We start from the raw sequence: 72,089 nt of genomic DNA on the forward strand, positions 1-72,089 counted from the left end.
ACAATGACAGGTTATTCACATTCTCACTCCTGGCCCCTAGACTTCAGTTCCCGCCCCCCCCCCCCAGAAGTTAAAAAAAATTTAGTTAACTAACATTTAGTTAACTAACATTTGCATTTTAAATTTGGAGGGAAGACAGAGCATATTTCATGTCCAATTGCAGAATCCAAGAGAATTAATGATGCAGCAACAAAAAAGAGCAGATGCCTCATCTGGAGGAATGAGAAAGAACTGCTTCTGTGAGAGAAAGTGAATGCACTCATTATCTCACCAGTGCAATCCGCAACTCTTAGCAGGACTAGTTTGAACAAACTTATGTGATGAAAGAGGAATCCACAGGGCCACTCCCAGCAAACTTGCCCACTTGGACTTCTGCCACCATGTTCTACTGCAACACCCAGGGAAGAATGAAAGAAGGGATTCTCCTATGCATAACAGATTTGGGGACTTCCTCAATTCTCCTGGGTGGAGATCTATCCCCTCCCAGGATTAATGAGAGTCCTGAGGGGAGACCTTGACTTTGTAACTTTATGTGGTTCAGCCCGTGCCAAATGAAAACCAGGACTTGGGGAGCAATACTCTTGGAAGAGAGTGATGAGTTAGATGGAGACTGGTCTGGAGAAGTCCCAAACATTTTCTAGTTTCAATTTTCTCACTGATTCCTTGAGTGAATTTGAACATACTAAAAAATCTATGGGATCTCCAAGATCTTCCCAACTTGAAGTTTATGATCCTTCTGGGCACTTCCCATTGTCATTCTCATAGGCTTCAGGCATTCATTCATTCACTCAGGAAATATTTATTAAGCACCCACTGTGTAGGTAGAAATTTGTTGTTACAAGTAGATCAAATGGTATTGAGAGCTTTTCAAGAAACTAAGACTCCCAAATAAAAGTGACTTTAATAAGACAAAAATAATCTTACATTACAAGATATCCCAAGATAAGAAGATTCCAAGATAGGTTAATTCTGATGCTGAACGACTGCAAATACCAGGTTCCTCCATGCCATTCTCAGCATGTTTGTTTGGTCTCCTCATTTTCTCAGCATAGCTGCAGCAACTCCAGCCATTGCATCCTCAGGCAGCTTGGGACAAATAGAGTGGGGATTGAAAAGACTTCATCTCTCTTTTTAAGATCTAAGAAACTATTTCTAAGAACTTTCTCATCCATCTCAATATGTTTCTGTCACACACCATTACCTAGAATTAAAATATATGTCCCCTCTCAAGCCAGTCACCAACAGAGAATGGAATCATCAATTTTGGCTCAGACTAATCAAGGTTCTTCCCTACTGGGGGAGGGGGGCTGGGTTAGGACCTAGAAAAATAGAGCTAACCGGAAGAGTCTGGATAAATGAAAAACATCTAGAGTTTTGTTGGCAAGGAAGGATGCTGTTGCGTAGTCTGCCTTACCATTCTTTCTATTTTTTGCAAATATTAGAGGCAAAAAGTGATAGCTTATATTTTTGTTTTCTTCTCAATTCAGCTAGGCATTTTCTTCCATATTTCTTGACCATTTTTTTATTTCTTCTTTTATGAATTACCTGTTCATATCCATGGCACATTTTTCTATTATATATTCCTTTTTCTTATTGATCGGGAAAAGTTCTTTGCTTATTATTTTTCTAGTGGGATTATTTCCTTCCCTATTCCTTTGCTCTGAATCAGGTAATCCCGAGTTCTTTCTTTTCCTCAGTCCAATATACTTTCCAAATTTGCCTTTTTGGAGATATCTCAAAAAATCTTTCTTTTATAACACAGCCCTGGTCTAGCATAGTGTAGCTTCCCACCCACATCTACTTAGTCCTCAATCGTCTGGATTCTTCTTTTAAAATACGTGTCACTTTCCGTGATGAATCAAACTAGCTCACTATGACCTACACAATAAAATACATGTCACATCCTCTTTTCCTCTTCCCATCACAGATGCTCCAACCAGTTCTCCCTTTGGACTGTTGTCATGGCTTGCTTCATAATTGGTTTCCTCTCCCTTAGTGCCTTCCTTTTCACCCATCCTGCAGTAATCAGTGATAAAACACCAAGGTGTGGATGACATAGCTTTATACCCATTGTTGCTCAGGCTGCCTTTTTGCCTGTTGAGTGAAGTCTATACTTCATAGCCTAGCATGTAAGACCTGCTCCATTCAGTTTCACTTTGGTCTTATGCTCTTATTAGATCAGTCTGGCATGCCTACTCTTGCTTTCTGTTAGCGCGGTTTCCCTTTCTCTCACACGCTTTTGGTGAAATCGCACCCATCTTTCAACACCCACCTCAAAAGCTACCGCCTTGGGACAGTCTTCCCAGATTCCTCAAGTCAGAATGACCTTCTCTTTCCTCTTTCATAAGCATTTCTGTTGTCTGTGCTTGAGTATTTAGGACATCTTGCTTGTATCACGATTCCATACACATGGAGCTCTCCACCAGTCCCTGAGGGCAGGACTCTTGTCTGCTCCAAGCTGCTCTCAGGTGTCCTCATCACCTTCTGGGGTTTATGTGGAGTGATGTTCAATGTGTGCTTGTTGAATCTGTTAGTGCTCAGTAAACACTTGACGTTAACAATTCCTCTCGGTGTACAATTAACCCAAGGGTTAACTTAAATTTAATTGCCATTTAACATTTGCTAGAGCAAGGCTGATCGCTACTGTAAGCACAGATGCTTTTGGGAAAGGCAGTATTTTTCCACAGGTTGTTTGTAATAGTATGGGTTTTCTAGCCCGCTTTTTTGATTTGTTAGCATATGACTCCATAATGGTGCCTCAATTAATTGATTTTTTTAGGGTAAGGCTCTTTTAAATGTGAATTCAACCTTAAAATTACTACTACAAACAAATCTTTAAAAGTTACGCTAAATTATGGGGAAGGAGGTTAACCACAGAAATTTACTTTTCTTGTTCTTTTTAAGAAAATTTAAAAGATAGTTAATAACCAATAGTTACTGACAGTTTGCTATTTGTCATGCACTATTCTGAGCACTCTACATGTATTAATTTATTTAATCCTCCTAACACTTCTGAGAGATAGGTACCATGATCATTTTCATCTTAGATGGGGGGAAACTGAGGCAAGATAGCTTAAGGAATTTGCTTTAATTCACACAGCTAGTAAGTGGAGAAACCAGGATTTAAATCCAGGCAGTTAGATTTCTGAACTTGCATTCTGTGGTGAGCTCTAAGCTATGTTTTTACTGACTACCAAGGAGAAAAGTAGTCAGTTCGAGGCCATTCAATATAAATTACTTTTTCAACAATCTTAGGCTGCAAGGGACCGGAGGACAAAAAGGAGAAGAGCTAGATGGTGAAAACTTTGGGCTCCATCTATAGTTATGGGAATTAAAATTATATTCATTTACCATTTTATGCCATACTTGGTTTCCTTGCTAGAACACCTGTTGATCTGGGAGCCCCAGGAAAAGATGCAGAAAGATGATAAGGTATAAATTAGAAGGGCCATTACAGAATCTGTGGTTTCATGCTGCTGCTATGAATATTCTGTTTCATGAAGATAAGCTTTTTGTAAATTTCATCGTCAATGGTATTTTTGTCGTTTAATGAGAATGTGCATTTGAATCTCTCTGCTATGACATGCTCGTGTATAAGGATTTATCGTAGTGGGATAAACAGATCCTTTGATTAATTTCCCCGCCTGTGTGTAGAACTTGTATTATGAAATGTGTGGAGCAGTGGTTCTCAAAGTATGCTCTGGGGATCCCTGAGGGTCCCTAAGACCCTATCAGAGAGTCCACGAGGCCCAGGCTATTTCCATAATGATGTTAAGATGTCATTTTCCTTTGTCACTCTCATATTCTCATGAGTGCACAGTGAAGTTTTCCAGAGGCAACAGGTTGAATGCAGAAACAGACCTGAAAATCCAGTTGACTTCCATTACATGGAACATTAAAGAGATTTGCAAAATGTAAAACAGTGCCACTCTTCTCCTTAAATTATTTTTGTTTTGGAAAAATAGCTATCTTTTCATAAAAATATATTATTTGTGTTAATCCATTAACATGTAATGGGTTTATTACTGTTATTTTAAAAGAAATAAATATTCTTAAATGATCGGTTTTAATTTTTAATACAGTCCATATCAACAAGTATAACCCACATAAACAAAAGCTCTTTAAGATCCTCCATAATTTTCATTCTAAACAATGAAACTCTTAAAAAGAGGTTCTGAGACCAAAGAGTGTGAGGAACGCTGGTATAGAGAGACTAGAACAAACCCGAGTCATGAGTTGTATCTAGGTTAGCTTCTGAGATCTTAATTTCAACTCTGTATGTGCTGAAGTATTTATAGCTTGAAATATATTCATTTATTTACTCACATATTCAAAGGGCATTTATTGAAGAGTTGTTGAGCGCCAGGTGCTGGATGAAGCACTGGGGGTAAAATGCGGAGCAAGAGAGCCTTGCCCTCCCAGAGCCTAACCTTGGCATTCATTCCTGCAGATTTCCTTTAGCAGCTATATTCAGGGTCTACTTTAGTCTTTGCACAGTCCCCAAGGAGCTTATAATCCAGGGAGGCGAGACAGCTGTATGGAATCTTTAAGCAAATCAGAGTGAATGGAGTTAAGATGTCACCATTAGCCATTCTCATGAGTAGGAGCTCAGAGAAGGGATCAATCGTGTAGGATGGTAGGATAAGGGATTCTGGGACTTGAGTTAAACCCAGAAATACAGGCACTTAAGACGGCCAGTGGAGTGGAAGGGGGCAGGTTGAGTAGGGGAAGAGATGAACAGGCTTGTGGAGTTAAGTCATTCATTGCTCACTGCATAGGATGTAGGGAAGGGCAAGGGCCTGCCTCCATGGAAAAGATGCTTATGGCGGGGTACTCCTGGTCCAAGACTGGGTTTTTTTCTGTACTGATGGAAAGCCCCTATGTCTTCTAAACTATTGGTCAGTGAGTGTCTCTCTTGGGTGTGATTAAAAGTCCATGCCATCATTCTGTGTTTCCCAAACTTGCCAGATCCTAAACTTTCCCAAATAACAAGAATTATCTGGAAATACTTGTTAAGGACACAGATTCCAGGGCTCCATCCAAGGTATACTGATCTGGGGAGGGGCATGAGGTTCTGTACCTTTAAGTCATGTCAGGTGATTTTCTTTTCTTTTTTTATTATAGGTAAGTTCGGGAATTGTAACTCAACCCATTACTGATGGTTTCAATACTAAAGCTGCATGGTGGGAAACTCAAACAAATAAACAAACAAACAAAACAACAACAACAACAACAAAAACCCACTGCTCAAGCTTACTCACAGTGACCTAATTTAATTTAAAAAATGATAAAAATGAAGATAACCAACAATAATCAGAATGAAATTATGAGCGATTTCCGTCCATAATTGTTCCTTCAATTGTACCATATTCTCCATAGCCCCAGAATCACCTAAGAAAATAACATCTAGCTCCTTTAACAGTGTTTTTCTTGTTCTAAGATGCTAAGAATATGGCATTGCAAGCTAAGGGTGTGATTGCTGATGGTGGTATAGGTGGGGAGTGATATAACTCACTTTGGAGAAAAAGAAAAGAACACTTATGGTTACTCTGGGCTCTCACTACCTGTTCAGGTCACAGAAAATGTTAAGAGCAGCCCACTGGGACCACGTGGGAAATAATCCTCTTGGTTCCACTTAGCTGGAACCTATGGGAGTAAGTAAAGAAACAAAACTCACACTAGAATTCTCATTGTTACTGAGAACTTTCTGAGTAAATGCAAAGCATGTGCTGTTTCATCCCACAGGAAAATCAATTCTGTTTTTACTGGGGAAAGTGTTTGTGTTTTTCCATTTATGAAATCATGGACTCCAAGTTTTGGGAAGTTGCAGAGCCAGAAGACGTTTCAGAGGCCACTTGGCTCTACTGCTTACATACTCTCTGTCTTTCCTCATGTAGGCTGGACTGGGTACCAGGAGATGTGAACTTTGCACTGCCTCTGGCACTGGCTTGCTGTGTGATTTTGGGCAAGCCCCTTGCCCTCTCTGGGCCTCAGCTTCCCCATCTGGTCAAAGAAAGATGTGCTTTAGTTTGTTGAGCTCTTCTAGCTGGAACCTTGCAAAAATATAAGACTCTATCATGCCATTGTTTTGGCACCTTCCTAGACAAAGGACACCTAGTTTATAGAGGTTCTACCGCATCTAGAAAGAACTATGTTTGTTATGTGGGCCAAATTGAACAGGATCTGATCAGGGACCTAGAAAGCACCCTTAGCATTCAGGAAACCTTGTTTGATACTCTGAATAAAGAAAGTGTCTGAATCTTGGCCTTCTTGATTCAACACTCTGTTGGGTTGTATTGTCTTGGGCTTGTGAATTATTTTCATGGAATCCATCTTCTTCATGAAATGGCGATAAAGATAATAATAATACCTCTCCTGAAGTTGTTCTGACAAGTAGATAACATAATATACTTAAGGTTTCAATAAAAATTAGATATCATTATTTTCCCCTTATAATTTTGGTCCCCATGTGTATTTTCTCCTTTCCTTGGTGTATCCCTTGGTACTGTTCTAGCTTCATTTTGTTAATGCATCTTTATTGCCTTTCTATTTTGTTATTATTTAGGCTTGGTTCACCTAAGGGAAAGAAGAAAGGAAATGTTTTTTAAGGAGTCAATTTTTAAAGAAAAATAACATACCTGATGGTAAGAGTGAAAGCAGGTGACAAACCACCGGTATTTTATTCTGTCAAACAAAGACAGAGGTAGAATCCAAGATTTGTGCAGGGCAGCAGGTTTCTGGATGACGTGTTACCCCGCCCCCCAGCACTGTACTTTATGACCATCATTTCCTGAGTAGGAACTTCCTGTTTAAACCATTGGCATGAGTTAAAGGACATTCGGGTTTTCTTAGAGGCAGCTTTCTAGAACAAGGCAACATTCAAGGCTTTCCATTCTTTTCCCTCCACCTCTCGCCTGCCCAGCACAGCCCTTTGGAGAGGAGCAGTGGTGGTGAGGAGTCCACAGCTAAACCACAGCTGTAACACAGCTGCAGGTGTCAGGTCTGGAAGTCCAGACTTGGGATCTAACCCTAGTTCTTCAGCTTCTTATTCGCCATGGGTCCTTGAAGAGGTCTCTTGCCCTATCAGCCTCACTCAGGATCTGCATCTATGAATGGGCAGGTTAGACTGGATGCACAGAAGTACCTAAGGGCATTTTGTTAAAAATACACAGGTCCAGACCTCACTCTCAGAGGTTCTGGTTCAGAAAAGCCAAAGATGAGTTGTTCTTGTGAATCACTGCTTCTGACCCAAGGCACCTGCACATAAAATCCTAGATGTCTTTCATTTGTGGTATGTGGTGTGACTCACCCACCTATTGGAATATGAGAGAACTCAAGCAAGTTTTCTTTTTCATGGGATTGTCACCCAGACTGTGGCTCTGGAAGTGTGGTCTATAGGTCTCCAGCGAGCCACAAGGATCTGTCTGAAGGTCTCAGACAGAAACAAATGTGAGTCCTTTCTTTACATTTAAGAAGTTAATGACGTACATTTGCATAGGTTGATATCTTTGTACATGATCAAGGGCTACTTGCCAAGAACCTACTATTTGAGTTTGGGCTCCCGCTGAAAGCAAAGCCTAAAGCAAAGACAGGTGAGTTTATTTGGTACTACCATTCCTTCCTTTGGTTTCGTGATGTGTGGATGGAGAACAAAGATGACAGAACTTGGAGAAATGAATTTTAGTTCCAGGCTGAGCTTTGTCATTCACTGGCTGTGGATTTGGAAAACCACTTTTCTTCTCAATTTTCACATTTATAAAGTGAGTATAACCAAGTCCTGACTCACTATGTTGCTATGAAAATTACCTGAAATGGTATAAGCAAAAGTGTTGTAGGAAGTGTTAAGTGTGCCAACAGTTTATTATTTTACTTGAATGTCCAGTGTTCTCAACTCCATCTGGGACTGTGGAGCTTTAAAACATACAGATTTCTGGGCTTTAGCCCTATGACTGCTGAGTGTACCTGGAGGGGGACCAAGGGAAGCTGTAATAAAATTCTTGCTAGTCAATTGTGATAATTCACCAAATTTGAGAACCACTAAACTACACTGTGAATGCCATGGAACAGGGATTATGTCTTATTCAACTTTGTATTCTGACTGCTTGACATAGTTCCTAGTATACAGTGTAGTCAATAAATGTTTTTTGAATGAATAAAAGGCCAAACCTTTATACTTAACAAAAAAAGAGCAAAGGTACAGCTCTCGAGGAGTCACCCTGTTCCCCTGATATGCAAGTCTGCCTGACCTACTTTCCTCCACTGAATTAGTCTGTTTGTCCCAGTAATACCTGGGCTAATTTATACCCATTACTATAATACTTGAGCAGCTTGCACTACCTGATGCTTAAAGTCACTATGGGTGACAATATCTTCTTTTACTATTTCAAAGGTCATTGTGAAGTATAAGGGGATAATAAATAAAAAGTGATTTTCAGGTTGCAGTGTGCTATAAATATATAGGGAATTAATGTTATTAAGAAGAATATGCTAATTAACTTCATGGTTCTTCAAAGCTCAATAGATAATGTGGCTCTAGAAGAGAAGATTCTTTAATCAGAGACTCTAGGCCCACAGATTCACTACTGGGCTCACTTTAAAGTGGTTCAGAGAACAAATTTAAAATAAGAAAACACGGAGAATTGAAATTTTGAGACTGAGCAGAGGTATACAGGCTAAGGCAATCCAAAAGAATACAGAAGGATCTCAGTATTAATATCAAGAAAGTGGAATTCAAGGCAAAAGATGTTGAATAGGTCAAAAAAGAACCCTTTATAATGATGGAGTATGTGGTCCATAGGGAATATACTGTAATGAATAGTTATGTACCAAAGAACATAATACTAAAATGTAGGAAGCAAAATCTTCAGAAAATACAAGGAAGAAGAAGAAGAGGAAGAAGGAGGAGGAGAAGGAGAAAAGGAGAAGAAGGGGGAAAGAAGAAGGAGGGGGAAAGGAGAATGAGAAAGAGTGGGAGATGTAATAGTAATAATAAATGTGTGATTGGAATTCTGGTTCTAATGCCCATGCTGCTTCCAGGTCATCACACTGGTCCCATAAAACGTGCAGCTACGTGATTGAAAGTCCACAGGTTATAGGATAGACATTTGGAGGTGAGAGAATTGAAAAGCCCAAATCATTACATTTGCCTTGATTTGGTTGGCATATCTTGATTGAGTTTTAGGAACTTCAGTCTCCTCCTTTAGAAGACAACAACAATAGGTGATTGTTTAAGGCCTCTTTCAGAAGGTAGCAATGAGAGGCACTTTGGGCAGGTCAGCTTTTCTAGTATGTGATGGGTATCATGGGTTCCTGCTAGAAGAGTCCTCTGGTCATGGTACAGCATGCAGTTGCATGTAGGGGGTAGTCCTGACTATGTGTCCCATTAAGAGTTTCCTGGAGTTTGGGTTGTCCGTCCAAGGAAGACTCTACTAGTGACTTCACATTTGGATACATTGCAGTTAAAGCTTCATTAACTATAAAATAAACTTGGCCAGAATTTATTCCCTCTTTTATTTTAAGAGAAAGGGGAAAATCATGCAAAAATCCAGAATTAATCAATTCCTTGGAGCTTTCTGGTCAGTTGAATTCATTTCAACATATGCTTTCCAGGCTCCTGCTGTGTGTTGGCCCCAGGGACAGAGTTATGAACAAGACAGAACAGTCACTCTGGAAGGGACCATATAGACTCTATCAGTGTGTTATTTTTCCAGTTGTAAGAACAGAGACATTCCCAGGTCAACTCAGGAGATACTCAATATTAGAGTACTACTTGGATAGATAACCCAAATTCAGGAAACTCAGGAGATCCCTCAGCCTGCTGTAGGGACATGCATAGGAATCATGAAGAACAGAATCTCAGTTACGCAGCTGACTCCTAAAATATTGGCTCATCACGAAAGTACCGGAAAGGTCAGGACCTTCCCAGAACAGCACTTGACCACTGCTGCTGTTTCAGCTACCATGTACAAATTTTTCTTTAATCATAATCATGCCTGTTAAGGGTCAGGCACTATGCCAAACACTTTCTAATTCTAGTTTTCATATTGTTTACTACTTCTTGGCTGTGATTTTACCTTCCTTTACATGTGCGCATTGGTTTCTGGTTCTGTTATAAATTTCTCAGCTCACTGTGCCTGGATTTCAGATGATCACAGAATTCCTTGATAGCTCCACTTCGTTGATTCATCTAACCATTATTTAAAATCCTCCTGTTAAGTGCCAGTATTGAGCTAGGTCCTGGAGTTTCCAAATTTAATGAGCTAGTGGTGGGTCCTAAAGTGTGTGTGTGTGTGAGAGAGAGAGAGAGAGAGAGAGAGAGAGGGAGAGAGAAAGAGAGAGAAAGAGACCAATAAGCCAACATGATCCAATTTTTATTTTATTATTATTATTATTATTATTATTTTTTAGAGAGGGAGGTGGGGAGGGGTAAAGGGAGAGGGAGAGAGAGAACCTTAAGCAGGCTCCATGCCTAGCATGGAGCCAGAAGCAGGCCTCCATCTCACAACTGAGATCATGACCTGAGCCAAAATCAAGAGTTGGATGCTTAACCGACTGAGCCACTCAGGCATCCCAGATCCAATTTTTATCTTAAAAAGATCCTTTCTCATGGGTGGAGGATGCATCAGAGGTGGGAAGGAGGCAGCAAGGAAGAGGTGAGAACTGGCAGGAGCCTATTCTAGTAATCCAGGTGAGAATGATGGCTTGTATTACAGTGCTGACAGTAGAGATGAAGAAAAACGTAAGCACTCACTAGGGGATTAGTGGGTAGCACAAGCCACTTATTGGTTGCTTGGATGTTAGATATTAGTGAAAGGGTGATTTTTTGTTTGAGCAATTGAGTTGATGGGATAACTCTGAAGAAGTCTAGAGAATGGGAGGTGGGTTGAGGAATAGAAGATGTGAAGGAGTTTGGTACATTTTATATTTGAAATATCAGGGAGAATCAGTTAACTAGTCAGTTGAATTTGTAAGAGTGGATCTCAGAGGAGTTACCTGGAGTGGAGATATAAATTTAGTAGTCATAGCATATAGATGGCACTTCTAACCATGTCACAGAAGACATAACGGAGGCAAGGACTATAGAAGGAGATGAGAAAGAGCTTCTGAAGAATGATAAGTTCAGGAAGGTGAGGAGAATCCAACCAGGTGACTGAATAAAATGCTCCAGTGAAGTGGGAGAAAAAACCTAGGTGATTGGTGGTATTATGGAAGCTGAGAGAGAAGCCATAGGATGGAATTCAGAGCCCAAGAAGAGGGCTGGCCTTTAGTAGACTTGAGAACACCTCCTCCATCATGGTAGGCTAAAAGAAGGAGAAAATGATCATGAATACTGTAGGATTGAGCATGGGTGGTGAGAAGTTGAGGGAGTTTGCTTCTGGTAATTTGTATTTTTCTCAACTAAGTATGAGGCAAGGTCATCAGAGGAAACTGTGGATGGAGGAGGAGGTGTGGGAGGCATGAAGAGAGAGAAATTATTCACCTCAGTGAGTGGGAAAGTTACCATGTGAGAGAAAGATGGTCAGCCCTCTGGGCCATTGTGAAAGCCCACTGATACTGGGACTGTTACATTAATGTGAACCCTGTCAGCTCAGTTTTGTGATTGTTTTCTCTGGCAACATACAGCTGCTTGGGGACACCACAGAGGGAGGGATGGCTCGTGTGTGCAGGCCAGAATAGTGGAGGGGGCTATGGGAAAGGAAGTTGAGAAGATTTGCCATGACGTAATTAAAACAAATGCTCATGCAATCTAGGATGGGCGAGAAGGGAAGTCAGGAGAGACTAAAGGGTGGTGAGAAAATGGTAGGGATTGAAGGATAAGGTCAAAGAATTGTGGTGGGGGGAGGGGGGCTGTTGTGGAGCATGTGATTTGGAATGATGGGATGGGGTGGTCAGGGTGTGGGGTGTATCCATTGGTATTTTACATATGATATAGTTTCTGTTGGTGGGAAAATCCAGGACGTGACCATGGCAGTGGGTAGCCTAGATAGAGGGGAGGAAAAGGTGAAGGAGTGTAGGAGACCAAAGTGCTGGATAGGTTCATATATGGATGTTGAGACCAGTGAAAATGATACAGGAATCGGTGTGAAGGGGAAAACAGTCAGGGTCTCAGGTCTTTAAGGTTAAGGGAGTGATTAGGAGGTCAGTAGATAATAACAACAAGGAGGTGTGAGTTAATCAGAGCCTGAGTGTTTTATAAGAATGAGGGGGAGGAAAGGTGTGGAAGAAGAAATGGGGAACAAGGAGGACACCTACCCCATCTTAAGACTCGGATGGTGTGGGGTAGCAGAGAACAAAGCACCTTCCATTCAAGAGGCTATAGGAGAAATGATGTCTCAGAGAACAGCCTGATTTCAGCTAAGGCAAAAAGGCAAAAAGAACTTACCAAGAAAAGTTGAGATTTACGGATATTTGCTGACCCCAGAGTAGGATTTTTAGAGGGTTGTAGTGGAAGGGTTTGTTGGGGAGGGATTGAGTGAGATTAGAAGATGTACACAGCAGCATAGAGATGTATACCCAGCCAAACTTGCTAACCATGGGTAACCAACCATTCTGTAGGCTCAATAAGGGGTAGCCTGTCCCTAGTCAAATCCCCTAAAGCCAAATGGCAATGACTAGGGTACAGAATGTGGCTTCCTGTGCTTAAGAAGCTACTAAGAACTATGTTCCTCAGCAAAGGCTAATGACAGGACAGATACTCTTAGGGCAATGAATTCCCATAGAAAACCTTATCCAATCCCAACTGCTTTTCAAAACAGAAGCCTTCTCTATAGCATGGTCAGTAGTTTATGCTTAAGCATGTTTCATTAATACAGTAATATTTCTAGAGTCTAGTTCGTATTAGCATAGATATATCACTAAGCTATTTTTAAATGCCAAATAAAATGTCAGTGAAAGGTCATATAATCCCTCTTAGATTAGCAAAAATAATACAGATTGGTTGTATTCATGGCTTGGTGTAAGTGAGGGAAGTGGGCACCACTCTATACTATTGGGTGGAGGTGAATTGGTTTAAAATTTGTGAATGATAATTTATGACATCTTAAAATCTTAAATGCCCATATCCATTGACATTAAATTCCACTTTCAGGAATCTAATCTCTATGGGGCGCCTGGGTGGCTCAGTCAGTTAAGCGTCTGCCTTTGGCTCAGGTCATGATCCTGGAGTCCAGGATCAAGCCCCATGGCTGGCTCCCTGCTCAGTGGGGAGTCTGCTTTTCCCTCTGCCCCTTCCCCCACTCATGCTCTCTCTCTCTCTCTCTCTCAAATAACTAACTAAATAAATACAATCTTCAAAAAATTCTCACTGTATTTTAAGTACATAGTGATGTATTTTTCAGGGATGTTGATGGCAGGTCTGTTGAAATAGTGAAAGCCACAAACAAGGTATTCATCAATGGAGAAATGGTTTGGAAAACTACCTTTTTACAAAGAAATACTAGATGGTCATTTAAAAGAATAGAGAACAATGACAGCAAGGACAGATCTGCTTCTGTGAGGGGATGTCTTTGCTATATTCTTAAGCAAAAGAAGTAAATTGCAGACCAATATGTTTGGCATGATTGCATTTTTGTCAAAGAAAATGCATATGTGTTAGATATATATAAATGTGTTTCTGTATCTATGTGGATATGTATGTTTACATGTATATCACCAATTCGAAGGCTTAAATTTTCATATTTTTCATGTCTCTGAAATCAAGAGATTTGAGTGTGATGAAATATGGCAGGTAAATAGATGAGTAGAGAGAAAGAAAGATAAGAATGTATAAGCATAGGAAGAAGAATACACACCAAATAATTACTAGAGATATCTTTAGGGATGGGGTTGAAATGACAGTAGGTGGGGTTTTTTCTTTTCCTCTTTTTACAAATATTTCTAAATTTAATTAAAATTTTCCCTTGTGGTAAAAATGCCTAAATTTTAATTGAACACTTTGATGAGTTTTCATAGATATATATGACCTGTCTAACCATCACTCAGAACAGATTTAGAATATTTTCATGTCCCCAGAAGTTTCTTTCATACCCAATCAATTAATACTCACCCCTCCTCCCCACAAACTCTATTTTGTCTTCTATCCACACAGATTAGTTCACCAAATCTGAACATTACGTAAATGCAATCATACATGAATGCATTCCATTCATCAAATGCAATCAAATGAAATGTACTCTTTCGTGCCTGGCTTCTTTTTGCTTAATGTAATGTCTTTGAGGTTCATTCATATTATTTGTGTGGCAGTAGCTTTTCTTTCCTTCGTTGATGCCTAGGATCACATTGTATAAGTATACCACTATTTAATTATCCATCAGTCTGTTGAAGGAAATTTGAGTTATTTTTGCTTTGGGACTATTACAAATAAAGCTGATGCATTCATATACCTGTCTTTTTCTGGACATACTATATGACCTTAATTCTCTTAGGACTGACTATGCCTAGGAATAGAATGGTTGGATCATAGGACAAACATATGTTTAGCTTTCATAGATATTGCCCAATAATTTTCCAAAGTGATTTTACCCCTTTCACTCCCCCTCTAGAATCAGATTTCCAGTTGCTTCACATCATCACCAATACTTGATATCGTCCATCATCCTAATTTTAGCAATTCTGGTGCATGTGTAGTGGTATCTCATGGTGGTTTTAATTTCCATTTCTCTGACTGTTAATGATATCAAACACCTTTCATATCCTTATTGGCCATACAGATATTCTCCTTTCTGAAGTCCTGTTCCATTCTTTTGCCCATTTAAACTGATTTGTTTTTTTAGTTGACTTATGGAAGTTTTTAGATATTGTGGATGTGAATCCTTTGTCATATATATATAGCAAGCATCTTCCCAAATATTTGTGGCTTTTCTATTCAATTTCATAATGGTTTCTTTTCAATAGCAGATGTTCTTAACTTAGATGAATGCCAATTTATCATTCTTTTATGGTTGTGTCTTTCATATATTATCAAAACATTTTAATAATAACAATTAAAGACATTAAAATTTTTTTTTCTTCCCTTATTTTATTCTTCCCTTATTGCTCTGGCTAGGACTCCAGTTCAGTATTGCAGTAGAAGTGGCAATAATGGGCCTCTTTGCCTTGTTAACAACCAGTGGACAAATGTTTACTATTTCACCACTGAGTATGCACCACTGACTTGTCCTCTTATTGCCCATGGGTGAGGCTCTGCAAAGCCAAATCACAGTTATCACAGGTGTTCCATCCCTTAGTTGGACATTCCAGGACAGGACTTAAGTAAATGAACCTCTCAGAGCTTCGTTTCCATATCTTTAAGTGGGAGCTAGTAACAGGACCACCCTCATTGGATACCCGTGAAGATGAAAAGGGTTATTTGAACGTAAAACACTAACACTAATGCCTGGTTCAGAGTAAGCTCTTATTATATGTTAGCTCTTATTATTATTAGCTGGTTTTATTGCATTTGTTGGGCTTCTCAATATATCATTTTATACTTTAATCAGGATGTTTTGGGTACATACAGCGTATTTTCCAAATTAGTTTTTTAAGCTCCATAAAAGCAAATCTGAGTCTTGTACTTTTCTCGAATTTCCTTTGTGCTAATCAAATTTACTGTCTGCAATAGCACAGCAAAATCATAGTACTGGGATTTTTTTTTTCTAGCTGTATCTCTGAAATATTCTGAAATTGGCCTGATCTTTGTTGAAGTGGTGATATTTTGGGTATCATGGCTGTGTCTCTAATATGCAGAGATTTTACTTTCTTTAAGTATTCAGAGAAAGAGCTGAAGAAAGCTTTCAAGAAATAGAATAAAAACTAATTTGTTTGCTGAAAATCTGGATTGGAGTCCTGGTTTTTCCATTTATTTATTAGCTAGGTGATTTTCATCTCTGAGTCTCAATTTCTCTATATCAGTAAGATGGGCTTAGTAATACTCCTTTTTAGTGCAACATTGAGCTTTCTTCCATATTTCAATATTTAGATTAAAATGCCAAAATAATCATTTTTCTTCAACAAAAATATTACTTAAAAGTAGCTGAACCACTAGAATACTATAAATCTGTACTGTAATCGTGTGTGTGTGTGTGTGTGTGTATCTGGCATTGTTGAATTAATTGCAGAAAGGGGTATAGACCAATGTTTATCAAATAAATTTCTCTGAAGATGCTAATAGATGCTCCTGGGTGGGGGAGAGGGTTACAAATAGATGAAAAACTTGCAAAAGTGGTCAATATCCACAGAATGATAATCAGTTACAGTGCATGGGACACAATTTGCATCTTTATGGATGAGAATTATTTGTATTACTATCAATTTTCTACAATTTTAGGGTGGTAAAATATCTCAGAGACAATGAAAGCTTAAAATAATCTGAATTCATGAACTCTCTCTAAAGAGTCAGTACTCTCTCTAAATTTCAGTCTTTTGCAATTTTTCCCTATACCATGTCTTCTCAAACAGAATGTTATTCTTGTTAATCTTTTATTTAAAAGGAGCCTGGAGTTAATTATTTTAAAAATATATGCACGTAGAGCTCATTTAATGAGTATTTGGATAGAACATCTTCAGTTGGAAAGATATTGAACTGAAAGGGAAAAATTCAATATAGCAAGTTTTTTTATAGGCGATTTTAGTTTCTATTCAAATCAACAAATTTTTCATAAGTACCTACTTTGTGATTCAAAGAAGAAGAATAATGGTACCTTGTCTTTTGGGGAACTTAACAGTGTTCGGCCATCCACGGTATTAGGTTTCACTCATGTTTGCATAGGATCCCATGCCTGATAGTATACTTCTGGAAGTCTAGATTATTCAGGCTAGAAAATAGCCATAAAGAGGATTCCATAATTCAAGGAGAGTTCACTTAAGTCCCCGTTACTAATGTAAATGGAAGACCCTTCAGTTATCATCTTGCCTCTGATACCAAGTTCCCCTGGGGGGCTGATGGAAGAAAAACAGACAAATCTAAGAGCAGACAATTGTCTTGGAGCAGTACATTCTGAATCCATAACTTAGAAAGATACATCTTCATTAAAAATACTTTCATTATTATAAAGAAGCTCAGCTCCTCACATCTCAAACTACTTTTATTTAAAACATGATCTTTACTTTGTTTTGTGTAAGTGAAAGGTCAATTAATGTTTTCTTTTAATTTATATTCAATTAGCCAACATATCGTATATCATTAGTTTCTGATGTAGTGTTCAATGATTCATCAGCTGTGTATAACACCCAGTGCTCATCACATCATGTGCCCTCCTTAATGCCCATCACCCCGTTACCTCATCTCCCTACCCACCTCCCCTTCTGCAACCCTCAGTTTATTTCCCAGAGTCAAGAGTCTCTCATGGTTTTTTTTTTTTTCTAAAAACAAAACAAAACAAAACAAAACAAAAACCCTTTTGTTCTCAAAGGTTAATTTAAGCTTCTAATATTAGAAAGCTCCTGGCAGCTTTAGTCATCAAGATATAACAATAATAATAATATAATAATACAAGAACCCTGTTTCAGTGTCAGCTACTGTATTATGTACAACTAGACTGCATTGGGTCATTATAATGGTGTGCAGGAATTTCCTGGAAGTCCAAGTTATGATTTTAAAATTATTCTGTTTTTCATGGTTCTTCTGTCCCTACTTATTGGAAGTGATCCCTTCTCATTGCTTCTGGTGGACTTGACTCTAAGACCTTCTTTTAGCATGTCACTTCTTCATATTGTTAAGATGGATACTACCATGGTCAAAGCCCATGCATTTGTCCATAGAACCTCTTACTTGGCACTTACAGACATGGTCTCTACATGATTCCAAAACACTTCACATTCCCCTCTCCCCTCTTGAGAGGTTCAGGTAAAGGCAGTGGCCAAATGGTTCTCTTTGTGGGTGAGTTTAAGATGTGTGGTATGTAAGTGTATATATCTGAACATATATGGAACCATCAGGAATATATAGCAGAGTCCACAAACATTTTCTATAAAGGACCAAATAGTAAACATTTTAGGCTTTGCAAGCTATGGGGCTGTCCAGCTTTCTGGCACAATTACTTGTAGTCGTCATAGCACAAAAGCAGCCCTAGACTGTAAGTACATGAATGGACACAGTTGTGTTCCAATAAAACCTTATTTACACAAACATGCAGACGCCCCAGAGGTTATAGTTTGCTGACTCCAAAACATAGTATAGTCTGGACAAGAAGTCATAATGCCAGAGGATCCCAGCTTTGCCCCTTACCAGCTGAGTGCATAGCTTAGTTCTCTCATGTCACTTGAAATAATTGTTTTGTAAACTCTCAAATACTATGCCGACATCTAAGATGGTATTCACTCAATCATTCATTTATTCAACAAATATATATCAAATGCCCGCTGTGTGTCAAGAACTGTCCTAGAACAACAAGGTGGTAGTAGGTAAGAATGAGTCACATAAATTTTGGGAAGGGTACCAGTATCAGGCTGTTGGGTGATTGTCAGGTTGGGGTCATAGGGTAAGATGACAGCCTGGTGGGAGTGGGGGGTTCCCCTGAAAGGAATTGATGTTCACACAGTCACTCATTTTGGGAAGTGGTTAATTCTGAGCAGGAAATGAGTTGGCACTTTGGGTTGGGGGTACTCATACTTCTTTCTCTCTCTGGGGCCAAGAAGAGTTGGGCCAAGATTCTAAGTCACGGAAAGGCTTAAATGAATCTCACTGGGGAGTGAGGTGTTTCTTAGCTATGTGGAGTTAGGCCTCTAGTGATTGGTACCATCAAGTTCATGATTTTCTAACTAGTGGGGCCAGTGACCAAGAGGACAAGCAACCAGTATTTCTGGAGCAGCCAGTGTGAAGACTCAGGGTTGGAGAGTCGCTGGCCTCCAAAAAGTAAGATCCTGTCCAGTATCCAGAGTAGGGTGTGAATGGTGCAGGATCAAACTAAAATAATTTGGAAGCAAGAATCACTTTATTTTGTAGATACTGGCAGAAAATGAACTACGTGTAAACACTGTTCTTACAATCAAACAATTTTGGTACAGGGCGGTAAGTGTTTAGATAGAAGAGAGGATGTCAAGGCAGAAATTGGATGCCTAACTTAGTCAGGGAATGATTCTTGGGAAATAAGGTCTGAGTTGAGATTTTATGAATGGGGTCAGGTTAACCAAACAGAGAAGGGAGGGCAAGGACCAGGCAGACAGAGGGATCAGCATGTGCAGAGTCAAGTGGCTTCGGAGGGAGCAGTGCAATGTCGTTAGGGATGTGACTCTGAAGTCAGACCGTGGGCATTTACATCCTGGCCTCTGAGCTACTTAGACATGCTTATGCATTTCTCTGAGTCTCTGTTTCCTCATCTAACATGGGAATGGCAATCTTGATCTCAGAAAACGGTGTTGAGGATGAAATAGACAACAGTATTGAAGGCTTCCAGTATGATGCCTGGAACCTGGTAAGGAAGCCCTCAGTCAGAGTTAGCAATGATATATATTTATGTAATATAAAGCTATTTAAGTAAACACACCAGAACTGATGAAGGAGCAATAATGAAAAGGTCAGATTCAGTTGAGGGCTGTGTATTTGAGTGTATGAAAGTAATTTTGGCAGTAGGAATTAAGTTTCCTTAAGCATTTTCTTGCTTTTTCCTCATTTTGATGTGTCAATCCCATGACAGGTCATGGCCTTTCTTCCCTTGACTACTTCTGCGCCTGATGCTGAGTGCACCAGGCTAGCTGTTAAAATGAAACTAGTTGCGAGAGCGGAAGGCAAACTCAGAAAGGTCACAGCAGTTATGTTCTCTGTGCCCCCAGCAGTGGGAATGAAATGATGAAATACTTCAGCTGGTTTTCCCTCAGAGCTTTTTGTTGACGAAGGTGAATCAGACTCCAATTCAGCATGTTCTTAACTAGTTTAACAGATACCCTCAGCTGGTAATTCCCTGCCTCGCTGCAAGGGAATCTACACATTTCCTGAATGCTGACTCTATGCCAGACTCTGATCTGGGTGCTGGGGCTCAGACAGGATTCTTGTTTCCAGACACTCCACTCTAAGTGGAAAAAAAGACACCCAACCCCCAACACTCCAATGCATCAATAGTGTTGCTGTGAGGGAGACGCAGGGAGGAGACCCCCAGTACTCCATTTCTCCCAAATGTTTAGTAGGCTTATCCAGGCTAGTTTTCCCTAAAGTATGAAAGCATTCATTGGGCATTTGTCTCATGAACACCTTTGTTCATCCAATGGCTGGTTTTTCCAGATGCAGATGGTGCTGGCTTCGGTGAGTTTGAGGAAACATCATTCTTCTCATATTTGCCCTTGAGCTTTTCCCTGCTCCTTTCCCACAGTGAAAAGCCTTTGCAGAGACGAAACATAGTAAAAGCCTTCACATTTGTATACTTTTCAAGCTTATTGTATGTACTTCCCACAGCTTTGGAAAGGATTATGCTTATTTTACAGTTGAGGAAATTTAGAGAGTGTCTGTGACTCATCAAGATCCTCATGTTAATCAGTGCCTGAGCTAAGATTCAAACTCAGGTTTTCAAACCATCCGTTTCCATCCGCTGCCCCCAGACTTGGTTCTCTCTTTCCTTGGCCATGGGGAAAGTACATCCCCTACTCTGGACTACATCCCAAGCTTTCAACATACTGGTTACAGTCTTGCTCCAGCTCTTGCCCAAGATACCCAAGGGAAAGAACTGGACCAAAAGCAATTTTTAAAAAATGCAGCGATAATTACAAAAGGATACCATCATGGTGACTTAATGACGCTTTTGGTAGTGTCTAGACCCTTATATTTGCATAAAAAGCAGAAAGGGAGGGAGAATCCATTTCCCAAAGCTACCTGGGAGGAAACAGGGAAGCATAATGGATTCAGAGAAATCTACACTTACTAGGGAAAATCATCTGAACCAGCAGCCCTCAAACTGTTAGGTGTCCATGAATCTCCATCTTGTCGATCTTATCAAAATGCCGATTTTGTTTCAGTAGGTCTGGGTAGATGTGAGATTCTGCATTTTTAGCAAGCTCTCTGGTGATGCCAGGGCTGCTGGGTTCAGGACACAGTACAGATAATGAGGACATAAACCACTGACTCTTGAACTTAAAGTTGGGGAGCTTAAAATAATTCTGATGCCTGGGCTCTATCCCCAGAGATTCTAATTTAATTGGTCTGGGTGGTGCGCTGAGGACCAGGCATTAAAAAGTCTTTCAGTTGATTCTAAGGTGCATCAAAATTGAATTTAAACTCTAGGGAGAGTATACCCACCTACAAAATGATTAGAACTGCATAGAGCTGTCTCATAGGGACAAGAAGGAGATGGATTATATAGTAAATATACTACACCGAGCTCATAGAGGGGGTTCAATAACCAAGTGAGGGTTTGGTTTTTTTCCCTTCCAAATTCTCAGATGGCACAGATGGGTTCTGGCATCTGGAAATTTCTCCTTTCTTTAATAGCTGTCTTATTCTCCTGAATGCTGAAAAACATTTCTAAGAAAAAAGGTGGCTATCAATTCACATTTCCATACTTTTTAAAGATTTCATAGTCCTTTTTTTTTCTCTTTTGGATGGCTTATTTGGTATCTTTGCTCTAGAATGTGGCCTGTGTTTAAAGAGATTTTTTTTATTATTCATTTAGGAAATAGTTATTGAACAGCTATTATGTCCCAGGAGCTGTGTTGGGCTGTGAGGACCCAGTGCTGAGTAAGACTGATAGGATTCCTGCCTTCCAGGAGTTTGAATGCTGGTGAGGAAGTATAGAGAGAGCCAGAATGAAGAGCATCATGCACTAAAGGATGGGACAAATGGGGAAGAAGACAGCAGGGAATTAAGTGAGGCCAGAAGAGTCAGGAAGACTTCTTTAAGGAAATCAAAGCAATGACAGGAGGTAGCCAGGCAAAGAGAGTGAAATGAATATTCCAGGCAGAAGGAAGAACACCTGCAAACACCAGGTGGCAAGGCTGAGCATGGAAGGTTTGAGGAACTGGGAGGAGTTCAATGTTATTTGAGTATCAAGCACAAGGTGGGAAGTGGCATGAAGCGAGAGAAGAAGGAAAGATCTTGATGGGGAGGGAGAGAGCTTAGATTTTAGGAAGGCTGGGTCAATAGTGGTTGGAGAATGGAATGCTGGAGTGGGGATGTTCACATACCGAGGGCTTGAATTCCAGCTCTACTACCCACTGGCTGTGTGATGTTGGCCCTACTACTCAACGTCTAGGAGTCGCAATGTCACGGTCTGCAATGTGGGGAGTACAATACTTGCCTCCCAGGGCTGTTTAAGTTTAAATGACTGAGTGGGTAAGTACGTGAGAAGTGCAGAACATGTAAGAGCTTGATAAGTGGCCATTATTGTTATCAGTACCCAGAATGATGGTGCCATCTAGGGATGGGATTTGTAAGGGGTAAGACAGGAGCCAGGATGTGAGTTAGGAGGTGACAAGGGTAACGCAGGTGACATGGTGCTGGTGGGCACAAGAGAATTGGATGAACTGGACAGATGTTGACTGGATGGGAATTAAGAAATAAGGGTCATGAAGACTCAGAGTGTCCTTGAGATTTAGAACATAGGAATAGTGACAAGTTTGGGATGAGTCCTGTGAAGTCAGTTTTACATGTTAAGATTGTATTCATCAGGGATCGTTTGCAGAGAACAGATGTCACTCCAGCTTGTTAGCAGGAAGGCACTTATCACAGTATATTAGGTGGCTTATGAACTTGCCGAGAGGGCTGAGAAAACAGAATCCAGGTTGAGCTTTCAGGAGCAACCTCTAATGCTACCCCTCACAATGGGGGTGCTAGAGTAGCTGCTCTCTCTTCAATGATCTTGCAATCAGGAAGCTGCTCTTTTAGAGCCCACGACACCACTGTTTCAAACAGGAAACCACCATAATCAGGAAGCCGATACTGCTGTCAGATCTAGAACCATTGTGAATCTGCAACAGATCATGTCAGCAGAATGGATGCTCCTGTCCCTAACCAGACTCACCGCACCTACCAACCTAGTATCTGAACACTGAAGCTTCTGCAAATGCACCTGCAGAAAAATCAGACACCTCCATAGCTGGGCTTGCCCGCAGAGTGGACAACAGGGTAAAATCTTGTCCATCTTGGACTACACACTTCTAGAACTCAAGCTGCCAGAGAATTAGGAAAGTATATTTTGAGCCTTCCAACTTCTGGAGCAGGGAAAGTCAAGCTAGAACAGTACTTTGCAGACTGTGGGTTGTGACTCATGACAACATCATAAAAATCAATTCAGGTGGTCACGACAAGATTTTTTTCTTAGTCATAAGTAGTAAGTATTACTTAATGTAACCTTTGTCTTAGGGTTTTGTGTGTGTGTGTGTGTGTGTGTGTGTGTGTGTACATGTCTTTGTTTGCAAAGTAAAGCATTTCTTCCTCTGAGCCATGGTAAAAAAACAAAAACAAAAACAACAAACTTGAAAGTCACTACTTTAGGTGTGGAGTGCCAATCTTCCATTGCAAGATCTCAGAAAGAACTCATGTGTAGAGCCCAGTGGCTACTAAAAATATGGGGTTGAATTTCAGAAGCAATCAAAGCTGGAGATAAAGATTATGTAGTCATTGGCAAGAAGATGCCACAAAGCCAAGAGGAAGTTGAGTAAGCCATCCAGGGAGACAGCATGGATTGTGAAGAGAAAGGTGGGGGATAGACACCAAGAAATACAGACATTTGATCTTCGGGGAGAATTTTCCGTCTGGGGTTGTGCTCATCCTTCCTGCACTCTGGTATTTTCCATTTGCTCTCCAGGGAGAGAACTGGATCCAGGGAAGCCCCGGAATGCTTTGGAAAAACCAGCACATGGCATGGGGGCCTGGCACCGCACTGGCCCTCAGGACTTGTGTGTGGAATGGATGTACAGAGCGCAGAAGTTCTAGGAAAGATGGAAAGAGCTTTTTAGATTCCAAAGCTCCAGCTCATGAGCTGTGACCACAGAGGGGTCTAGCCTCACCTGCAGAGGATGACTCAGTAGAGTTAGAGTACTAGTTATAATTTTCAAAGAGTATTTCTGCTATATAGAAAAATGGCAATAAGGAGTGGGAGCTGTATAGGAAGATATGCTCATTGCAGCAAAATCGGGAGACAAGCTAAATATTCATCCATAGGAGCCTGCCCAATCCAATGTATTCAAACAGTGGAATAGGATATCGCAGTTAAACGAGTGAGCTAGATACATACAGGTGCCAGTCTGTATAAATCTCAAAAAATTTACGTTACCTGAAAAATTTCAAGTCACAAAATGTGATATGACGTATGATATCATTTATTGAAAAAAAATTCATTTACTGAAATTGTTAAAGCCACACAAAATTGTACTATATATTCTTATGGGAAAACAAGTATAAAATTATGTAAATGAAGGGGCTGGGCACACTTCCAGGCAGTGGCTATCTCTGGGGAGGGTGGAGGGAAATGGATGGAGGAGTGAAGCTTTGTTCTGTCTGCAGTGTTTTATTTTTAAAAAGAAGCAGAAGCAAACATGGCAAAATATTAATAGTTATTAAATAAGCAGTGAGGCATGGGAGAAATATTATTTTCTGTTGTTCTCATAATTAAAAATAAATACAATTGTACATACATTTTGCAATGCCCAGAGCAAGAATAAAGCTTCCTCCCCTGACTGCAGGTTAAGCAGATGACCTGAAAACAATTACTAGGGGAAAGCGGGGACACACACACACACACACACGTGTACATATATGTGTATACACATAGTACACATATGTGTATATATAATACACATGTATGTACATACATATACAGATATATACATACACAGATATTCATACATATACACACATATATGTATAAATTCAGATTAAAACAATAAGCTTTTAATTTTTAAGTTATTTCTTCAGTTTCTGAGAGATTGAACTTTTATATATGGGACGCTGGCCTTTTCTGTGATTTGACTGTGTACTGAATCTAGAGACTATCTGTGTGTCACATTCGAATGATAATCCTGGAGGATCTGATTCGGGGCAAAGAAGAACAGAGGAAGTCCCTGAATGCTGGGGACCACCCCAGTGCAGGGCTGGAAAGATGTGACCCGAGGAATTCCAGAAAGGCTACAGGATAAGACCAGTAGAACCTGGTGGGAAATAGTGGAGAGGGGAGTCAGGGGGCTGGGCTCCACTGCTAGCTCAAATCCCAGCCCTGCTACTAACCACACGTGAGGACTTGATAAGGCTCTGCCTGCTCTTGGGCATACAACCAACCACTGGCTTAGCTCATCAATCAGCTTCTTTCCGGAGACGACACCGACTGAATTCTCAAGCCTCTTAATGTAAGTGCCAGAATAATCAGTGGTATTCCAGGGATTCCAGAAGGCTCTCCTGTTTGGTAGATTCTGCCCAACTTCCTTCAGCCTTTCCTCCCTTTAGAGCCTGTTCCTATCCACCCTCCTGGGGGTGCAGGGACCTCCTCTGAGCCAACCTTTGTGTGACAGGGGCATTCTGAGGGGGAATAGGGTAGGTTAAGGAGGCAGCACTGGGTGATAGACAGATGCGATGAAGAAAAAGTTACTAAATGTGGAGAAAGAATGTCTTATGAATTCCCCAAGGGCAGGAACACATTTAGTCTACACTGACTTGTTTCTTACCAACTTATGCATTGCCCTTCTCTACACTTTCTGCAAGTATTACTGTGTTGTGTGTGTGTGTGTGTGTGTGTGTGTGTGTGAGCTCTGGGTTTTTCCTCAGGGGGCATATGTTTCGAGTAGCCTGAGTTTCCAGTTAGAAAAATTATTTATTTTATTTACATAGATGCTATCACATTCCCGGGGAGGGGGGGCTGGTTAAACCTCAGGGAGTAACAGAATCTGGTTTTAAACTTTCCAGCTTATCCACACCCTATTATTTTCAGTTGAGTTCCTAACGATTGTTCTCTTTTACTTTTTTGTCTTGCTACAGAACTCCTTCAGATGCTGAGCTCCCTGTGTCTTCAGCTGTTGGCTCTCAGAGTATTGCTTGACAGAGAGTAGGAACCACTCAAGTATAAAAGTCAGGTGTCTCTGCTCAGAGAGATGGAATCTTTCTCAACTCTGAGTATGAGACAGTAGAAAATTTGCTTAGTGTACACAAGCTTAGATTGCAAATACCTTCTCAAGAATGCATGAGTTGGCTTAAGCAAGGTTCATTTGTCCTTCAGAGTTTGGGTATAACTCAAATGCCAGGTGCTCTCTTAGTTGCTAGTTTTGGGTCCCCAAAACCTGTCTCTTTGTTTACTATATACTTGGCTTGCTGAATTCAACAACTCTTCCAATGCCCGCTCCTCCCAAAGAATCTACTCATAGAAAGTGTTAGGAGAAATGTAGACTTTACTGAATATTTCATAGAGGAGGCCTAGGAGGAGGTTGACATAGCACGCTGCTCAGCAAATGATTTCAATTTTTCCCTTAGCTATTTTGTGTTCCCAAGTCCTTCTCATCCATACCAACACTGCTGGCTTTTTTTTTTTTTTTCTTTTCTTCTTTTAAATTTTTTCTAGTCTTTCTCTGACAAACTTTCCTGATTTCCTACATTTTTCTTTTCCTTCCACCTTTTTTGAGAAAATGCAAATTTTGCTCCATTCTTTTGCATGGCAGTGAAGGGTCCCTTTTGCTTCTGAAGCATAAAATCTGGGTCTTTATACTTCAAGCTCAGTGGTCCTTTTCAACAGATAAGGTGCTCCTTCGGAAATGATGGACGGATGTAAAGGTAAGTTGGTGTAGCTAGAGAAATCTCACAGTTACCCCAATCAGGAGAGGAGGTTGCCATTGTTCAGAAGCCCTCACCATGTGCAGGGTCATCATCATTATCAACAACATTTGGGGGCCTTAATGGCCCTCCACAGAAATGGCTTCCTGAGAGGCGTTTGAAGCAGGGAGCAGAGAGAGATCATGTGAGAAGTGGCAGCAGCTGGTCCCTGACCAAATGGCTGCATCACCATGACCACTGCATGCTGATGGAGTGCCTGCTGAACACAAAGCCCTTCCCTACAGGAAACGAAAGTGGTCTGTTGTTGATGTGTTGTCAATCTTAACTCGAATGGAGTCAAGCCCAGTCAGATGGCTTTCCAAATACCAGGAGGCCTTTTAGATTTGGGATGGTCAGTTGGGCAGTCCTTTCTTTTACACATTTTAGATCCCCCAGTTCACATCATTTGTCAAGGGACCCTGAACCTCATCCCCAAATTCTGACTCTGTTGAGGGACATGTGGCCAGATCCTACATACGTACCATCAGATTTATACTGGTGTGAGGTGAGGGCCTTCCCTTTGGTTGGGGGCTTCTAGAACACTGCCTGGAATCTTAGTTCACAGGTCTGGGATGAGACATCCTGGTCTTTTGAGATGGAAGAAATTTTGGAGAGATTCAAATCCAGCCCCTTCATTTTTCAGACATGGATCCAGAGTTCCAGGGAAGGGAAAGGAATAGCTCCAGGTCATACAGTGAGTGAGTTAGTGGTTGGGCCAGGGCATAAATTCATCCCTTCTGGTACCCATGTGGGGCTTTCCCCACCATACTGTCTTGCTTCCCTGCCTTCTATTTGAAAGATACTTCACTCAAAACTGTTTGTTTTTTTTTTTTGTTTTTTGTTTTTTAACCCTGGAGCTGTATCTTCCCAAGAGACAGAAGGAGAAGCATATTATTTAATACACTTTATGGTTTCAGTCTTGATCTAGAGTTTTCTTTTTGCCCAAGTGTTTGGATGGATGAAGTACTGTATGGTAGAGAGTGGCTTTCTTCCTGAAGACCAGAAGAAATGGTTCAGTCTGAACTACTATATAAGAAGATAGACAACACATTCTCAAGAGGAAAGGTGTTTGTATCCACATACTGGAATTTATCCACCTTGACTGATATGGTGGTGTTGACCTGGAGGTGCTCCAGCAAGAATTGAGAGAGATTTTGGTATATGTTTTTGGTTTGTGTTCCAGACTCACACACTGTCACCAGCGTCTGCTTTTTGACGTCTTTGTTGATGAGAAGCTCCAACTTCAGGTCAACAGAATGTTCTGGGCATTTCACGAGAAATTGCAGTTGGCAAATGATGACATACCAACCTGGGAACTGGATTACCAGATTCCCGTCCTGATATCTGACTCCATGGACAATGCCATCTTTGTTCCAAGACAACTTGGATTTGTTTATATGCTTTGACACTGGAAAGGGAAGGACAAAAAAGAATTACCGAGCATATTTCAGATGCAGATCGGAAAATGTGAAGTTCTTACTCAAGGTTTCCCATTCGAGACCCGTGTTCTCTATAGCGTTGCCTGCTGTTCCGACCATCTGGAATATCTTTCATGTTACTCATTCCAGGTGCTGCTTAATATTCAAGGCACAGGTGCAAAACCACCCCTCCTCCTTTTCTCTAATGCTTCAAGCTGGAGGGTCAGAAGACACATGGTAATGGACCGCTACCTCCTATGGAATCACTCTCCCCTTATTTATTATATTATTCTGTTATTATTATAATTATTAACTTTCCCTTTTCAGACCGTGAGTTCCTGGACTATATTCCCCACAAGTTCTGGACTATCATGTTCATTCAATCAATCAGTCAGTCAATCAATGCTCCATCACTAAGGGACTACTATTTGGTAGGCATTGCATCAAGCATCCGAGATAGGAGATCCAGTTTTGTTCAGTGAGTAACCAATTTGAGCATCAAGATGTCCAGGAGAATCTCAGTCTGTTGATTGCATCCTTTAACAATTCATTGTCTCAATTTTTTTATATGTCTTCCTCTCTTTGAAAGGGCAGCCAAACATAATTGTGTAGACCCCGCCAGTGTACAGTCAGGGGCTCTTCCCAGCTGGGATTTTTAGAGAAGCAGAGGATTGGCAGACCCTGTGAGCCAACATGTTCGTGTGGAAAGCCAAGTCTCTCTGAGTCCTGACAAGTGAAAATCAGCACTGATTAGTCAGGGTGCCTTTCAGAATTGGAAGGCTGGCCTTCGTTCTAATTGCCTCCATGCCTTCCCTTTCAACCTCGTTGCAATTCAGCTGAAGAGTGAGAACTAATCTAACTGCAAAATGGAATTTTTAAAATGGGCAGAATGGCTATTGAGCGGATATTGGCCATCCCCTCCGAATCTCGGCTTTCCCAGCCTAAGTGCCTCGCATTGTGTCCTTTAGAGGGGCCTCTGAGCTGGGGCACGCTGCAGTATGCAAATAGGCTGGGCGCCTGCAAGTTCATTAAGTTGTCAATCAGGGGACAAGGCAAGTTTGTGGTTCCCTTGTGAGTAACCCGACAGAGGCAGAGACTAAGAGCCTGCTTCTGTTTCGTGAGGAAAAGTACTGTGCACTTGGCCCCAGACTTGGCCCCCGCCCCAATCTGAATAGAGAGGGGCCCTGAGGGTCAGACACAAATGCATTCGGAGGCCAGGTTGGCAGCACAGAAAGGTGAAGGGGGCTGGGGAAGGAGGAGTCTTGTGGCTCTCTCCCCTTCGCCTCTAAGGTCTTTAAACTCAAATTATAAAAAATAGCATGCAGGCTAGATGCCACATCTGCAGGTCGTACTTGGCCATGGCCTTCTCCTTGTGACCTCTCTGGTTTAGAGGTTTCAGAAAGGCCACAGGAAGTGGCCCTCAGGTAGCTAGAGTTCCTGGATTCAGTTACTGACCTTGCAGGTAGGCCCATGACTTCTTGAACGGAGCCTTTTCCAGTATACATGAGATGTCCTCCGAGCAATTTCCTAAAAATAAGGTGATCACACATTAAATGTCTTTCTCTGCTCTGGGGACTGGAGACACCAGATCCTTTTCCATGACCCTTGGATGGAGACAATTAGTATTCTGTTTCCATTTGGGGACCTAAAAGGAAACCTGTTTATTTCTCATTTTGCCATCGGGTACTTTAGGATTCTTTGGAATTGGTTGATTCCACAAAGACTGGAAGTAGGGGGAAGGAAAGCAAAGAGGACCTGAGCTCCCCTAGGTACCAGGTACCATTCCTGTCCCTTTACCTACTTCACTTCACCCTTGCAGCAACTCAATGAGAGTGGTATTATTAAGTCCCTTTTACAGATGAGAAAAAGCCTGGGCGCCAGACAGACTACGTATACTCTCCCATGTCACTCAGCCTGGCAGTGATGGTCAGAACCATAGTTCCAATAGTAATTACTGCTATCCTCCCTTTGAGAGCGCACCAGATACTAATCTGTGCACTTTTACATATATCTGCTGATCGAATTCTCCGAATAACTCTGCCAAGTGGATGTCCTGATGCCTAGACAGAGTCAATGACACGAGGTCAAGCAAGTTGGTGGTAATGTTGAGACTCACCCCCATGTCCATCCGATTCTAGAGGCCAGTTTTCCTCCTCCAAGCCATTTGCTGGACAGTGGAGATAAACACATTCTTGTGCTCGATTTTAAGAGGATATAAGATTAAAGAGATCTAAGCAGGAAGCCTGCTACCGGGAACTTCCTTGGCAGGGGAAAGAGACAGTGTTTATGTCATTATGGTATTTAAGAAACAAAAAATATTTTTAATGTATTCACCGGTGATGCTGGCTTAGCAGCTTCTTATTATAGAAACTATTTTATATGCAAAGAGCCAAGTTATACATTTCCTGCGGTGACTCATGAATTCAACTTACTGTGGGTAGATTCCTTCTTCTCTTTGGATGTTGGTTTCCTGTCTATAAAACTGGGAGATCTAAGACCTGACATTGACATCTTTTTGATGATGCATCAGGGTGACCATTCATTCCATCTACCAGAGATGAGGCAGCCATGGGCCTGTTTGGTTGAAGCAGCCACACCCTGATGAGTTTGCTCGCTGGATCTCTGAGTGGTATCTGTTGGGCTCACAATATTCCCCATTTGCCTCTCTGCCCCAGGCCTGAGGAAACCTCTCCCGGCCTTCCTCACTTCCCCATGGAGGCTTGGAGAGGTTGGAAGTTAAGCGAACAGTTCCCTCTGCTGTCTGAACAAGCTCACTGCTAGCAGCCACCCCGGCAGAAGCAGGGGGCAGCTTTGATCCTGGTCTGCCCTCAACCCATAGGTGCTCTGGCCCAAAGGTCTCCTTGGTGATGAGTGCTGGTAGACCAGCTGCCATTTTTTTTTTTTTTTTTTTTGATCCCATCTCTTTACCTGGCATTCTTGTCCTGCCTGTTTCAGCCACAGCCCACACTCTTGAGGTTTTAGAATCAGAGTTACAACATGAGGGCCGCTCATTTTCTAATGCACTGTGAGTGCTGTTAAGAGAGTCCCCCTGGCCAGCCTTCCCTTTTTGGGAGTGTGGAACATCGAGTCAGAAAACACTGCAGCGAGGTATATCTGGCCATGTCCCTTCTCTGCTGGGAGTCCCTTTCGGACTTTACTGTGCCTGCTGGATCAGGGCCCTGATCCTCCACAGGCGTTCATGGTCCCTAGTGATCTGTCCCTCCTGCATTCTCTAGTCTCACCCCCACCTTCCCTCCTTCCCTTGTACTCTCGATCCTGAGAGTAGTAGCAATAGGGCAGACTATAATAATAGCTAATATAATGATGGCGATTTTCCGGGTCCTCTGCTGAGCATGCTACATTTGGTCTTTCACTTAATTCTTACAACTGCCCCATGAGAAGGCTACTACAGTGATTTCTGTCTTGTACATAAGGAAACTGAGGCTTTAAAAGGTTAATGACTTGTTCACATTTGCACAGTGCATCAGTGGGAGAGTGAGGTTCAAACCCAGGCTGTCTGACTCGAATGCCTTGGGTCGATTGCTGACCACGATACCGCTCAGCCCCCAAACACGCATGTCAATTTGCCTCTCCACCTGGAAACCTCCCTTCACCGGGAAAGTTATTCCTTATTTAAAGCATGGCCTGGAAGTCATCTCTGACCTTCCCTCTGTTTGCCTATTTGCCTCCTCCATTAGACTGTGAACCCTCAGAGCAGAGACAGCTATTTATATATCCCCACTGTTCAGCCCAGAAGATGCTCTGTAAATATTTGTTGAATTGAATCATCTTGTCTCTCCCTCTTACTTCCCACCATGGTTGTCAGCTGAGTTCTGGCATGAGTGAGGTGAATGGGGGTGCTTGGCTTGTCTTTCCCCTTGAGGCTGGAAGAACACTGAGCCTCATTCCCACATAGTTCTTCAGGTTAGCGTAGATTAAATGGGAGGAGAGGACTCATGCCCTAGGCTGAGGCCAACACATCATGCCAAGAACAGGTTCTGCTCATTGGCTGGAGGCCCCCTCACAGCGTGTCACTTGTGGTGGCATCTGTCAGGTGAGCTTCCGTAAACAGGTAGGTGGCTGGACAAGTACAAGCCTGGGCTTGCCTCTCACACATGCAGGTTTTGTTGTTCCTTTCCCCTTTGGTCTTTGTATGTTTGCTTGGTTGACCTCAGCTGTAATTCTGAGAAACCCAAGGATGGAAAAAAAAAACACACAAAAAAACAAAAAAAACCAACCCTCATTCTGAACCATTTGCATTTCCTGAAGTCAAATGGCAAGGTGTATTTTAGTTTTTCTTTAAGAACCTTTTAGATGGTTTCAAGCAAAAGGAAAAACACGGGCAACCATCTCCAAGAATGGCATTGCTGGAGCTGCCTGAGGGAAGGGGGCTGGGAACGGGACACTGGAGAAGCTATTGGTGGAAGGGGGCAGTTGAATGTGGAGAGGAGCCCAGAGGAGGACACGATTGTTAGCCTTTCACATCTGACAGGCTGTCAGCAGGAAGGTGGAGCAGCCTGCTCCGTGGGGCCCAGACACCAAGGCTTTACGTGGGGGTTTGAAGAGATGACGCACTCAGCTCATAACTAACATTGCCCTTGTCCCTATTTTTCAGATGAGGTGATGGGAAGACCTTCTCTAAGGACACACATCACACTGTAAATCACAGGGCTGGCAGCTCAAATATTTGACCAGTTAGTGCTATTCAAAGATGTGTTGGGCTGTTTTGAGGGTCATGAGGCTCTTGCCAAGAGGCAGTTGGGCATTTCGCCAGCCATGTGTCACCCTGTGAGTCCATGATACGACTTTCTTTTTTGGTTATGAAGACAGGAAGGAGTGATTTACAAATAGGTGGTGTGACCTGCAGCTGGAAGCCTGTGATGTCTCTGGAATTTTGGATGCTGGGAGCATGGGGAGAAAAACACCCCTGTTTCATTAATTTCCCAGCTGAATGTGATGTCTGGAGGGGTTCAGTTTGAAAAACTGACCATTCGGGTGGGGGAAATGAGAACTGTTTGCAAGTCATGACTGAGTTGATGTCCTGGGAGTTAGAATCTAGGAATTTCCCCTCTCTGGGCCCTAGTGTCCTTAGCTAGATGAAGAGCAGTGTGGCCCTTCTAGTTTATTCTAGCAGGCTGTGTAGACTCAGCTATATATAGCCAGGCTTGCTGCAGCAGGGGGAAAGTCAGTCCCAGTTCCAACTGTCTGTCTTTGTGGGCATGTTGCTCTACCCCATCTAGGAGACTCTCTTCACACATTTAGATTTCCAGACACCTGCAGTGGTAGAATAGAACATTTTAGGTATGGGGTCGTCTAAGTTATGAACAGCCTGATTCTGTAAGGATTTGCATGGTTTGTAGAAATGGAAGTTCCTGGAGAGGTTACCTGGTCCAGGCTTTGGCAAATATATAACACAACACATATGCTCCACAATGTTACCCCCATGGCAGACTTGTCCTAGGTCACCCCATGAATTAGTGACAGAGGTAGGACCAGAGCCTGGACACCTTACCCCTTCTATGGGGCATTCCATCTTTCAAACAACTTAAGCACTCTGTGAATTTTTCTGAAGACCAAAGCCTTTAGATGGGCAAGATTTATAAGCCCAAACTTGGCCTCCTCTAGGATCATGGAACTTTTCTGGGCATTGTTTGGAAGCCTGGAGAGAAGTATGTGCCAATGAAACCTTCTTGGCCAGTTTCACAGAAGAGAGAGCTAGGGAGAGAGAGATGTTGCTTAAGGTGTTTGAAAAGACCATGTTCTAGGGGTGCCTGGGTGGCTCAGTCTGTTAAGCAGCTGCCTTCACCTCAGGTCATGATCCCAGGGTCCTGAGATGGAGCCCTGCATCGGGCTCCCTACTCAGTGGGGAGTCTGCTTCTCCCTCTGCAACCCCCACCCCCTGCTCGTGCTCTCTCTCTCAAATAAATAAAATCCTAAAAAAGAAAAGACCATGTTCTAGAAACCAGCATAATGACAACCTGAAGACTGGACCCTGCCTTGGGATCTCAAAATGTTAGACTTGAAAGGGCTATTTGATGCCCACTTAACCAAGACCCCGTTCTATGAGTGGGGAAGGACATTGAGCCCAGAGGAACTGAGGGTCTGGCCCAAGATGTCACTGTAGATAGTGGCAGAGCTGGGTCCAGAGAACATGTCTCCTGACTCCTAGTCCAGGGCTCTGTCCTCTGTTAGTCTTTCCATGGAGGAGGAAGTGTTAAATGTAGGAAGAAGTGGGTTTGCAGCCACCATGCACACTGGGCTGAAAACTGATGAGACAGCTGGAGGTGCTGGGAAAAGGGCACTAAGGAGCCTTCTGGACTCCCTCTCGCAGAAGAATGCCAGCAGGTGACTTCAGGACCATGTGCTGAACCTGCCAAGTCATAAGTCATAAGCCTTGATTGGGCTTCCATCAAGATGCAGCAATGCCCAAGGTGGCAAAACAAACCACGCCAATCATTCTGGCCAGATGGTATGTGGTCAGAGTGCCAGGCACTTTCCAGGCTGATATTCGGACAAGAGAGACACAGTGCATCTGGGCTCTGGTCAAGGCTTTTAGTTGTCACTTCCCCTTACGGACCCTCAGTTACTGTATCTGTAAGGTCGGCTGATAATAATAAACCCAAATGAATGGTTGTTGCAAAGACCCAATGGATGTAAAGTGGCCAGTGTAGCGTTTGGCTTAGAGGAGACATTCAGAAAACGGTAGTCCCTTCCTCCCCTACTCCTCTTGTCCTCGTTACAGTAAACAGCTTAGCCATGCCACTCAACAGAGTGAGCTGGCTGATGAAATGCTCATTAAAGCAAAGCTCATGGCATTATCTGATGGATTGAAGTTTCTCAACTATGTGCATAAATGTTTGAGGCCATCTGATGGCTTCCAGAAGAATGTGTAGAATGCTCCTTCCATCTGTTGCCAATATTTTGAGCCTTCTAAGAAGGAGAGGAATTATCTTCGTGACGGCATCTACCGAGGTCCTGGCAGTCCCTTCCTCTGGTGGAATATCCAGGAGAGTCCCAACAGTGACATCTAGGGGAGAGTCTCTCCATTATCAGTAGAATCTGGAATCAAAGTGAATCCTTAACCTAAGGGTCATTTCAGTTGGCTTCAACTTGACCATTTCTTTGATGCCCCCAAGCCAACTAGTGGTGAAAGGACTCCAAGATGGGTTATTTGTTAAGCAAAAGACAATGAGGTGACTCTGGATTTACAAACAGCACTTGGGGAATACTCATCCCACATGCTCAGTGTTAAGCACATAGAAAGTGACCAGTAGATACAAATTGTGGTCAAGCTGGAATTCATTTGAATTTCTTGACAGTTTTTTAGAATTTTCGAGTCTTTTTGATCCTGAGCTGTTATAGTATGTAAGATCAACCTATCTGACTTAATCTAAATGCAGGTGGAATTAATATTATTGGGGGCAGTTAAGAAGCATACAAAGTGTATAATTCAAAAGGCAAAGTGAAACTGAAGTCGCACGGTGAAATCTGGTAACATTTAAATAATTTTTTAAAAACATCTCCTAGCTATTCTAGATGCAGAGGTATAACAGCATACTTGGGAAATTAGGCTTAGGATCAAACAAACTTAGGTTCACATTCCACCTCTGCCATTTTACTAAGTTCTATGGCTTTGCATAAGTCACTCAGCCTCTTTGAATCCTCCCCCAAAGGGAGGATAGTAACAATCTCCCTTGAAGAATTGCTGGAAGGTCAGATGAGATCATGCATAGCAATGAGCCTGGTGCCCACCACCCAAAGGATGCTAGCTGATGAATTATACCAATTCATTAAGTATAATGAAGAGCCAACCTATTCCCTGGTCCAGGGCTTGTGCGGCTGGGCTGGTAGAGACTCAAGCCAACACAGGTGGCGACCAGAGAGCTTGAGTGAAATATATCATCCAAGTCCTGCTTTCCCTCTATCCTTCCTTTTCTCTCTCCATCCCTCCTTCTTTCCCCTACCTCTTTTTCTTTCCTTTTTCCTTCCCCGAAGTATTGGAAAGATGGGGATTTCTTCTAGATTTAGAGACTTGTAATTTGTATGTGCTAAATTCAAGTATAAATTTTAATGTTTCCCAGTGATCTGAATATTTTTTCCTCTCCTCTCCTCTCGTCTGGAACCCTCTCCTCTTCTCCCTCATCTCTCCTCTCTCTTTCCCCCCCCTCTTTCCTTGGCAGCAGGGGCTGAGGATTACATATAGGTTGCTTTAGCACTCCGGATGGCCTCTGCAGGACTCCATTCCACTTTATTCTGAGCAGCCTATTTTCTAGTTTATTTCTTGTGGAGAGATTCCCGACTCCTGTTAGCTCTGCCTTAAGAAAAAGTCAGTGTAAGAGTGGGCTTTGCGTGTGTTTAAAGTAAATGGAGAAGCAAATAGGCTCTTTAAGCCCTGTGACTATCTGAAAAGCAATTTGCCCCCTGAGCAGAAGTACCCACTCTTGCTGTGAAAAGTTACAAAAAAAAAGACCCACCACAACGGGTGAATTGGGCAATTGGGAACCAGATCAATCTATCTGATAGAAGTGAGGTCTCTGCTGTTTTCAGTATTTCCAGGGGGTGGGGGAGGCTTCTTCTTCTCTACCTGCTTCTTCTGCTGCCCGTGAGGCGTCCTGGTGGGGCTGTGACCACCTGGATCGTAGATAGCCATATGACAGCTGGGATAGCTGGGGATCCCTGAGTAGCTCGCCTCCATGGTTTAGTTTCATTGCCTTCAAAGGGCGGTTTTTATTGTCTGTTTGCGGGTGGGTTCACTAGGTATAATGAAGAGCCAACGTTACTTGATGTTTTTTAATGCCCACATTTTCTTTTTAGCAGAGGGAGTGGGGAGGAGGGTAGTCTGCCAAGCCACGTAAAAATTGCCAAATGTTAGAACGGTAAAATAGTCCACTTGTCTAATTCCGGGAATGTTAGACTCAAAGCAAAATCCATGCCAGGGTCAGGTCATCTGGCTCGCTCCCCTCACTTTTGATATTTTTAGACAACAGGACTTTCCAGCCCCTGAGAGGGAAAATGCATTGCTTCAAGTCCCAGGACTGGAATGTAGGTATTCCAAAATCCAACCCGGTTCTCTGTCTTTGCCCCTGTCTCCAGCTGGGTACTGGATTCAGGAGAAGGTATTCAGAAGAGGGCAGGGATTGTGTTATAAAGGGGCTTTCAGGACCCATACATGGTCTATCCACTGTTTCCCCTTCCTCAGGGCCTCCAGGAACCTGTGGAGCAGGGGTGGAGGGGGGGGGGTTGTTCGTGACATAGGAAAGGCCAACCTCTTCTAACAGGAGGCTGTGCGGAGGGAAGGAATCTTCCAGCCTCATGACGCCTCAGCCGCAAAGCTAGGGCTTAAATTTGGCTTCCAAATTCCCTGCCATGGGCTGTTTATTCCCCCCACTGCTGCGGAACTCCACAACAAGAAAACAAACAGCTGTGGGAGCAGGTGCTGAGAAAGCCATAGTGTTGGAAGGGTGCCCAGCCCTGGAGAACCAACCGGTAGGGGCGCTGGAAGGAAGCGCAGTGGCATCTGGCAATGTAATCCTGGATAAGCAAAACCAAGGCGAGCCAGCCTGCATTTTGAGGTCTTGCCCTATTCCCTACTAGCTGTGCGCTCTTAGGCAAGTCAGTAAACCTCTCTGTGCTCCAAATTCCATCCCTATACAACAGGGATCGTAATATCCCTGGGACATGTTGTGAGGACTGCCGGCTGAGTCTCGAAGCACTCGGCCCGGTGCCTGGCACAAGGTGGGTGCCCATCAGTGTCCACCATTTTCACTCCTCCAGAGCCTCATACACATGTAGTGAGGGAATAAAAGAAAAACTGGTTGAAAAGTTGTCTACGGAATTCGTCTGGTGTGGGAAGGACTGTCATTTAGTCGCTGGGATGTTGGGAAGGCTGGGGGCTGACACCAAGGTGGCCAAAACCGTTCTATAAAATAAAGGCCGAGTTTATGAGGAAGGGGGGAGGATGGGGAGTGAAAACGGGGAAGAAAAAAAGAGGTAGAAGGAGAGTGGGTTAGTATGCAGGGCGGAGCGCTGCGCCCCAGTGGGGAAAGCTGTCCTTTGAGAAATTCCCAGTAGCTGGAGGGGCAGAGGTCTTATAAGAACAGGGGGTTCTAGTGCTCAATTTACATCGTCCCTGGGATGAAATGTACTGCCCTACCAACTCTGCTACATACCCTAAATCCTACAGCAAGTTTGGCTTTACACAAAGGTGGGGTGCTGTTGGAGCTCTGGGGGAGTCAGGGCAAAGGGGCCTGTGTTCTGTGGTTTGGGCAAATATGCCACACAACGTGAGCATGTATGAGATTCAAAATGTGGCAGAAGTGGAAAATTGGAATAAGAAGTGAGGAGAAGAAGCCCAGAGGCCTGGGGCTCTCCCTGGAGCCCGATCTTGGTTACCCTGTGTGGGATGGGACGGAGTCATTTTACTTGGGGATGAAAGAACAGAGTGGACTCTGTGTCCAAGGGATGTAGGCTCAGCCAGGTGGCAGACAAGAGTCGTGTTTGCTGTCCCTTGTCACCCTTATCAACTCCATCTTCTAGATGAGAGGAGAAGGACGTGGGGCAAGGTTCTCCTCCCTGTGGTCTTCCCGGCCCACGGTCCCTGCTAAACTCCCAGAATGGTCCACTGTGTCCTAAGCACCGTGGAATGAGTGTGAGGTGGCAGTCTACTAGTGACCAGTCTCCTGGCTGGTATGGGAAGCTTGTGTTGGGACTAAGAAATCCTTTCATGACAAAACAGGCTTGTTTTTCTGTGGTTATCCTGCAGCGAAGTGTCATCCTGTGTTAAGGTACCTTAGTGTGTGTACATGGGCCTGTTTCCCGGGGCTCTGGGCCGCTGCTGGCTCCTGCTGATGGTGTGTGATTTGCATTCGCTAGTGGTGGAGGGCTCCCTAGAAAGTGCCTCCCAGAAAGATCCAGAATGCTTGTCTGTTCGCGGCTTTTGCTTCTACTGGCTAAACGTTTGTGTGATAGATAGTAGCTCTTGTTCACCCAGTGACAAACCACATGCTACCTCTGGAACCTCTTCCCAGGGTTTTCTGGGACACGGCACCCCTCGGCCAGGTGTCTCGCAATGGCTTTTTAAAAGGGGCAATGTGCTGCTTGTATCTGTTCAAGAGGGGCTTACTGGGGAAGGAGGCTGTGGCTGGAGATTCCCTCAAGATTATTGTTAGACTTTTTTTCTTCTCTATTTACATATAGAGCAAAAGAATCAGAGTGTCATAGTGTCATTTCATTTTAGTACATTGTTATTACGTTATAGAGAGGCCCAGAGAGGAGGAAGACTTGCCCAGAGAGACACAGCCTCCTAGCATGAAAATCCGTTCTGGAGCCCAGGTCTTGCTCCTTGGTAATATTCTTTCCACCTCGCCCTAGAACTGTGTCTACAGGTGGCCAAGGTAGGAGACAGGTAGGTGTACATTACAAAGAGGAGACAGCCAGGGAGCACATCACGGCTGGCCATTAACATTTCATGGCTCAGGCACATCACGCAGGGAACAGAGAGGAGGCCTGGATTCTGTTCCCTGCTCTGCCATCAGCTCCTTGGGTGACCTCAGGCAAGTCACCTTGAGGGCTTGGACCTCAGCTTCTCATCAGCAGTAGGGAAATACTAACCCCCACGATGCTCGCTCACAGGATTAAGGCGAAGATCAACCCAGGAGAGGCAAGGGGAGATCCTTAAACAAAATTTCAGAGCCCTGGTGGGGATTACTATTAGCATTTCTAAAATCTGGTTGCAGAAACGTTCAATTGCCAGCTGAGGTTGGTTTGGGATTTGTGCACCTTCTGATACAGGGATAGCCAAGATAAGAAGGGACTTGATAAGGGACCTAGTCCGTGGCTCCCACCATTTTGGGTTTCATGGACCAAAGAAATTTACCCCCAAATGAAAATTCAGTGGCCAATATAGAGAGGGCAGCCTTTGATTTTGTCTCTTGTGTCCATTAAAACAAAACAGAGTAACTCAGACAAAACGCAAGTGAACTTAACTTGCACCCATATCAGCTTCACGTTGTAAAAGAAAAGACAGTTTTATGCTTTCGGGAGGGATGTACTCTCGGAGGAAAGGAGTGCCCCTTACATTAAAGATAGTTGGCTATGGGAAGAAGGGGCTACCTTGTCCTTCTCTTCCCTATTTCACGCTGGGCTGGTGAACACCAGCATAGGGCCAGACCCGGCAGTGAGAGCGACCTGTGAAGGACGGACTCTGCAGGTACAGGAACTGTGATCCAGGATGGCTGGGGTCACATCGCCTCATGCAAACTACCCTTGTTGAATCGCGCTTCTGTTCAAGACTGCCTCTCTCTCCCACAAGAAATGAAAAGTTCTGGTCTTGACTTGGAAGACCCGGCGGCGGGGAGGGGGTGGGGTGGTGGTGGTGGTGGAATGATGGGAGAGAAGGAGAAATGAGAGTGACTCAGTGTGCCTGGGTGCTTTGCAAGGCTCCGCGAGGGCGTGTGTTACACGTTCTGACTCCTAAGAGCCTGGGCCTCTTCCATAATGGGGGCTCTCGGACTCTGCTCTGTGCGTCACAGCGAGCCTCTCACCTCATTCTAGAAAGAAAGTTGTATGGACCCACAGCTGTGCCTGCTGGTTTTGAGTCTAGAGCTGCACCTGCACCACAGAAGCATTGTGGGAATTGAGGTCCCTTGTGAAGTAATTCCAGCCAAGGTTAACATATTGTTACAAGGCTGTAGTTAGTAGTCTTCCCTCAAAGATCCAGAATGCTTGTCTGTTTGCGGCTTTTGCTTCTACTCGTGTGATAGATAGCAGGAAAGGCGTCCTGAAGGAAACTCCCAGTAGGATGCTGTCGGTAGGCGGGGCTGTGTTCAGACACTGTGTAAACACCGTTTCCCGCAGATGCCCTGGGGTCCCTAGCTGGCTGCCCAATACCCCAGCCTTTCTTTTTGACTTTTTTTCTCTGAGCTGTCTCGTTATCCAGCTGTGATGCTATCTAGGTTCTAAAGTTTATAGGACAGAGATGGGTCCATGTTCTGGGGTGGAAAAAAAAAAAAAACATTGGATAGGAGATGAGGACATCTGGATTCTGGGTTTGGCTCCATATGACCTTGGACATGACACTTCACTGGCTCTTACTTTTCCTCTTCTGTGCGAGGAAAACATTCACCAGATGATCTCAGAGTTTTTCATCCTCAGTGTTAAGCTAAGTCTGCATGTCCCCTCTGGGGCTCGTAGAGACGATGCGTTAACTAGTGACGGCAGTGATAGGAAATGTAGAGGGTGAGGAGAACGTCTGTTTTTACAATCCTACCTTCATTATGCATTTTGGCTACTACCAGTTATTTCATGATTACTATAGGCCAGTGGCCACGCCAAGCAATTTATGGATGAGATCTGATTGACTTCTCCGATTCCTTCATGAGGTAGGTAGTATTATTCCCATTTTATAGATTAAAAAATACTGAGGCTCCCGGGTGGGATGTAGAGCCAAGATTCATACCCATATTTGCCTGACCAGATTTCAAGCTCTTAACACTATGCTGCTTTGCATTGCTGTCCGTGTCCATGTGATGGCCTATGTCATAGGTGGGATTTTCATTAATGGCAGAGCTGTGGGCACCAGGGTGCCGAACGGAGGCTGCTCGGATGAATCCATATGTACTAGCTCAGCTCTGAGCAGCCTCCACCTTTGCCTCCACCCACTTTTCTGTTGGGCACTGCTAGGATCCTTCCGGTGGTTAATCTACTATTATGTCATATGGATGATTTAATATACATTTACTCCCAATTCCAAGGTCTTACCTCCTTTAAGGGGGAATTTTCCCGGTGGGTTGGGAATGGAGTCCTGGAAGAGAAGAAAGAAAAAAAAGAGGCAGCGTGAAATCATCATCCAATGGAAAGAACTCATCTTTTTCTTTTCCATTTTGGTTGCCCTCCAAGTGCTGTGCAATTTAGAATTCGTGTTCCATTTGACTCTTAAAGTTAAAAAAAAAATTAATTCACTGACCCAGCCTACATTGGGCTTTCTCATCCATTTGCTGGATAACTTGCCTATATCAGGAACGCAATTTGAGGGTTACTATCCACATTTCACAGGTGAGGAACTGGGGACCGAGCAGGGTAAAAGGAAAAGTTTATGGCAGCTTCGGGGACCAGAATCTGCAACTCATCGCCCTGTCCAGGGCTTTTGTTTTCACTTCTGCATTTGATATTTTCCCCCCTCTGGTCAACAAAAGACCAAGCAAGTGTAATATATAAATACATGTGGGTTTTTTTCCGTATTTGATTCATCAAACAGTGAAAGTATGCTGTAAACATACCTGGGAAGGTACATCTCTCTCTTTCCTGTGGTTGGAAATTCTGAATTAATTGAATGTTTATATGCCAAGCTTTGTGACGATACGGTAAATAATGAAATCGGGTCCCCACCCTCATGACTTTATTACAAATTTATATATGATTATAATATCCAAATACTTATAACTATATAACATAAATAAACACAAAGGGATATTATGTATTTATAAATTCACATTGTATTTCATATTATCTGTTCTATCATGAACATGAATATATATATAAATATTTATACAGATAAAGAAGAGGTTGATAGAAGTGGATTGTCTTCTGAAGGGGGGGTCTCCTGGGTTGGGGGGATTGGAGGGACTGATAGGGAGGCCTTCTTGGGGTACTCTGAGCACGGAGGCAACAGAAGCAGCTGGGCACAGTTCTTTACCCCTCACAAATCCCTCAGAGACTGACGTCCTCACGCCTCACCTCCCCCCCTTTCTCCCCGCCTCAGCCATGGAGGCACACTTCAGGAGTCTTGCCAATAAGGAATCGAGTATCTTATTTCTCTTGTGACTTGTCTAGGTTGGGGTCTCCTGTAGCTCACTGGATTGAGATATTAATAAAGTCCTAGAGAGGGTGTCTCTGATGTGGCTGAAAATAACTCCCCGACCTCTTCGAGAGCAAGAAGTTAGCATCTGTGCACATCTACTTCCTTAGTGTTCTGTCTGAACACCTAGGACCCTCTGGAGTTTCCCTTTTATTCTGCCATTTCTCTGGGGGCTCTGTCCTTGGCCTTCCACTGATGGCTCATTTTCTGATAAACGGATCTCTTCTCTAGCCCAAGTGTGCTGTAAGGAATTGAGGAAGTCTCCTGAAGGCAAAGCCCTGGCATATAGCTCTGCTCTGGAGATGGCAGAAGTCAGTATAAACTTTTGGCCTTCAGCTTTTCAGGGCAAAGGCAGTGAACTTGGCTTGGAAGCTCCTTCCCTCTCGGCTCTAATAGTCTATGATTGTATTGCTTTAGTTGAAAGCTCTTAACCTAAGTAACAATGCTGTGCATTTGTGGTCGCTCAATTATGCATGCAGTTCATAGGAAAACCTGACATCACCAAATTCCCCTCCGTGTTGCCTCTGCTGGACTGCAAAGAGCATTTCGAAATCTAATGAAGGGCTAATTTGCTCCCAAGTATGATCATCAATTAGTGTGATGTGGAAATGCATAAAGAAAAACATCTATGTTTAAACGTGGTGCTAAGATGGTTGAATTCGTCGGCCGCCCAGGAAAGTGTCCAGGGAGAGCGAGAGAAGGTTGGTACAGTAGAGCCGCCAGGGCCGTCCCAGCCTCCACAAACCATCCGGGAAATAACAGAAAGTCATACATTCAGCATCTGTTCAATGAGCACCTGGTCTGGTGTGTGCCAGGAACTACGTTAGTCACCGGAAGACAATCTGTGGATTTTATGGCTTAGTCATCAAAGCTGTCATTTAAAACAGACAAATAAATATATAATTGAATTGCAAGTTGAGGCAAGGACTGTGAAGGAGGGGGCCCTTCAAGATAAAAACTTCTCAAACTTTAACGCGTATGCGAATCACCTGGGGAGCCAGTTAAAAAGCAAATTCTGATTCAGCTGGTTTGGCTGGAGCCTGGGAGTCTGTATTTCTGACAAGCTCCCAGGTGTCACTGAGGCTCCTGGCCCACGGAACACACTTTGCATACGTGGCAAGGTTGTAAGAGATAATACCTGGGAGGAGGACCTCATTTATAGGGGGGTCAGAGGAGGCCTCTGTTATTTGAGGGCTTTCAGGTTTCCTAACTCTAGTACAGGAAAGAATCCTGTTGCTTAAACCTTCACCCAGGGCCCAGGACATCCAAAATGGAAGTGTGATTATTCCTATTTTGGAGAGCTCCTGGGACAAGGTTGCCATAACTCCCCTGCTGCCCATGGTAGAGAAGATCAGGGAAGCAGAGCCAGAGAGGAACCTCGGCATCTTTCAGTCCATCAGGCTAATTTAATAGAAGAGGAAATCGAGACACTCATGAGTCAGTGGCAGATCCTGGATTGAAATTCTCTGGTGTTCTTTCCACTGCCCCAAGAGAGATGCTAGCTTCGGAAGCCAAGGTTGGAGATGCTCATTCTCCTCTCCATTTAGCAATCCTTGCATTTGGAGGTAGAAAGGCAGGGTGTAAAGAGATGGTGACTTTTAAAATTTGCTGGGAGTTGTTTATGCCCTAGGCACTATCTAGTGCTGTCCATCAGCTCCTCTTTGGCAAGTGCCTCCGAGTCCTTGCATTTTCTCCCAGATCTTGCCTGGGTATCTGGGTCTTGGCTGGGGAAATGTGGACCATCTTGCTCAGTGACTTGGCTTTGTGGTCAGTCCCACATAGGCTGGACACAGACCCGAGCTAATGGACCCGCCCAGGCTGTCATTCTCAGCTCCATTGAGTAGCTCAGGGAACTTCATCTCCATGGTTAACAACCAGCTACACTTCCTTCATTGTACTTCTTTTGTTTCAGACTACAGGTGTCTGATGGGTATTTCCAACAATGTTTCTGTGGATGGAGGGAGGAACCGTCACATTTAACCTACTTGCCCCCAGGTGGAATGACTCAATCGCAATCATGTTCCCTGCCCAGGACTCTGTTTTCCTGTTTCTTTCTGTCACTGTGATTAGAGGGTTAATCATCCTTCGCTCCACTGGCTTGTTGCCGACACAATAAGATATTGTATATAAAGTACTGAAAAATGCTCGAAATGATAACTATTTTGGTTACTCTCTTGATCCTGATGATGTGCTTACTTTGCCCCAATACCTTGAAAGGCTCATTTCTTTTACAGAGCAATGCTGTGCAGAAGCAATCAGATACCAAATGTGCTTTTGATCAAAATGTCCTTTCTGATTGAAAATGGCCAAAGGCAACTAATGTTTAGAATATGCCAGGGAGATTCCATATCCCCTTCTTTGCTGGCCTCACATTGTCTTGTAAGGTTGGCCATGGAGATTTTGGGCCAGGAATGTTTCCCTTACTTTCAAGCTAGCATGAGGAAGCACTTCATGAAGGTGCTTAGTCCTCCAAGGCTAAATGCTTTCCATGCATTATTTCATTTGGTCTTTACCCCAAGAGTTAGTGATTGATGAAGCCCTAGAGATTTCAGAAGGTCCTACAAATGGTGACTAGCAGGGAAAAGATTCAAATCAAGTGTGTCACGCTGGAAGACAATGCTCTTCAATGCCATGCTACTCTGCCTTTCTAGAGTAGGGCAGGATGAAGCTGGGGCAGAAAATTCTCCTGTGACTCAATGAGAAAGTGGATGGAGGTCACAGAAAATCCTCAGGAGAAAGACAATTTTTTTTTTTTTTTGGCAGCCTTTGTTTTGGTATGGTTAGTGTAAGTGGGAACTGGACCAGAGTGGCTTAAAGCAGTGCTTTTCCCACTAAGGATCTTGTTAAGATGCTGACTCTGGCTCAGTAGGTCTGAGATGGACCCTTAGGTTTTTCATTTCTAATAAGCTTTTAGATGATGCCAGTGCTGCCGAGCCATGGACTACACTTTGAGTAGCAAGGGCTTAAAGACATTGCTCATTAGGCAATCAGAACACCTGAGGTCTTCCTTCCCCAAGGAATGGGGGGTGGGGAATAGCTACAGGAGGCTGGGCTCATACATGGGTTTAGGAAATCTTCTTCCTACTCTGCTGATGGACGTAGCATCCTACTCTCTTATCTACCTCTATCAGTGCTTCTTGCCAGCTACCCATGCTTCCTGCTGTTCCCCTGGGCTGACTTCTGTTCTGGCCCTGCCACTCCTCTCCTGACACCTGGGCTTGCCTGCTTCTGGGCTGTGCCTCTGCTCCCTCTTCTGCCTCACCTGGAAAGCCCTGCCCCAGCTCCACCCGCCACCATCCTTCCAAAGGAGAGCTCTACTCCACTGAAGAATACAGTTAGTAAGTGCAGGAAGAATGATAGGATTAGGCAATCATCATTCTTCAACCCTCAGTGCATGCCCCAACAGACGAGGATCATTGAGGAGTGCCCAAACAGCTGAATGAAAGATATTTATATGTCTTTGAAGTATTACCCCATAGATTACTTATTAGTAAGAAAGAAAAAAGTGTTCACCGGGGGTCACCACCTTAATCAAGTAACCAAACATCATCACCAATAATGGGACAAACTGAAGTATGCCTCTAGGTTGTGCTGCAGTAAGATGTAACATTACTTATGTACTATTCTTGCCAAAAAAGTTTCATCTGAATATAGTCACAACAAACACGAAGCCAAATCCAAAACTTGGCCAATTCTATAAGCGTACTGGCCTGGACCCTTTGAAAAAGTCAATGTCCTGAGAAACAAACAACAAAGGGCAGAGGAAATTGCTAGATGATTGCTTCTCAAACTTTAGGGTGCATAAGAGTCACCCAGGGAGCTTATTAAAAAACAGATTTTTGGGACGCCTGGGTGGCTCAGTCGGTTAAGCGTCTGCCTCCGGCTCAGGTCGTGATCCCAGGGTCCTGGGATCGAGTCCCGCATCGGGCTCCCTGCTCCGCGGGGAGCCTGCTTCTCCCTCTGCCTCTCTCTCTCTCTCTCTGTCTCTCATGAATAAATAAATAAAATCTTTAAAAAAAAAAAAAAAAAAAACAGATTTTTATTCAGTTGGTCTAGAACGGGGCCTGGGTTTCTGCATTTCCAGCAAGCTCCCAGGACCACCCTTTAAATAGCAACATTCTAGATTGAAACAGACATAACCAAATGTGGTGTATGACCTGAGTGTGGATTCAGGATCCCCCGTCAAAACACACGACAGCTGTAGAAGACATTTTTGGACAAGGGGTGGGCATTGATATATGGACTGTGCACTATTATTAGATGGTATCACTGAATTGACATTGATTCTCTTGGCCGTGATAATGGCCTTGCAGTGAGGAGGAGATGGGTGCTGAGACAGGTGCAGGTAAAAGACCACGCCGTCTGCACCTTACTGTCATTCACATAAAAAGAGCACAAATAGGGCAAAATGTTAACACAGCCGATTTAGGTGAAAGGTTATATGGGTGTTTACCATCCTACTTTTCTGTAGGTTTCAAAATTTTCAAAATAAAACTTTAGGTGTAAGACATCCTTCTGATTCTTGGAGGAGGCTCAGCTTCTGTTCTAGTTCTTCTGCAAGCCCTGCCCTCATCCCAAGCAGAAATTCTTCTTCCCCTCCCATCGATGGCATTCTGTGCCATTCTGCCCTGGACTCAAGCTCTTGGGTGTTTGGGCCTTACTTTGAGAATCCTCAGAAAACAGGGGTCCTGCCCTGTTCATGTGGGTCCTACCCTAGCATAAGGCTTGCCCCTGAGAAGACTTTCTGTGTTTTCTTTTTCTTTTTTTTAATTGATAAATTGAATGCATTGGAGAGAGTAGTGTGGGTAGAGAGAAGCATCATGGGGCATTTCAACTCACTCCTATATTGTATCTGAACGTAAAAGCAAACCAAAAATCCATACCACCACCAACAATCTCTACACCTAACCGGATGCTCAGTCCATTCTTGGTGAGGAGGTAGAGTGGTACTGGAAGGATACTTTTTATTTTTTTAAGGCATTTTATTTACTTATAAAGGGAAAGGAGGCAGCTTCTTTCTCTTTCTAGAAAGGGTCTTGAAAACCTAATGATCCTGAGCCCTTGCTCTAACCTTTTGGAATATAAATAAATCTCTTCAGGGACTGGATAAGCCCAGTCCCTAGGTTTATAGAACTGGCCCTTAGATTGAAAACTTTAGAGACTTTTGAAATGACACCTCTATAGTCAACCTTGTAGCCTATCTCCTTATATAACCCTTTGTTTCTGGAAGAGATAAGATACATTTAACTGTTTTTCATTTGCTTTGCTGTACAAATTGTGCGAAGTTTCATCCTGCACTCTGTTGTGCTTACTTAATACTAAATCAGCTTTCTGTCTTTCCATATGGATGTGAAGAGGTGTCTGTTGTCTTTCTATCTTTCCATATGGATGTGAAGAGGTGTCTACTGACTTGAGAATATATTGGTACAATCTCTTCTGAGGCTGAATGATATTTACTGAAATGAAAAATACACATTCTATTCCCATCACTAGGAATTTATCTCACAGATATACTTGCAGACGTGGACAGTGGGTAAAAACTTCTAGAGAAAAATAGAAGTGCCCTTCACTAGGCACAGACAAAATAAACTATGAAGCAGTGACACAATAGAATACTAGTGACTCTTCCAAAGAATGAGACAGACTTTCATGCATTGCCATGGAAGGGTCTCCAAGATATACTGTCAACTCAATAAAGCAAGGTGCAAAATTATGAGTCTACTATAACGACATGTTATGCTATGTATTTGCAGACAGACATATTTTTGGAAGGACATGGAAGAGTCTGTCCATGGTGGTTATGTCAGGGAAGAGGGATTGGTGGTTGGGTGGGCAGGGTGTGAGTGAGTTTTAATTTCTTTTCCCATGTTTACTGTTTACTTTTCTTAAACCATATGGATATGGTATGTTATAATAAATATACTGGCTTAAATGTAAATTAAGAAAAACTACCACAGGGACTCTAAAGACATTACTAGACAATCAGTTCTATAAGCAACACAAAAGCAGGAATCTTGTTGGCTTTGTTCAAGCTATATCGCTATTGCTTAGAACGATGTCCCCCACACAGAAATTGCCCAATAAATATTTGAGATTGAAAGCTAAGCTCCTTCTTTGACTCTCCCAAGGAGTTTGACCTGGGAGTTTTTTGATCTTCAGGCCAAATCTCAAGGTAATCTTTGTTGGTTTTCCTACATAACCTGTCTCTTCCATTCTCCATCACTTTGTTCATGCTGATTCATTGGCCAGGAGTTCCCTCTCCTCTGATTCCCCTTTCCCACCTGCTTTAAATTTCTCAAGCCAGTCTGGAACTCCAATCTCCAGTGAAATGTTTCTTAAACCTGGGAAAACACTCTGTCTCCTTAACTTGTGGTGTCATGGAAACCCTATGTGGCTACCTTCCATCCATTATATATCATGACTGATCTTGTTTTAAATTTTGTCTGTTCATGTGCTTCTTACCTAGAACTGTGACTTCTTAGGCCAGTAAAACCATTCTCATGGTACTCCATCCCTGCCCCCTTCCAACCTCACACAGAGTGCTATGTAGCCATCGACCATTCCATTTTTTGATAATTGGGATGTGAATTTAAGTTTCTTGGGTCTCTCCCATTGATTTCTTTAGCAGAGGTCCTTTTAGAGTCTCTCTGTTTATCTAAGTTCTATCTTTCCTGGAGTCAGCCTGCATTCCCTCTTCCTGCAGGAAGCCTTCCTTCATAACTCAAGGGGATAACTCTTCTTAGCTCTTGCAATTGTTAACATCCGAATAATTTATTGGAAATGATATATGTGCAAAATACTGAACACTTAATATCACAATTAGTATTACAAGCCTTAGCTTTTAAACAAGTAACTGATATCTGCCAGACTAAAGAAACCACAGCCCACCAAACCATACAATCAGATTGTGAAGTGAATCTTTTCATATCCTAACATGAGGAGTAAGTGAAGGAAATGGATGTGCAAGAAGATAAACCTCCTGAGAGAGAGGAGCAGGAACGAAGTTTCTAAGTGCTTCTGCGGCTGGCTGTATTGGTAAAGGGAGTGCTGTTCTCATTAAACAATCAAGCACAGTCTTGATTCTATCACTTTCTCAGGATGACTCAGTTCAAGCCCCTTCTCTTTTCTGTTCCTGATTTTCCACATATACAAAAATGGGGGAAGAGGATCTACTCTATTTCTTTCCTGGAAAGAATGGATTTGAATAAGGACCCTTCTAGAGCTCTCTCCAGCTTTATATTTCATCATCACCCCCAATACCTTTCCTTTCTTTCTCCCTTCCTCCCTTCCCTCCCTCCTTCTTAGCAGTTCCAGCTACAACATTTAACTAAAAAACTTCTTAAAGACCACTTCAATTTCTTTTCTTTGGCCATTACTATAAAATGATATACTTCTGATTTATTCAAATTAGAATTACAGAAGTTATCTAACATCTACTAAAAAAAATGCCCTAGAATATTTTCAAGAGTATTATTCTTAGTAGATGTAGATGACCCATTCAAGGATGCATTTCAACTAAATCAAATATTAGTAATTCTTTTTTCTTTAATTTTTATGGAGATATGAGCCTCAAAGCTTCATTTAAATTTCAAACCTGATGACACTTGAGAAACAGATAGCAAAATCTTTTAAAGCCTAGTTCTTTTCAGCAATCCATAAAGTATAGAACATTTAGCCTAAGACAACTGAAGGGAAACCAGGACACATCCTGCAGGATTGTAATGAAAAATGGGAGCTCTGAAGGAATAAACAGAAATATTCTCACTTTGGCAGGGCGTGTGGAGAGAGTGAGTTCTCAAATTACCAAAGTTAACAAAAACTTTACTTCATTAAAAAATTCGTGAGCAACATATACCATCAATACGGTATTTTCTACAACATGCACTCTGGCCGGATTCTCTGTAAACACCAATTTCCTAAAATATGAAGAAGTGTCCTCCTTCGTCTCTTCTGTTTTTGCAACAAATCGTACCATTTCCTCCAAACAAAGTAAATTTCCTGAGACAGTTTGCCTCTACGGTGGGTGCCCGTGATTGCTTGTCGTTTTAGTATTTGGAGCAGTCTCAGAGGGAACAGGTGTTAAAAACATTTCTACGTTCTGCCCCCATGCTCTAGGTTTCTCCTGACATCCTAAGCTCTTCCAAGCAGTGGCTCAGGAGGAAGTTTTCAACTTGCACTCTAAGGAGCTAAGTCTGGGCTCCTGTCTTGCTTCCTTCCCTTATCCACCTTGGCCAATGAAACTTAACTCCTTGTTGAGAAAACTCTTGGCAACCGAGGAGACCCCAGAGATCTCAGCAACGTTTGGACTGAGAATAGAGAACCTTGGAATCTGGTCGGAAGACCTTGAAGACACAGTCAGGAGTCGTGCGAATCCGTTATCAGATTTCCTTATCACTTCCTTCTTTGATACGCTTCTTAATACTAATCGCTCTTCTCTCTTCTTCTGGCCCATGCAAGTCTGGAAAGTTTTGAGATGATGGCTGAACCCATTTTTCTCTTAAAAGCCAAATTATTGCAGAGAGTTGAGCCCCTGTTTCTTTTCTCCCTCTTCCTACATGATATAGGTACCTTTTTTCCCCCCCTTCTCAACTACTTTATTAGTTTATTCTCAAGGCTCTCTCTCTCTGGGGAAAACTGAATAGAAATCGGAAAGGAAAGGCGATGAGAAGTCCACTTACCGTCTTCTGAACTACCAACATCATAATGGTTGCCACAGCAAAGACGAGACACAGAGCCAGCGCGGTGGTGGTGAAGTAGAAATAGCCACGGCTCGTGGTTCCCAAGTGGCTGGCCACGGAGCCTGCGGGCACATGCATGGCTGTGTCTTGAGAAGGGGCCACTCGGGTGAGTGCTTGCTGCAGCCCTGGGTCCATTCTTATATAGTCTTCCCACAGCACACCTTATCTGTCCTCATCTGATTCACTTCTGGGCCCATCTCTGTTCCAAGAAGGATTCTCCCCCTGCATCCTGGATCATGTGACGTGGAAAAAAACCTTCACAGGCTGCCACACGAAGAAACTCTTCTCTGGGGGCGTGAGGCGAAAGGCGGCAGCAAGGGTGGGGGAGAGGCTCATTTTTCATTGCCAGCCAGGGATGAATCTGAGTACAGAGCAACTGTAGCTCCAGAGAAGGTGATTAATGTCAGAGGGCGAGTAAGAAAATGACGGTTTTCCTACTCCGGGGTGTGTGTGTGTGTGTGTGTGTGTGCGCACAAAGCGACTTCTGTTTCATTTAGACTCAGCCACAAAACGCCTTCCTGCTCGAGAAGCCGCAAATTCTCTTTAGCGAGGCCTGCAGCTCAGAAGACCTCGGCAGAAAATGTCTCTTTGCGGGGCCTCGGAGAAGCTGGGGTCCTGGGACTGGGCTATAAGGACTCAAAAGGGTTCAGTCTGATCCTATCAGCTTCTGCTGAAAACTGGACGTGCTACCAGCTACCTGGGAAGAAAGAGCCCACAAATGTGGAGTTTTATCCGGACAGGGCAAGCCCATGGGCAGGATGAAATGTGGGGGCGGATTCAAACAGAGCAGGGATCTGGAAACACTGATCTTCTCAACAAAAATTCCTGCTGCCTGCAGACAAACCTGGGTTCACCAGCACACTCCCAGAAAGGGGAAGGGCCTGGCGGTGGCGGTGGCAGTAGGGGTGGGGAAGCGGGCGGTGCAGAACATGGGAGGCGTGTTCTGTGCGGGGAGCAGGTGCAGCGTGGGGGGCGGTGGGCGTGTGGCATGCACGTGTGGCCCATGTGTGCTGCGCGTCCACGGTGTGGGGTGCATGTTGTGTGTGTCTTATGTGTGGTGTGAGGTGGGCGTGTGTGTGAGTGTGACTGTTGCGGCTGAAGCTCGACCATCTCAGGCGCAGTGCTGGTGTTAGCGGGCTTTGCACCTTGCCTCACTCCGGTCTCACCTCTACCCTCTGACGCAGTGAACATTTCCTTTCCACGGTTGGCAAAACTGAGGATCAGAGAGCACGAAAACTGTTTCGATCAAAGTGGCAATTGTCGATCGATGACATCACCCGGGTGCGTAGCCATACCGGTCGGCCCATGTTAAATCGTTCAATCATCATGGCGCTTGAAGGCTGAAAACCTGAGTTCTGCTCTCAGCCCTGTCTGCTATTGGCCTTGGGACCTTGTGCAGGTCCTTACGTCCCTCCCTCCCCCCCATGCATGGACAGACGCTGTGCATTTCACACGAGAGAGTCAAGCGAGGGCGCTCCGTGAATGGGGATAGACTGGGCAAAGGTGTTGGCCCATCCCCGTTAACCATTCCCAGTGGTGCCCTGGGCCGAGTCTTAGAATTTGGACAGCTATAATAGATTCTCTAGGGGACAGAGTTGTCACATCCGCAGTTACCAACAATCTCCATTTCAACACCCCATTTAAAATATGAATCACTGCAGAGCTGGTGCCTCCAGATGTAGCTCTTTGAAAACTTCATTCGGAAGTACCCAGTTCTCTGTGAGCGCCTGCCCTCCCCTGCCTTTCTGCTCATTTTTGGTTGCACTGTATCTCGGAGAGCCAGCAGAAATCCCAGCTCCTCCTAAGGAAATACCCTGTATCCAAAGCCAAGCTTGGATGATTCCTCCTGCTGCAATTGCAGTGAACCCAGACTGCCGAGCATCACCTGAGCTGGGTCAGACTCTAGGAATTGGTCTGAATATTCCTTCCCAGTGAATCCATAAAATCACAGATCCTGGAGATGGAAGAGCCATCAAGAGGTAAATTGTTTTCTTGGGCTACCTAGAGAGGTATAAAGTATACCTACGTTACAGTCAAGGAAGCAGACACCCCCTGGACCCCAAGTCGGGCTCAGTTTTGGAAGGAGTGGGTGCACGTGTTCATTTGGTCTGGGAACTGAGGTGGGAATGAAGCAAGCCAGTGTCCTAGCTGATCTGGCGAGAAGGCTGTGTCCGGAGGTGAGCATGGACAGTGAGTGGGTAGTGGGGGGCGCCGTAACCTGCCCAGCACTGCTGAGAACACAGTGCTCCCTTGGCCTCTGTCTTCAGTCTCTTTGATGAAAGTGGAAAACTTCTGATTGTGGAATGGAAGCTGTGGGTGTTGAAAATAAAAAGGCTTTGCTTGAAGTGCAGGTCTTCCTGAAGGCCCGTGGGGCTGAGAAGGGCAGTGGAAAAAAATGTTTGTCTTACAGTTACACATTTTGCATATAGTACAATGTCCTGAGAGGGAAGGCTGACAAGGGGGAAAAAATCACCCTTTGTTTTTACTCAGAACCTTCTGAGCAGTTGAGATTTTCAGATCCGTTTGCTTCTCCAGCAGCCTGTGCGCCCGATCTCACGGCTGTCCCCGTGCCTCTCCTCCACACGCAAGCTTCCCCGTGTCCCACCCCACTGGTCTGAGCCCTCTCGCTGCCCAGCTGCTCTGGGATCCAGCCTGGCCAACATGGTGGTCCCATCCTTTGTGCTACCTGGCTGCTTTCTCTTTTCCAGTCGGTCATCCGAGATACAAATGGAAAGAGCTTTTACAGAGTTTCTCGTTGACTGACTTTCAAATCCCTTCTGGAAGCGAAACTCTGCAGTGAGTGTAGAAACGTAAGAAAGCGGAGCTTTTCTGGCTGAAGCAGAGGCAGGACGACGAAGAGGAAGGCTGGGCCCAGCACGTTCATATACCTTTTAGTGGCCTGGGGTCTCTCCAGGCTGGAACAGAACTTGCAAACTTGCGAGTTAGGTCAAAACCCTTATTCCTCAAATCAGGAAACCGAGGCAGAGAAATGGAGGAGTCGAGGGGGTAAAGTCGTGCTTACGAGTCCCCTGTGCTCCTTCTTATCCCCTCTCTGCTAATATTCCAGGCATAGCCTCTTCCTGCCAGGCCGTCCTCACCCTTCCACTGCTTCAGAGCCTTCCTGCCCTGCCGCCTGCTTCCATCTCCCAGGGAAGCCTGCCCAGGGCTCTCAAGCCCACCAATATCCTCTCTCCAGAACACTCCATGGTCATGGCCACACAATATTGTATCCAATTAACTACTTGTTTTGACCTCTGTCAAGTGTGTGAACACGTGTGACTCTTGCCTTCCCCATAAGACTGAGAGTTCCTGAGGGCAGTCTTCCTTGACTCCCACCCTGCACTACTGGGGGCTGGCCCTATGTACGATCAACCCTCAGTCAATGCTTGTGTTGACTTTGTGTTTATGGAAAGAGAAGGTTCTAGAAGGTTGGTTTATACAAAGGAATTGTGTGATGGTGTATTTGTCTCTCATTTCTCAGTGGGTCCCCGGTTTCCCTGTCCTTCTCTAGGGCTTACCTGGCTGCCCATGGGCCTTTACGTTCCAGCATGGCCCCCACAAAAGTCACCACCGGCCTCCTTTCTGCCTGTAGTTAGTTGCTGAGCTGTGGCTGCAGCATCTGAGACTCAGTGAGCAAACAAATCTAATCTCTCATCCCTTCGGGAAGGAACGGCATTTTGGAAAAATGAAGAGGAACCAGCTGTAGGACTGCCCCCCAAACTGCCCTGCCATTGTTTCGCTGTATAAAGGACTGTGAGATCTCATCATACAGACCCAAAGGGTGGTCCCTCGGCTAACACTAGCAGAATTTGGTGGCACTGCAAATTTTTCGGCTCCTCCCTAGAAACTCAGGCTGGGGTCTAGCCATCTGTGTTTTAACAAGTACCCCAGGGACTTGCAATTCCTGAAACCTTTTGGAAATCATTGGTTTAGGAAAATAATCTGTCTAAATTCCAGAAAGAGTCTATAAGGGATCATCTGGTCCAGACTCTGGTCTTTGGGCAGGTGAAGTCCTCTCCCCATTGTGTAGATGAGAAAACTGAGGCATAGAAAAGTTACGATCAGGGTCATGTAGCTGGAGATTGTAGGCATGAAGCCTCGTTTTTCTTTTTTTTTTTTTTTTTAAAGATTTTATTTATTTATTTGACAGAGAGAGACACAGCGAGAGAGGGAACACAAGCAAGGGGGAGTGGGAGAGGGAGAAGCAGGCTTCCCGCGGAGCAGAGAGCCCGATATGGGACTCGATCCCAGGACCCTGGGACCATGACCTGAGCTGAAGGCAGTTGCTTAACAACTGAGCCACCCAGGCGCCCGAAGCCTCGTTTTTCTGTCTCTTATTTGGGCCCACTTTCTAAACTCAAATATGGCTGTAGGCTGTAAAAATACTATTGCAGATGGAGATATGTTTATAATATTTACTAAAGTTCTCTTGTGGTGAACACTGTATGTGGGAAAAACAAATATTTTTTTAAAAAACCTTTGCTATAGGTGAAAGAAGGGCAAACTCCTCCAGGGTATTTTCAAGCAATAAAACAGGCAGGACAGATCTTGTCCCATTAACTGGAGAACCCTCTGTTTTGCACACTCTAACTTGAGTAGGTGGGACATTGGAGTTGGCCAGAGTGACACTACACTGAGGATCTAGTGACCACAGATACAGTGGATGTGGAAGGTTTAGGGTCACAGCAAACTATGGTCATGGGCCAAACCACCCCACCACCTACTTTATAAATAAAGTTTTATTGGGACGCCTGGGTGGCTCAGTCGGTTAAGCGTCTGCCTTTGGCTCAGGTCGTGATCCCAGGGTCCTGGGATCGAGCCCCGCATCGGGCTCCCTGCTCAACGTGGAGCCTGCTTCTCCCGCTCCCACTCCCCCTGCTTGTGTTCCCTTTCTCGCTGTGTCTCTGTCAAATAAAAAAATAATAATAATAATAAAGTTTTATTGAAACAAGGTCATGTTCATTTGTTTATGCATCATTATGGCTGTGTTTGCATTACAGTGCAGAGATGAATAGTTGCAACCTAGACTGACCTCACAGCCCACAAAATCTAAAATATTACCAGTTAGCCCTTTACTGAAAAATTTATCTAACCCCTGATTTAGAGTATTAAAATAAACTCAGCTCAAGGCAGGATTACAAAAGAAGGGATTTGGAGAAAAGAACAGAAACGTGTTTCCTCAGACTCCTCCATAAAATCTGCACTTATATTTTCATCGCTAACTCATGTTTTCATGTGAGAAGTTCCTTTCCTGGGATTCACTAACTGTAAAGGAGCTAGATACCCTCATTTGTGCGTGACCAAATAGACTACTGGAGAGGCCCCAGAAGCTGAGAGAGAGGCTGGCAGAAGAGATCTGGGAAATATGTAGATAGATAGACTCTCGGCATTGAGAATATATGTGTGTGTGTGTGTTCATAAATAATATGCAATATACATATATATGAATCTATACATCACATGCACGTGCACACACACACGTTATTCCTGCCTACTTTAAAAAGGTTTTGAGGCCACTTAAAATAAATGCACACATATATAGGAACTGAAGCTCTTAAAACAAGGCACAAGGTAGGAGCCATGATGTAAAGGGAGAGATTAAGGATCAAGAGGTGAACACGCCCTGGCAGATGACAGTGTTCAGCGGTTGAGTGTGCAGCATGTATACTTCTGAGCTTCTTGGTAACCAGGGCAAAGAAGAAAACATACTGGGTTGCATAACTCTCTTTGATCGTAAAAAGCAGATGAGTTCAAAAGGAGAAATGGACCCTTTGCTGCTTGTACAGGTGCTTTGAAATACATAGCATATTATGAAATGGCTGATGGTAATCTATGAATTTAAAGCTTGGCATCACAATGAATCAGGTTAAGAGCCAATCTGAACAAGTGAAAATACTGGAATATTTAAAAAGAATGTATAGTCTTATGATTTTCAGTGATGCAGAACTGAAGATAAACAGACACTAGGGCAGTGGAAGATTCAAGACAAAAAAAAAAAAAAAAAGAGCATGACTTTCTTGGTGTCTAGGAGCTTCCAAGAGAGCTGAAGGACTAGAAAACTCTTAAGCTAGATGGTCCTTAAGAACTCCGTTGTCGTTCAAAGAAGAGAGGCGGATCTGCGTTTTTTTTTTTTTTGCAAAGCTGGGGAAACATCTTCCATATCAATAAAAGATAGAGGAGAAGAGACAGGATGACACGTTCTATGATACGCCACCCATTGGGCGTCTGAGGGCGCTACTGTGTGTGGCTAGGCGCTGTTGCTATAGCAACGAACACCCCACAGACATCATCCTTGACTTCGTGAAGCTTACAATCGGGGAAGCCAGATGGACAATTAAATATGTAATTACAATATAATGTAATGGATATTCATAGCAGATGATTCAGGGCATTATATGTGCAAGGTGAGAAAACCCAATCTCATCTATCATTCTCCCGGGGGCTTCCTTGTGGTGACATCTTTGATTGTACACTGGTTTAATAAGTAAAAACACCCAAATTCTACTAGGTCCCTTCACTCGCTTCCTCTTCCAATTTAAAATATTCCAGCATCTGTCCTTGCCTGTGGAGTCCAGGTCACACGTCCTTGTAGGGCCTCCCTGGCCCTCCCCTAAGCTTCATTTTCAGCCTCTGATCCCACTAAAAACCTATCTCCACTCCGGGTGCCCTGTTTATTCTGATCCCCTAGCCAGCTAATCCCTCCCCTGACTCCGTTTTCCTGTAGGCAGCATCCTCACCGTAACATCGAATGCCCTATCTTACATCTCTCGCTCTGGCAATCCAACGTTTGTTTAAGTTGCTGTTCAAATATTGTCTCTGCTCTAAGCGTCCACCCCCGACTTTCAGAAGAAATATATCCCTCCGTAGGGTTTCAGAGCACACTTCTACCTCTAGTCAATAATGACGAGAGTAATAGTTTTATGATTACAACCACCATACCTACATTTAACGAGCATTAGCTCATTGTGTGCCAAGCACATTACATTCATAGTTTCCCCTAATTTGTCCATTACCCTGTGAGTGCTCTTATTCCCCTCTGGCAGATAAAGAAAACTAAAGCTCGGAACTGCCAAATGGCTGTTCCAAGGTCGTTCTGGTATTGAGCAATGGAGCTGGCGTTCTGACTCAGGGCTGCCTGACTGCAGAGCAGGTTGCTGTAAACACCATGAGATTCAATTACCTGTATTCTAGGTAGCTACCTACGGCTCTGTCTCCCCAACGGTGCTGTAATCACCCTGAGAACACAGCATGTCCATGGAGTAAATAAATGGCTTGCACATGTCCACACCTAGCAGGTTCCCAATAAATGTTTAAATGGTACATTTACCTATTAAATCCACTTGAAGTACATAATGTTGGAGGAAACACCATTTGTTTTAAGACACCGTGCCATTTTCATAAATGAGATCTAAATATGAGCCTGTTGCAGAGAAGACATCCAAGACCTGATCCTCTCTCCGGCCTCCCCTCTTGCTGCCTTCCATTCTCCAAATTCCCGTCTCTCTCCCGACTCCCGTTCCCTGCCCCTAAGTATATGCACACACACACGTCCCCAAATAGAAGCAGACAGAAACTGTGACATGTTAAGGAAATCTGTGTCTTCTTGGAACATAATTGGTGGGCAAAGAATTCAATGAACAAATGTTATTTGGAGAAAAGGAAAAATAGAAAAAGGAGGGGGCGGGAGGGAGAAAGAGAAATTTGGAAACTTTTCAGAAGTTTAGGGTCTGTTTTGTTTGAGGAGAAGAATGGCTCATTTCTCAGTTACTCAGACTTCTTTCGAGTGGAGTACAGCCTCCATCCTCTGGGTGTGATAGATTTATGGACTTTGCTGGGGGTGGTGGTTGACATTGAAAGATATCCTAAAGTGTTTTTTCCTGATGTTAGCAAAATCAGGAAATGACCTTTTCTTTTCTCTTTAAAGTGGGCTAGGTTTTTTTGTTTTTTTTTTTTTAATTTCTACGAAATTTGAAGTTCAGCGGGTCCTGCTTTTGAAGTAAAAATCAATTTATCCCCGGAGTAAATGATCTCAAATTGAATGGGTGCTTTAGCTGTGCCATGTTACGTATTTTCAGTTGTGAGGCAACAAGCCAAGGAGAAAACATGTCAACCACAAGAGAATGAACCAATTCACTTTTTGTGGTTGTTATTTTTACTGGGAAGAAGAACAAAAAAGTCCCAACCTAACCTTGCCTTCTGAAAGGCAAACTTTTCAAACTTACAGCCGTGCGAAGAAAGGGGGTTATTGGCAGACGGAGAGACTGAAATGTGAGTGTCTGTAGAGGGGTCATCCATGAGAGGGAACACAAAGGGTGTTAACGAATGGAAGAATGTGTAGTGGAGCACCTGGCCGGGAAGCGAAGCCATAAAAGAGTGTGCACAGGTGGAGAGGGGTTCAGAGCAGTGTTCTGGAAACACAGGCCTGACTTCACATCCCTCCCCCTTCCTTCTACTCAAGCAAACATCTGCTGAGCACTCGCTGTGAGGTAAATGCTCGAAACCTTTGGGAGGGGGTCTGCTTGGCCACCGGTCTCACTTGCCGTTGGCAATGGGACAGCAGTCATTTATTTTCACTTTTAGGGTGGTTATAAGATTGATACTGTGTTTAAAACAGCTTAGAACACCTCCTGGTGCATGGTGAACACTTGGCTTACATTTGTCGAAGGGATCGGATCCTTCCTTTTGTTGACTTGAAGTGTTGGACACTAATCTAGCTGCATAAACCACTGAGTACCGATCTAGGCGACCCAATTCCTCCTCTGTCATCCCTGATCAAACCACCGAAGACATCATTCCCCCTTTCCGTTCTCCCTCTGTCTCTCCTCCCAAGTCTTTCCCGCCATCTTTGCTCATTTGTCCTTATCCCACCTTTGTTCTGCTGTTCCCTCCTGCTGACTTTCCAGTTGCAATTTTACTAAGTATATTGAGCTCTTCTCTTTTCATGTTATATATGTTTTTGTTTGTACATTGTTTGTCCAATTTGTCCCAAATTGTTTACAATGAATACATATTGCTTTTTATACAGAATGTACTAGAAACAACCCGGAATCTGTACCCAGAGGGGAGACCACAAGTAGTATCTTGGGATCATACTGGACATCTAATGTTGTTTTCTTTTTTTAAATATATGTAGTTTCCTATAGGTCATAGGAACATCTATTATTTCCTTGTCTGAATACCATGTACTACCTTTCACTACCTCTTTCCAGGGAATGTGGAATATATAAGAATTTAAATTTCTCCCTCTGAAACCAGCCCACAGAATGGTTGGCACAGCCCTGTGTGCCCTTTTCTCCTTCCTCTGTGAAGTTGCTTTCTGGCGTATCCCATTCTGTACTTCACATCACAAAATGTGAGCATAGCTGATGAAAAGCTGGACAAGCTGGAAACCCTCTATGGGAACTGAGAGAGCATAAGGTATCAGTCCAAGGGGCTCATCTGCCTATTTGGTAAAACCTTAGGAGAGGAGTCCCCTGCCCTTAGGGGACTGGTACTCAGGGGGGGCTTGGCAAAGTACTCTTGGTGTTGAGCTTCTCTTTTGAGGTCCTGCCTTTGGTTTCCCTGTGAATGCCCCTTGAAGGAGTGGGCTGAACAAAACTGGTCCAGCCCTGCTGGTCCATGGGTTTTACCCCTGAGACCACATGGTTTTGCCTTTCTTTCCTCTTTCCCTTGCTTTGATGTGATGGAGACTGATAAGCATTTTTGGAGAGAGGAAGTAATCCTTCAAACTTAATGCATTTAGAACATTGTGGAATCTGGTGCTTCTCTGCTGCATTGGGACTGAAGGCTAATTGATTAATTGTAAATTAAAATAAAAAGACCTAATCGCTCTTACTGAGCCCTCTGGAGAACATCAGTAATTTTGTGATTATAAATGAAAACTAGAAACAACAAGAAGAAAATATACACGAATATTGATTTGACCTGGGAATGAGTAAGAGTGGCAGAGATCGGCTTGTGTCCGCTGTTAACGCCCATTCTGAGCGACCAGGGTTCTGGTCCTGGGTTCATCTATACCACCGCCTCTCAAACTTCATGCAGAAGAATTGCCTGCGGGTCTTGTGAAAATGTGGATTCTGATTCAGTAGGTCTGAGGTGGGACTGATTGCATTTCTAAAAAGTTCCAAGTAATGCTGATGTTGTCTCTCCAAGGGCCATACTTTGCATAGAGTAGATAATCAAACCCACATGACTGCAGTGGTCCACTCCACTTGGAAAGACACAGCAGAGGAAACACGACAGGCCAAGACCACAGTGACAAATGAGTCTCCTCAGTGGGCATCCTGGTGGCAGTCTAGGGTCTATATGCCTTTTCCCCCCCATAACACAGGTGTTGTCCTCGTATTGACACTACACAGTTTGGTATAGGGGCCACTCTGGTTTAAAAGCCCAAAGTGCCATTGGAACCAATATCTATTTTCACAGCTTCCAAGTCCCCTATCTATGGCTTTCCACTGGTATTCATAGTTCATGTACAGTTTGCCCCATCTAGAGGCTGTTTATCAATCGGGAGTCATTTTCCCCATTAGCCTTTATCAGGGAATAGTGCTTTGAGGTTAGGCCATAGTCATTTTCCCACAGAGAAGGTGAAGGCATTTTGTTAAACCTTTACTCATACTTACCTATTTGTTTTGTTTCTGAGCACTTAAGATCACCATGAAGTTTACAACAATCTGTCTCCCTTGTAGTTAGGGTGGAGCCATGTGACTAGTTTGAAGCAATGAGATATCATGAGGAGTTATGAGTTGGTATATTTCTCTGAGCTCCTTCTCAGCTAATGAGCTAGGTGCAGAAGATCCAGTAAAGGACTCCAGGGATGATGAGTGGGGGATGGTGGAGTCTCAGGATGGAGGGAAAACAACAGAGAGATGTTGGGTAAGAGTTGCTATATGTTGTGGGTAATATAACTAGCTTAACTTATAATTTTATTGTTTAAGCCAGGATGCCCTAGAGGGCAAGAATTCTCTTATATTAATAATTACATGGAATTACACTGGGACAACGGGTCTAAATGGGCACTGTCTTAGCATAGCACATATGGTCACTCTGGATATAATCCATTTTATCACCCAACAAATTCTTTAGTAAAACAGTGTGTTTTGCCATCACTTTCAGAGTTGTATGTATGTGTGGGAGAGAGGGATATATGAAGTACTGAGTCCAGTTTCCAGGTAATATGCAAAATCAAGGACCACCCATGGTGATCTATTCATGTCTGAGTATCATGGATGAAAATTCAGATCCAGGAAGACAACTTTCCAATGTCATATTCTAAGCTGATGCCAGAGTTGGGCCTCAAACTCTTGGTTTCTTCATTTCTCTTTTTAGTTTTCCACTCTGCCTCTTTGTATTAGTCAGGATACTACTAGGATATTTAGCAGTAACAAGTTAGTCTTAAAATATCAGGGACTTAATAAAATAAAAATGTTTTTCTCACTTACATGAAGTCTAGCAGGTGATAGGTAGCCTTTGTGACCTCCAAGTTGGCTAGGGAGAGGGAAGACAGTGTGAAAGATGGAACATGGAATATTTAATGGATCAGGCCTGGGAGTGGCTTATACCACTGCTGCCTAAATTCTATTGGCCAGAACTAGTCATATGACCCCAATCCAAGAACAGGGGAGGCTGGGAAATGCAGCTTTTCTATGTGTCCAGGAAGAAGGAATAGTGTAGTGAACGTAAGCATTTTCTCCACACACTCTCTCAGAACTATGCTTTAACAGTTGGCTCTAACAATATAGGAAACTATATAAAGAAGACTGAGGGCTCCTTGAGTACAGCAGATTACCCCCTGACTCCACAGAAGGACTGTATTAGTCTGCTTAGGCTGCTATAACAAAATGCCATAGACAAGGGGGCTTAAACAGCAGACATTTATTTCTTATAGCTCTGGAGGCTAGGAAGTTCAAGATCATGGTGCCACCATAGCTGGGTTCTGGTGAGAGTTCCCTTCCTGTGTTGCAGATGGCTGCCTCCCTGCTGTACCTCATATGGCCCAAGAGAAGGAGAGCAAGTTCTCTGGTCTCTTCTTATAAGAGCCTTAATCCCATTATGAGGAACCCCCGCCCCGCCTGCCCAGCCCATGACCTCATGTAAACCTAATTACCTTCAAAAGCCTTATTTCCAAATACCTTCACATTAGGGATTAGGGGCATCAACATATGAATTTGGGGAGGAGACAAACATTCAGTCCATAACAGAAATCTTCTGCCATCTTCCACTTGTACTCAGGATGCTATATGATTGGAAATATAGATACTTGGCTTCTGGTCTACCTGTGACCCTGGGAACTAGAATCTCTGGTCATGTGGTTTCTTGATGCACCTGTTTCCTCTAATATTTACCTTTATAGCTCTTAAAATAATGAATATGAAGGAAATGTATGGGAAGAGGTGGTGATTATTGTGTCACAGTCAGAGAAGGAGATGATGTCTGTTCATCTCGTTTCACGCATTTTGACCACTAAGTATGGAAACATTTTCCTACAAACTAGAGACATAGTGGTGACCAATAAATTCACTTGCTGTACAAATTCTCACAGTTGTTTGTTTGTTTGTTTGTTTTGGCCTAGTCAGGGACATATATATTATTCTTATGATAATTTGAATCACACCTAATTATGGATTATAATTAGTGCTATGAAGGAAAAGTACCCAGTCACATGAATGGGCATGATTGGGATACCCAATCTAATCTGGGAGACATAAAATCTTCCTGAGCAAGTAATGTTTGATAGATCTGAAGATTAATTTGGAAGTAATCATTAATGATGATGATGATTACATTTATTAAGATCATGGGGTACCTGGCTGGCTCATTCGGAGGAACGCATGGCTCTTGACCTTGGAGTTCTGAGTTTGAGCCCCATGTTGAGTGTAGAGATTACTCAAACAAACAAACAAGATGGTACTATGTGCCAGGAGCTGTTTTACTTGTCTTAAGTGTACTACCTTAATTATATTATTATCTCAATGATTCCTCACAACCACGCTGTGACCTAGGTCCAAATATTAGCCCATTGTTGCAGAATTAGTTGGAGAAAAGAGGGATGCGTCTTCCAGTGAAAGGGAGTGGCAAACAGGAAAGTCCTGCGGTTTGGGAAAACATGCCCAAGACACATTTGAGGAAGTGAGAGAAAGATGAAGTATTTGAAATCATACTGTGCAACATGCTGTAAGGAAACCCTCCTCATCAAAGTGTGAATGTGTTGGGGGACAGAGGAGAAAAGCAAATGTGGACATTTGTGGTTGGGTATCAAATTCAACTGCCTATAAAATACACTTACCACGTAAACAAACTTATGTTGAATTTGATTTAAAAGTTTTGTATCTGTATTCCTCATAATGTTACCACAAGGACTCAGAGAAATCAAGGCTTTGGGGAGACACATTAAAACCCAAGACCAGGAGGACGGGATGGAGGGTTTGCTAGCACTTTCCTTCTCTTGCAACTGTAAATCCAGTGTGGGAGCTGCCGAGGTGTTGCTGGAAGTAGAGTTCAAGAAAGAATACCACTTGCACTTGACCTTATTTAAATCTGCAGTGTGGATTGGGGAAGAGGACAATTTTGTATACTACAGCAATAGCTTATCTAGTCTGGTTCAGAGTGTTTTCATAGCAGGTTAATAGGAAAGACTTTTTTCTTCTCTTCTTAGAAAATGATCAGCTTTTTTTGAAGTTAGAGTTTGATTCTCTATGCTAGGCAGCATTTTGTTTTCATTGAATTGACTTTGATGTGAAATTTCCTGGCATTTCTTAATTCTGTAGAGGAGGTTTCTCCCTTTGAAACTGAGATGCGTACGTGTATAATTACACGTGTTACTATGTCTGACTGATCTACATGTTCGTGTGTTCGTTAGCAAGTATTTATCCAGCACCGACGATAGGATAGATTCTGGGGATGCTGCACTGAGCACATCAAACAAGACTCATGCCTTCATAGCCATGGTACTTATAATTTGAAGGTGCTTACTGACAGTCAGCAAAAAGATACAAGAGTGAACATTTTATTGAATACTAAGAGGAAAAAGAGCAGGTTGCTGGGAGACGGGATAACAGGAGGGTCTACCTGAGAATGGAGGGTGTGCTGGGTAGCTCCTGTCATCCTTCTTGCCATCCTTCTCCACCCTCCTGGGAGGCTGGCCTGGCTGGGCTGACTTCAGGGGCTCCTCTGCTCCCAGTAGGGGGTTGGCCGTTGGGGCAGTGGGAGAAACAGGAGGCTGGGGTGTTTCCTTCTTCTACAGATCTTACTGTTCAGTTGTGACCCTCTAGTGAAGTCAGGTGGCCTTCTTCTTGCACCTGCTGTCTCCAGGTTCCAATACATGTTCCCTCCGCTTGTGCTTCAGGCACCTGCTGGTGCTGGCCATGGCGGACTGGGCTATTGGTGCCCCTCAACCCTGGCCGTACCTTCGGAGATAGGCTCTTTATTAAAATAGTACCCCCCTTGGTAGGTGACATTTGTTTCCTGCCATGCCCCTGACTAAAATACACTCAAGAGGGTCTTTTTGAGGATGTGGCTTTTAGGTTGAAACCTGAAATATCAGAAATTATGGGGCTAGAAAATTAATGGGAGGAAGCAGGTTTTAGAAAGAGGGAAGAGCATGTGTGAAGGCCCCAAGGCCAGCAAGAGTTTTATGTGTTCAAGAGACATATGGGGGAGAGATACACATGTAGGCCAGAGCAGAGGCGGTACCAGATGAGGCTGGAAGAGTGAACAGAGGCAATCATACCTGGCTTCATAGCTGCTTCCAGGGAGTCTGGATTTAATCTGAGTGGAAGCCATTGACGGAGGGTAGGCAGGAGAGTGTCGTGATCAGATCTGACCTCTTTATCTTTTAATTTGCTTAAGGCCATTAATTGACACTTACTGTATGCCAGGACCTGTACAGATTATGGGGGAGAGGGAGACAGAAATAGAGGCATGTAAGACTGGCCCTGCCACCAGGTAGCCTATTGGAGGAGGTAGGATATCGGTATATAGAATGTTAATATAAGACATGATGGTAAGTAGTGCAAGAGGGAGTGCCAATGACGGACTGTTTTCAGTGGAGATGAATAGGGAAGACTTCCTGGAGGTGGCAGCATGTGAGTAGGGCTTTAAAGGATAGATAGATCTTACCTTTGATGGTGGAAGGCATTCCAGGGAAAGACAACCATACTAGGCAATGCTATTCAAACTAGCTGGTCTGTGTACCAACGAAATAAGAAACTTGTGCTTGAATGTATATCAGTGCATTGCTCCCTTCATCAAGTCAGCCTTGCATTGGGCCACCTGGCATTCGTAGGTAGGAGGTGGAGTCGCAGAGAGAGAAAGAGAAATTTGGTGAAGTGGAATGCAGCCGGAGGATGCAGATTATCAGGGTAAGGAGTTGAGATTTTAGGCTGTGGGCAGTGATGGGACATTAGACATTTTTGAGAAGAATGGCAAGATTAGAGCTGCAGGTTTTTTAATGATTTATTTATTTATTTGAGAGAGAGAGAGCCTGAGCAAGCAGGGGGAGGGGCAGAGGGAGAGGGAGAGAATCTCAAGCAGACTGCCACCAAGTGCAGAGCCCGATGCGGGGCTCGATCTCTCGAGGCTGAGATCACGACCTGAGCCAAAACCAAGAGCTGGATGCTTAACTGACTGAGCCACCCAGGTGTCCCTAGAGCTGTGTTTAAAAACACAATCTAGCGGGACAGGGCTGGACAATCTGAGGGGGAAAGTGAGGCAGCGATGAGAAAGTCACTGTGGGAGCCACTGTGGAGATTCAGTTCTCTCTCTTGTGGTTTCATTAGTGTAACAAGAGCTGTTTTATTTTTGAAATGATGGCTGTGGTCTAAATGTGCTACTGTTCACCTGTTCCCTTTCCATGCTAATTCTCAATGTGCTAGAATAAAGCCAGGAGTCTTCCATGAACTAAAACAGAAATCTTGAGAACAAAAGTGAATTGCAGGGTGCTAATTGTTAGCTTGCTGATGGGGGGTGGAGAGGAGGAGGGCTTACCATTTGCTCTGTGACCCATGGGAACTGGGGGCAAATCACGGAGTCTCACTATGGCTCATCACCTTCAGAGTAATGTCCAAGAATTATGTGGAGAAACTTGGCCAATTATCAGCACAGTCTTTATCTGTAGGCACAAGAGATCGGTCATTTTAATTAACAGAGGTCCCAAACAAGATTTACAGAAGAAAAACGGCCGGGGGGGGGGGGAAGGGAAACCAAACCCGAACCATGGGGGGCTGTCTGGGAAGAGAGGCTCTCGTGCACATTTTCTGGGTAAACGGGTTAGCTGATATCAAGCAGATCATTCAGGGTGGACTGTGTCCTTGAGGAGACTGGGTAGGAGTGTGAAGGAAAAGCTTTCTGGTTGCTTACGGATTCTCTGGAAAGCCTGGAGAGTTTTGCTGTGGAACCCACATGGCAGACTGGGGAACTGAGGGTGGAGGGGCTCGGGTGCTCCCTGGCAGAGGGAATAGCGTTCAGGAAAATGCTTGAGGAAGTAGGAGCCTGGCATAACTGAGGATCTGTGAGATGGCTCTTGCAGCTAGAGCATGGAAGGGAAGGGAGGCTGGGGCTTCTGCATCGAAGCCCCTCTGTGGGTCCTTGAGTCAACCGGCTGTGCCAACGTCGGGGTGTTGCTGCATCCTCCTTCCCACCATCCACATCACCTCAGCTCTCATTTATGGAGCCCTCGATGGGCATCAGGCTCAGCGGTAGGTACTCTCCGCTAGCTACTCTCCATGTGTCACCCCATAGGAACTTCCCAGCCACCCTGGGAATTATCACCCCCATTTTACCGACAGAGATACTGAGGCTCACAGAATCCTCTGACTTGCCCACGTCACAGTAAGTGACAGAAAGGGATTGGCAACCAGCTCCGTTTCAGTGCATAACCTCAGTCCCGATACCATACATATCCCTTCTTGCCGTAGTCCTCTTCGCCCTCAACTCCGGCACTCAGTGAAGTGCACATTGATATTTGCTCCGCTGACTGTTGTTAGGATTATTGTTTTGCTTGGCAGATGCCAGGCATAGGGCATTGCCTTCCCCTCAAAATTGGCACAAACGAGAAAATGGGAGGCACCAAAATAAGAAACCCTGCTTTCTGGAATAGGAATCTACACTTCACGCAGATGACGTAAAATTGGGATAAGCTATTGAATGAATGAATGAAATGGATCCAAATGAATTGCCCACAATGAATATTCAAGAACTACTTACTAAGGTAAGTCCATCACCTTTGAGTGACATCACTTTGGCCATTGGGTGTCCACCCAAAGAGTCCCACAGACCCTGAATCATGGCTTGTGCATCTAAATGTTTAAAAACAAATTCACCAATATCTTTACTAACAAACACCTTCTTATGTGTAGTAGGATAGAAACAGGGGCGCCTGGGTGGCTCAGTCGTTAAGCGTCTGCCTTCGGCTCAGGTCATGATCCCAGGGTCCTGGGATCGAGCCCCGCATCGGGCTCCCTGCTCGGCAGGAAGCCTGCTTCTCCCTCTCCCACTCCCCCTGCTTGTGTTCTCTCTCTCGCTGTGTCTCTCTCTGTCAAATAAATAAATAAAATCTTAAAAAAAAAAAAAAAAAAAGAAACATATCTCCTCCCTGTTTGGTTGGGAAGATTTAGTGAAACCTGTCACGTGGGTGAAAACACAAATGTTTGAATAAATACATTTTGTTTTTTTATTTTAATTAAACCAGCAGTTCTTTTTTTTTTTTTTTTTAAGATTTTATTTATTTATTTGACACAGAGAGAAAGCACAAGCAGGGAGAGCGGCAGAGGGAGAGGGGGAAGCAGGCTCCCAGCTGAGCAGGGAGCCTGACTCGGGGCTCAATCCCAGGACCCTGGGATCATGATCTGAGCCGAAGGCAGACGCTTAACCGACTGAGCCACCCAGGCACCCCTAAACCGGCAGTTCTAAAAATGTGGTCCAGGGACCCCTGAGGATCCCTGGTACCTTTTTAGGGTGTCCATAAAATGAGGTCAAAGCTATTTTCACAACAATACCAAGATGTTTTTGGCCTTTTTCAAGTTCATTCACTTGTGAGTATAAGTGGCGTTTTCCAGGGGCTGCATGATGTGGGATACCTGCAAAAGACTGAATGAAGAAGCAGATGTAATTTTCTAGCTGTTTCTTACTAAGCCAGGCATGAAAGAGATTTGCAAAAACGTAAAACCAATGCCACTCTTCTATTTTTTGGAAGTATAATGTTTTTGGGGGCACCTGGGTGGCTCAGTCGCTAAGCATCTGCCTTCGGCTCAGGTCATGATCCCAGGGTCCTGGGATCGAGCCCTGCATCCGGCTCCCTGCTCGGCAGGAGGCCTGCTTCTCCCTCTCCCACTCCCCATGCTTGTGTTCCCTCTCTCGCGGTCTCTCTCTGTGAAATAAATAAATAAAAATCTTTAAAAAAAAAGTATAGTGTTTTTTAAAAATAAAAATATCATTTATGTCAACATGTAATTTATTATTGATATTTTTAAATGAATGAATAAATCAAGTTTCTCAGTTTTTATTTTGAATAATATTTATTGATAAGCACATACAAACACAAATTTTGGGGTCCTCAATTTCTAAAACGCTAAGGAGCTTTGAAACCAAAATGACTGAGAGTCACTGACTAAATTAATGTTTAAGACACATTATTAATTCAGTGCTGCCTCATCCCAGCACAATAAAGATAATTTGTAATTAATTCTTAAGAATTCCTACAAGAAAATGTCAGCAACAATAACATAGAGGCTTCCTGCTACTTCTAAAGGAAGAAGGAGTTAATATGCAGAGTCTTAACTGCTATTTCACAAAAATAATTACATCTGGGTACACCTTAACCCAAGCGCATGAATTGTAAAATATAACTAGAACATATTTCCCCAAATATTAATTGCTATTTATATAATAGAGGAAAAATTCTCTGTTATAGAGGGGGAAAAAGAGGAAATTCATCTTTGAGAATTTCCCAATCTCAGGCTCTTGCTTACTGGTGTGTAGGAACTTCTTTCCCCGAAGTCTTTTCTTTATTTAAAATTTATATTCAATTTAATTAACATATAGTGTATTATTAGTTTCAGTGCTGGAATTTAGTGATTCATCAGTTGCATATAATACCCAGTGCTCATTCCATTAAGTGCCCTCCTTAATGCCCATCAACCAGTTACCCCATCCCCCTACCCCCCTCCCCTCCAGCAACCCTCAGTTTGTTCCCTAGAATTAAGGGTCTCTTATGGTTTATCTCCCTTTCTGTTTTGAACTTATTTTATTTTTCCCTCCCTTCCCCTATGTTCATTGGTTTTGTTTCTTAAATTCCGCATATGAGTGAAGTCCTATGATATCTGTCTTTCTCTGACTGACTTATTTTGCTTAGCATAATACCCTCTAGTTCCATCCATGTCATTGCAAATGGCAAGATTTCATTCATTTTGATGGCTGAGTAATATTCTATCGTATATATATACCACATCTTCTTTATCCATTCATCTGTCGATGGACATCTGGGCTCTTTCCATAGTTTGGCTATTGTGGTCATTGCTGCTATATTGGGGTGCATGTGCCCCTTCGAATCACTATGTTTGTATCCTTTGGGTAAATACCCAGTAGTGCAATTGCTGGGTCGTAGGGTAGCTCTATTTTTAATTTTAATTTTTTTGAGGAACCTCCATACTGTCTTCCTGAAGTCTTGAAGGGAGGCCCTCACAAACCAAAAGTGATGCAATCCTCATTGTGATCCTGATTCTGCCTTCAATTTGCTGCCTGATGTTGGGGAAAATAATTTCTTTCCCTGGGGTCCATTTGCCTCAGGAAGGTAGGGAGAGAGCATCTCTTGGGTCCTTCCTTGAAAGATCCAGGTCTGTTTTGAGACATCTGGGACAGACTGATAAGGCAGTGGTGAACAGGGCACTTAGGTAGTCAGTCAAGTGATGGCAAAGACCAAGATTTTGGATTTGGTGCAAGAATGGCAAGTGGGAGCTCAAGAAGATATGGAAGGGAATTCTGCATCCAGAATTCTAACAATGATTAAGGGGATGGAGTAGGCAGGTGTGGGAGCAAGAGTGTACTTGAGAAAGGCAGGTCATTTCCAAAGCCGGCAGGGACATTGGGAGGTCCCCTCAATGCTTTTAGAAGAATTTGACATGGCATCTTGAAGGAAACAGATACCGTCTGGCTCAACTTTCTGATTGTACAGTAACTTCTTTTGTTAGGTCATGGATTTGAGTCTGTTTCTTATGCAAAAATCTTCCTTATGAAAGGAAGAAATGTGCTCCAAATATTGGTCACAGTCTTGTGAATTCATTGATGATATTATCAGCCAGTGATTGAGCAATGCCTTTGAGATGCTTCACGGTGACATCGTGGTCTCTTTCTTGCTGTCTTTGCTACTTTGGTTCTTAACCCTTCCATACCCA

General features: G+C 43.4%; 1 protein-coding gene across 1 annotated transcript; it reads right to left on the bottom strand.

The window, feature by feature from the left end:
• Positions 1–26,461: 26,461 nt before the first annotated feature.
• On the bottom strand, positions 26,462–52,158 carry TNFSF8 (TNF superfamily member 8). The gene is made up of 4 exons (XM_032418894.1): positions 51,643–52,158; positions 41,869–41,911; positions 29,566–29,637; positions 26,462–28,100 (listed from the first exon to the last, which is right to left on the bottom strand). The coding sequence occupies exons 1-4, from the start codon at positions 51,835–51,837 to the stop codon at positions 27,706–27,708; spliced, it is 705 nt and encodes a 234-aa protein (XP_032274785.1). The 5' UTR covers positions 51,838–52,158; the 3' UTR covers positions 26,462–27,705.
• Between the last annotated feature and the right edge of the window lie 19,931 nt (positions 52,159–72,089).

This window comes from Phoca vitulina, unplaced genomic scaffold (assembly GCF_004348235.1).
Source record: "Phoca vitulina isolate PV1807 unplaced genomic scaffold, GSC_HSeal_1.0 scaffold21, whole genome shotgun sequence".
Lineage (NCBI taxonomy): Eukaryota > Metazoa > Chordata > Mammalia > Carnivora > Phocidae > Phoca > Phoca vitulina.

What these genes read in the sequence shown, in the direction of transcription:
- TNFSF8 (XM_032418894.1), bottom strand. Translation starts at nt 51,837, where the DNA reads ATGGACCCAGGGCTGCAGCAAGCACTCACCCGAGTGGCCCCTTCTCAA. An exon ending in AAAATTCCCCCTTAAAGGAG is followed by an intron (nt 29,638 to 41,868) that starts GTAAGACCTTGG and finishes CCTTATTTTTAG; the next exon opens with GAAATTGCTCGGAGGACATC. An exon ending in GTCATGGGCCTACCTGCAAG is followed by an intron (nt 28,101 to 29,565) that starts GTCAGTAACTGA and finishes TTCCCTTTCCAG; the next exon opens with TGTCAAAGCATATAAACAAA.